Raw genomic sequence first — 71855 nt, 5'->3', positions numbered from 1 at the left:
TGACATTTAAGTCTTTTATTCATCTTGAGTTTGTTTTTGTATATGGAGTAAATTGGTGGCCGTGTTTCATTTTTTTTCATGTAGCTGTCCAGGTCTCCCAACACCATTTGTTGAGGAGTTTATTTTTACTTCATTTTATGCTTGTGCCTCACTTATTGAATATTAACTGACCATACAAACAAATAATATCTATTTCTGAGTTCTCTAATCTGTTCCATTGATCTATGTGATGTTGTTATGCCAGTACCAGTCTGTTTTGATTACCATGGACTTGTAATATAGTTTGATATCAGGTATCGTGATTCCTCCTACTTTGTTCTTCTTTCTTAAAATTGCTGAGGCTATTCAGGGTCATTTATGGTTCCATATAAATTTTTGAAATGTTTGTTCTATGTCTGTGAAATATGTCATCAGTATTTTCATAAGGGTTGCACTGAATCCATAAATTTGGGGGGTTAGTATGGACATTTTGATGGTGTTAATTCTTCCAATCCATGAATATGGTATATGCTTCCATTTGTTTGTGTCTTCCTTAATTTCTTTCTTCAGTGTTCTGTAGTTTTCTGAGTAAAGGTCTTTTACCTCTTTAGTCTTTTACCACCTCGGTTAAGTTTATTCCTAGGTACTTTATTTTTCTTCTTGCTATAGCAAATAGGACTTTTTTTCCTGACTTCTCTTTCTGATATTCATTGTTTGGGTACAAAAATGCCTTCAATGTCTGAATATTGAGTTTGTATCCCACTGTTTTGCCAAATTCACTTAATAGGTTGAGTAGCTTTTTTTGTGGAGTCTATAAAGTTTTCTATGTTCAGGATCATGTCATCTGCAAACGATGAGAGCTTTACTCTCTCCTTTCCAATTTGGATGCTTTTTATTTCTTTTTCTTGTCTTATTTCTGTGGCTAGAACTGCCAATACTATGTGGAATAGAAGAGGTGAAAGTGGACACCCTTGTCTTGTTCCTAATCTTAGTGGGGGAAGCTTTTAGTTTTTGCCCAGTGAGTAGAATGTTGGCTGTAGGTCTCTCATATATGGTCTTTATTATGTTGAGGGGTGCTCCCTCTACTCCCACTTTGCTGAGTGTTTTTATCATAAATGGGTGCTGCACCTTATCAAATGCTTTTCCCCCATCTATTGATATGATCATGTGATTTTTGTCTTTCCTTTTCTTTATGTGACGTATCATGTTTATTGATTTGCAAATAACGTACTATCCGTGCATCCCTGGGATGAATCCTACTCGATCATGGTGTATAATCTTTTTAATGTATTGCTGGATGTGGTGTGCCAATATTTTGTTAAGGATTTTAGCATCTAGGTTCATCACTGATAGTGTCCTGTAGCTTTCTTTCTTTTTTGTGTCTTTGTCTGGTCTGGGGATTAGCATGGTGCTGGATTCATAAAAAAGAGTTTGGGGTCTTCCCTCTTATTAGATTTTTTTGGAATAGTTTGAGAAGGATGGGGATGAGCTCTTCTTTAAATGTTTTGTAAAATTCTCCTGTTAAACAGTCTGGTCCAGGGCTTTTGTGTGCTGGGAGCGTTTTGTTTTTTTTTGTTTTTTTATTACTACTTCAATTTCACTAGCCGTTATCAGTTTGTTCATTCCTTCTGATGCTTGATTCAGTTTTGGAAGGTCATATGCTTCTAGAAATTTGTCCATTTCGCCCAGGTTTTCAAATTTCTTGATGTATAGTTGTTCATAGTACTTTCTTACAATCCTTTGGATTTCTGTGGTATCAGTTACAATTTCCCCTCTTTCACTTCTGATTTAATTTTTTTGGTCCTCTCTCTTTTTTCTTGATGTGTCTGGTTAAAGGTCAGAACTGCTTTCAAAACAAGGGCCTGAGGGGTTAAGAGTTGACATCTATCCTGAAAAGCAGGCTGCGAAGAGCAGCAATCCTGCCTTCAGCACTGGGAGGCACCAGGAGGAGGAGACAGATAAAAACGGAAGTAATATCCCCTCTAGCGGTAAGTAAGGGAGGTGAGGGCTGCAGCCGCCAGCTCCCAAACTCAACAAAGGCGGCCTGGGCAGAGCTGGCAGGCTGAGCTAGGCCTTCATTTTTTTCTGGTGGTGGTCTCAGGTTAATGAGGGCCTTGGTTTAGGTGTGGGAGCCCAATTCAAAGAAGGGGAGCCAGTGCCTAAGGGGATTTAGGATTGTGACACTGAGGCGGATGGGGGACCGTCTCAGAGAGTAAGAGGCCAACTAAAATCTCAGCCCCTCTTTTCAGCCCTGGGAGATTGGGATGTCAGCATGATGAGTTGCACTCACTTCTTCCCAGGCCATCTTATGGAGGGGATAGATTAGGTCGAGGGGGGCAACCTCCTGTCATGGGTGGCAGGGTTTCATGTCATGCCAAGTATCTCCAAAAGACAACTGGGGACTATGGGAATGTGCCACACTGTACTAGTGGGGACACAAAAAATCCTCCCTATTCTCCATGCTAGCATACCTCAAGGATAGGTGTCATGCAAGAGGGCCTTTTCATAGTCACTCAAGAGAAACAGGAAATTGAAGAGAGTGGCCCCAGGTTAATAGAATGAAAAATCAAGACCCCAGCCGGAGTCAAATTTAGACCTTGAATTGGAATCCTGTGTGGAACCACTTGCCATGGGACCTCAACTTGCTTGCAATAGCCCCCACCCTTGGGAGAACATATTTGGTCAGAAAAGGTCAACTTCATTTTCTTCTACTGAGTTTCAGGGAGGTTGGCTCTTAACTGTGAGAAGTATGAAAAGTGTCCAGGACATGAAAAGTGTCCATCTCAACTCTTTATTATCAGCCCCAAAAATCTCAGGGATGGTCTGTCAGGTGGAGCAACACCCCCCACTTCCTTATATAAGGTCTGAGAGAGGTGAGATCTATAGTCGGAAGATCTAACTACCAGCCAGCCCAAGGGGGAGTAGTCCCAGACCTTAAAAGAAGGCAAGGTGAGGATCCTGACTGACAACTGAGGATCCAAATAAAACCAGGAAACAGAGGGCCCCACTAATTTCTCAGCACTGGGCATTACCTGATACATAGATGGACTGACAAACTCATGTGCAGTTCTATGTCCTGGGTCCCTGAGAGCATTACAGTGTCAGCCTCAGAGTAGCAGAGGGGAAGGTGCCCAGGCTCTGGCCATGGTTGACGTGAGAATTTGGAAGATGAACTGAGAGGATCCCGCATGCCTCGACAAAGGGGGCTACACTGACATTGCCTGCTGTCACCTGAATAGAGTCAAGGCAAGGCTGGTAGGATGCAGCCTGAGACTCTCTCTAAAAGTTCTTTGGTTTCTCTATGGGATTTTTAGGGGACAGGCTGACCTGGAGAGAAGGAGCTTCATGAGTTTCTAGAGTAGTACCCCCATAAAAAGCTTTCGAGACAGCCTGTAATAAAGCCAAGGTTGAATCTACCCATTGAAGGTGTTCACATCTTGTCATTCTCCATCCACCAGGTACCCAAACTACCTCTTCATTGGTCTACACTCCTGTCTGCTGTCCTGAGCCACAGCCATCATGCCTCGTGGTCACAAGAGTAAGCTCCGTGCTCGTGAGAAACGCCGCCAAAACAGACCTGAAACCCAAAGTCTTAAGAGTGCTCAGGCAGCTACTGGAGAGGAAGAAGAGGCCACTTGCTCTTCCTCTTCTGTTCTGGCAGATGCTGCCTCCAGCTCTGCTGGTGCTGGTCCTCTCCAGGCATCTCTGAGTGACCCAGCCACCACCAGTGCTGCTGCAGGTGTTTCAAGTGAAAGATGCCCTGGAAAAGCCAAGGGCCATGGTAGTAAAAGTAAACATTCATCTGGGGCTTCAGCTTCCACTGGGATCCCTGGCAAAGATCTTCTAAATAAGAAGGCTACACAGTTAGTAGAGTACCTGATATATCAGTATCAAATGAAGGGAGCCCATTAGAAAAGCAGACATGCTGAAGATAGTCCACAAATGGTGCAGGAAGGACTTCCCTGAGATTCTCAGGAAGGCCTCTGAGCACATAAATCTGTTCTTTGGCCTAGAATTGCAAGAAGTCAAGCCCAGTGGTAACTATTACATACTTGTAGACAGTCAGGGTGACACCAGCTATGGGGATCTGAGCAGAGGCTGGAGATTTCCTATAAAAGGGATTCTGATGCCTCTCCTAAGTATGATCTTCCTGAATGACAACTGTGCCTCTGAGGAGGAGATATGGGGATTCCTGAATAATTTGGGCATCTATGATGGAAAGAGTCACTTCATTTTTGGAGAGCCTAGGAAGCTTATCACCCAAGATTTGGTGCAGGAAGAATACCTGGTGTACCAGCAGGTAGGAAACAGTGATCCTCCATCCTATGAGTTCCTTTGGGGTCCAAGAGCCCACACTGAGAGCGGCAAGATGAAGGTTTTACAGTTTTTGGCCAAGCTCAATGATAGTGAACCCACAGCTTTCACAGGTTATTATGAAGAGGCTTTGAAAGATGAGGATGAGAGATTCCAAGCTGCACCCAGACCTAGCAGTCCTTCCAAGACCAGTGGGCACCCCAGAGCCACATCCAGTCACTGCTCTCCCCCTGAGTGACACCCCGGTGGAGTGTTCAATTTTTTGGTTGGAAAGCCCTGTTAAGCAGTTTCTTAGTACATAAAATATTTTGTTAGCTTATATTTCAGGGTGGTTTTTGGATTTTTAAACGGTGTTCTTTTAGGTAGACTATTTACTTAGATTCAGGATTTAAGTTTATGAAGACAGGGTTCACACTTTAAAGGCATTTATGAATTAGGTATAAGTGCTTTTTTTAAAAAATAAAACTTAGCAATCCTTAATTACTTTTGTGATCCAGAACAAGTTAATGTGGCCTTAGGATAGGACTATCTTTTGAGATGTGAAATAAGTTTACACTAAAATTGTTGGGAGCAGTAGATAGATAAATATATATATGAATAGGTAGGTGAAGAAAATTGGCAAGTTAAAATTTTGATGACAGTTGACATATGATATATTAGTTTCATGTGGAGAACATATTGATTACACAAAGTATTCATCGCCATAAGTTTAGGACCCATATGAATCGTATGTACTTATTGCAGTGTTATTTGCTGTATTGCTTATGCTTTACCAAGCATAATCTATAACAGCCGAGACGTGTGTCCATCTGTCAACAAATGGATAAAGAAGATGTACATATATAAAATTGGCCACTACTTTTTTGCTTCACGACAGGTGTTCTTTCATTGTGTAAATTGTGAAGCCAGGTACCTGGATTTGCTTATGCTTTTCAAGACTGTTTGAAAATATAAATCAGTAAATCAAGCCTCTTGGTTCATGGTTTTTATTTCACAGAGTCATTAACGGGGCATCAGCTCTTACAAATTCTTCACATTTCCATTGGGGATGTTTGGCCAAAGAAGACCCTGCCCTTGCCCGTGCCAATATAAAACATACATGCTGTCGCAAAAGAGGGCAATATACACTCTTCTTCGTATGAAACAAGTACAGAGACTAAAGGGTGTGGAGATAGCATGTCACCTAACTTCCATTGCTAAGCAGAATTTAGTCCCATTGTGAGGACAATGCGTGATCTAAGGCAACACCCAGTCAGTTGTGTCACCCTAAGTGAAGTCTGAGGTGGAGTCTTCAAGTCGTGGTTGGAAATGCCTGTTGACCAGTGTTCCTTATGTGCACAGACATTGTGCTGGCTCCTGTTTTGAGGTAATTTCCAAGTAGTGTTCTATCAATAGAGAGTCAATTTAAGTTAAGAATATAAGCATATGACAGGGATCACATATTTCTTGTCTATATCAGGTTAAGGAGTGAGAGTTTTGTGTGTTGAAATGCACATGGAAAATCCTTAAATCACTTCAGTGATCCTAAAGAAGACATCACGGCATCCCATTCGGGATATGTTTGGTAATGGGAAAAAACTCAAACAAAAAGAGATCTGATGAGAACATAGAGCGGTAGAAGAAATGTAAGAGTTGGTCAATTACGGGTTTGCCTTACTCCATTCAGGGTTTCCTTTCTTAACTTTAAAAGTTACATACCTGGATATCTTTACATTATTCAAAAATGAAGGAGTTTAGGGGAAGGTGTATTGATAAAGCCAATAGGGAAGAGACCACAGAGAGATCCCGCAAAAAGATAAAATTGAACTACAATTCTCTGTACCATCTCCATGTGATCTTCATTTCTATGGTTCTCCTCCTCATCTAGCTGTCCTCTTAGTTTGCATTGGTTTTAGGTGTGCTTGTTAATAACTGAGTTTGCTGTCCTTTCACTGTCTAGCATAGATGGTAGGTAGAAAATATACAGGGGAGAGGGAAAGAATAGTATGGGAAATCCTGAATCTAAAGAATTTGAGACACATGGACATAAACAAAAGGGGGAGAATGGTGGTGGAGGGGTGTGCAGGGCAAAGGGGAATGAAGGGGAGAAATAAGACAACTATAATGGCATAATCAATAAAATATAATTTTAAAAAATTAAACTACAATACTCTGCAGCCATTCCACCATGGAGTACTTAGGTAAACGGAATCCCTAAGGTGAAGAGATGGAAGTACCCCCATGTCCACTAACACAGTATGCACAGTAGTCACCACATGGAAACGACCTCAGTAACCATTAATGAATGAATGTGGGAAGGCAAGGTGATACTCCCACACACACACACTCACCCGCTCAGGGAAAGAGATACATCAATCAGTGGTAAAAGAGAATGAGTCCCGGGTATTGGGGACAGCACGTGCTAGGTGAAAGAAGGGGTAAATTTCAAATGGTGCTCCTTCATTAAAACTTTTGAAAAGACAGAGACAAATACTGTGTAGTATCCCTTATGGGAGGAATCTTTGAAACACACACTGATAAAGTAACTCACACATTGAAGATATTGATGTTTCCCCACTGGGTGGTGGTGGTGGAATGTGGTTGAAATTGGTGATGGTGGCCAAAGATGCAAACTTTATATTACAAAATTAATAGCCCCTGAGGATGCAATGTACAGGATGATTACTAGTAGTTACCAATAGTGTATTAGATGTGTGAATATAGACAACACAGTATATCTAAATGCCCTAATTACATGCAAGGAAATGAAAAGCTGTGGCTGCTGTAGTACAGGGGAATGAGCTTCAGACTGTGAACCAAAATGTTGAGGGTTTCACTCCCAGCCAGGGCACAGGCCTGGTTTGCATGCCAGGATCCCAGTTGAGTGTGCTGGAGAGGCAACCACACATTGATGTTTGTTTCTCTTGCTCTCTTTCTCCTTCCCTTCCTGTCTTTATACATAAATAAAATCTTTTTTAAAAGAGGGAAAAAAGAAAAGTGTAGATAATTTTTTCAGTGCCTATGTTAAAATACTTTACTTTCGACAAAATGCCAGTGTTTCATACATTCTACCCACAGACATTTAGTTCCTCACAGTTCCATAAGACAGGAATTGGGTGTGGAGTCCCTGGGATTCCTAGTTCAGAAGTCTTATAACTCTGCAATCATTGTTTCTGGCGGCTTTCTTCTCAGACAGAGCTCAGGAGTTCCTTCCAATCCATGCATTGTGGTGGGAAAAGAATTCAGTTACCAGGAAGTGAAGGATTAAGGTTCCCATTTGTGTGCATGCTACGGGCTATAGATGATGCTCAGGTCTCTCTTAGGGCTTTGCTATGCTATGCAGCACCTTCCATCTTCAAAGCTAGGCAGGAGAACCTCCCTCTCACCCTTTGGGTTTCCCTCACCAAGAAAAGTTCCATCTGATTTAAGGGTTCACTTTATTAGGTCTGGGTCATGGATGATAATCTTCCCATTTTAAGAATAACAGATATCAGACCTCAATTATATCTGCCAAACCCCTCATAGCACCATCCAGATTAGTGTCTGATGAATTAAGTGGAAGAAGTTGTTTGTGCACCAGGACTCAGGAATCCAGGAGGTCATCTTGGAATTGGGACTGCCTGTGTCCTTGAGGTATTTCAGTTATGTTTGTAATTAAGAGCTTCAACCTTTAAAGGTACATAAAATGATAAACATTGTTATTTTGTGTGCCTCACAATAACTTGAGGTCTGAGGATGACAGATGAGAAAAGACTGGCCGAGTGTTGATATTGCTGAGGCTGGCAAAGGAGTACCTAGAGCACTGGTTACATTATACTCTTAGACTGCAAATATCCTAACTTCTTCACACAAATTATCCAGAGCATGCAAAAGTGAACCAAAACTTCCAAGAGAATTTCAAAGGCCTTATTTATTTATCTTTAGAGAGAAGAGAAGGGAGGGAGAGGGAAGGGAGCCATCCATTTGTGGTTGGCTCTCCTGAGGCCCACACTGGGGACTGATCTGTAACTGAGACATGTGCCCTGACTGGGAATCAAACCCACGACCCTTAGGTTCACAGACCGTCACTGAATCCAATGAACCACAACGACAAGGAAAAACACGACGAAAATTTTTAATAAAACAAGCATAACGGGGAAAAGGGGAGTGATTTAGAAGAACTGGTATAAAGGACACATGGACAAGCGCTAAGGAGGGTGGAAATGGGAGGAAGATGGGGAGCACGGGGGGTGGGCCGGGGTGAAAATAAAAGACAGAAAAGTGCACTTGAAAAATTATTTAAATAAAGCATATACATTTTTAAAGTGATATAAACCTTCTGTGGGGGTTGAAAGAAACAAGCATAACATAATATACACTAATTTAAAGTAGCTGGAAATCAATTTATTACTGTATTGCTTAGGAACATGACTTATTTCCCATATCACTTAAGAACATTGTTGCAAACATTTTCAAAATATTCACTTAAACTTGGCCACATTCAACAAGACTAAGTATTCAATTACCAGTGACACAGTAATCCACTTTTGACAATTACCCTTAAGGCATACACTCAATCATAGAAAAACATATACATGTTCGTGTATCGATTGATTGAAAAAGATGTGGTGTATCCACACTGAGTCAGAGCTGCAGCCCAGACTCCTCTACTGTAACTATGGCCAGCTGACTGTGCAGGGCATGTCTCGCACCTCCTCCCATCCCTAGTGAGGCCTGAGGCAGAGTCTCCACTTTGTGGTTTAAAAAACACCACTCCCGGCCTGCCCGCGTGTGAGGTAATAGAAAACGGGCCCCCCTCACGGCCAGGTTGACCTCCACCAAACTTTAGCAATAAAAACACAATCAAAGCACAGAAAATTGAACTGTACAGAAGTCAAACAGCAGTGGAACCACTCAGCCAGACCCATAAAGCAGGCAAAGGCGACCATCCACCGGGGCGGTGGTTTGAGTCTCAGACCCTTCTCTTTTAATGGCACTCTCTGCGCGCTCTGTGCGGGGGGTTGCCCAACCGAGCAGGCTTTGGCTTCGTATCGCTCTGTGTTGTTGCTGCTGTCCCTGGGCAGATTGTAAGGCAAGAGTACATTTTAGGGGATGGTTTAATTAATGAAGACAGGCGAGGTTTGTGTAAAACCATCACCTACGTGGGAAGAAACTGAGTGTTGGAAACAAAGTTTCAAAAAGTAGAGTAGTATTCAGCTGGAAAAACTCCCCTACACTCAAAATATGATTTAATGGGGTGGGAGAATTGACTCACAGATTCTTTTCAACAGTTTTCTAGACAGATTTTGGTATTCCAGGTACTAGAGTGATACATATTTGCTGATATCTACTTTTATATTCCTTTAAAGTGAGTGTTATTTTCTGTGGTTGAAATAATCATAATCATAGACATAACCAATATTGTGTAAAATCTCAATGAATTCCAGGCAATATGCACATTTTCACACACATGGAACACCACCCATGAACCCTACCAGAGGGGGCTTTAAAAAACACATGACAAATGCAGAACCTGCGACTCACACACAGGGACTAGAATCCATAGACTGCATGTCTACTACCCCAAAGGACAGCTTAGGTGATAGAAGAGAGGACCTTGTGACCAAAACACGGGATGGACTACAGAACAAGAGCAGTTAGAATACACACACAAATAAGAGATAGGAATACAGGAGAGATCATGCTTAGCGACAGTATGATCAGCTACATATGCAATATCAGATACTGTCAAAATATTTGTCAGGACTCACAACACCAGGCTCTATTCTCTATGCTCCCTCAGCCAGGCTCATGAAAAGAAAGAATGTACAGCACATGGGCTCTGATTAGAACTGCAGTTTCCTAACTCTACATTGCTGGGTGAAGGGACCAACTTTCCGCAGGTTTGCAATAAGGCAAATGCTCAAGTACTAGCGGGGAGGTGTCACCACCCAAGAAGACACTAATCAAGAGACAGGTGCCAAGTTCAGGATTCCCATGACTGACAGGTGAGGAAACAATCAGGCCAAATTAAGTAGATCAAAGAAAATATTAAGGAGGGTATCTCAGTTCCATACAAGGAGTCCAAGGCTCTGGAACATATGCTGAGGAGCCTGCCTAGGGAGGAGTAAGGGAATAAGCCAGAACCTGAAGTCGTAGACTCACACCCTTATTGTATCTCCTTGGAAACCTTGAAAGACAAAGATCGTATGAGGATGACCTTCATTTCCAACTTGGAATTCCCAGAAAAGTGCGATATTAATGTAACATGAGCAGAGTCAAGAAATCAAAGGCTAAAGTTACAGGACTGTTAATCTGTCAAAGTAAGGATCCCGAATGGACTAAGGGTAGCACCCAGAGCATGAAAAGGAGGTCCCACAAAATTGGTGCTGTCACACCCGGGAAAGACGTGGCAGAGACGTCAGGCTGAGTTGGATCTGGACAGTCTCAGGGAGGTCAAATCTTGGTGTAATGCAGACCATTTTCGGCTGGAAGAGGTAATGACAGGATCTCTAACAGGAATCTGTCTATATGAGTATCCTGAGTATTATGAGGGGCAGCGTAAAAAAAAAAACGGGGGATCACATAGAAACCAGGACTTTCCATGACCTTGGGGAAGCCAGAAAAACGACCACTGAGAGTCCAAGCTTTCTATGGGGGTGATCTCTGGGAGGGAATGGCCTTTCTAAACAGGATCGAAGCCCAGAATTGCAAAGACAGGAATCTTGCCCCGAGATGAAGCAAGGACTCTCAGTGCTAAAGGAGAAGATCACCCCCACGACCCCAGTATCTTGTTGAAGCCCTACCCTAGTGTCTGGCCTGCGAGGCCCAGGCCAATCATAGGCAGCTGTCCACTGAACTGCCACCCGGAACTCAGGACAGAGCAGTTGGTGTGCAGCCAGGGACCACCCATGTCACTAGAGGATCAAGCCGAGGCTCTGAAGACACAAAAGTAGGGACCCTGAGTGAGGACCTGGGGCCCTCCCACTCCTAAGCAGTGGGGTCCCCCGGTTCCCCAGCCCACCTGCCGCGGGGCTCTCAGTTCTCAGGCACCCCAGACAGCCCTGCCAGTTAGGACCCACCCACTTCCGCCTTAGAGCCAGGGTCTTTCCCGGTGCGCCCAGGCCGCTGCTTTCCGGTTCAGGGCGGATTCTCAGGCTGCGCCCGGAGTCAACCTGGAGGACCTACAGGGCGACCTTCGGAAACCACAGCTCTCCAAGAGGGTAGGTGAGCCCACCCCGACCCGGGCCTGCCTTTGGTCTCTGAGAGGCTGGAGGCGAGCCGTCGGGCTGCATTCCGTCTCAAATATGTTAGTGAGAAGGCCGTGTGTACTCTGTGGGTGTACCCTGATTCTGCAGACAGATGGCATGCACGTGTGAACTGCTTTCAGCATGAGTGCCTGAGTGCTTAAGAGTCCACCTCAGCCCAGAAAAGTGGACCTCACAGGGCCGCAACCCTACCTTCACCTCTAGCAGGCTCCAGACACAGGAAACAGATATAAAGCATAGTAACTTTCCCCTCTAGCGGTAACTATGGGAAGCCCGGGCTGCACCCATCAACTACCAAACGCAGCAAAGGAAGCCTGGGTTGGAGGCCGAGCTGGCTCCTCATTTCCCCTCTGGCGGTGGTCTCTGGGAGGTATGAGCCTCGGTTTATTGGTGGAAGTCCAAATGAGGAAAGGGGACTGAGACCCTGGTGAGATTCACGGGTGTGAAACTGATGAGAATGGTGGAGCGTGCCCAGAAAGTTGGGGGCGGGGTCCACCGGAAGTCTCAGGGTTTTTTCTGACCTAGAAGATTGGTCGTATGGCCATGATGAGTTGCACTACCTTCTTCCCAGAGCATCCCTTGGAGGGACAAGATTGGGTCAAAGTGGCAATCTCCGCCCATGAGTGGCAGGATTTCACATTGTGCCGGGTATCTCAGAAAGACCATTGTGGACTTTGACGATGTGCTACACCATATCAGCAGGGCCTCAAAGTGTCCTTTCTTTTTCCAGTGCTAGCAGCTCTGTAGGATAGATCTCAGGCTGCACTCTCCATCAGCCTTCACTGAAGGGAAACCGTGCAGTGAGAGGGGTCATCCCATATTATCAGAGAGAAAATACAACCCTAAGGAGGAGACAAATTCAGAACTTGAATGGCGATTCTGCTTGGAACCAGGGATGATGGGAAATTCACCTGCATGCAACAGCCCCGCCCACTCCTGGGTGATGTGCTTTGGTTACATAAGGTCCACTTCATTATCCTCTTGTTGCATCTCACAGAGTTTGCAACTTCGTAAGAGCAGTTCTCCTCCAGGAGTCCGATTGAGGAATACACAGAGGGCTTGAGCAACCAACCAGCCCCGCCAAAAGAGGACATCACAGCCTCCATTCCTACCTTTAGCTATCGGCCCAGGATAGCTCAGAGATGGGTGGTCAGGGCGAGCTTCCCCTGCATCTCTCCATACCAGGTCTAAGGGAGCTAAGATCCTTAGTCTGTAAGTCTAGCCACCATTTAAAGAGAAGGAAGAGGTGCCGGTCCTCACAAGGAGGCAAACTGAGGAGCTTGACTGACGACTGATGATGATACTCACCAGCTCAGGAAACAAAGGAGCCAACCAAACTCTCGGCACTGAGTGTCCTCTGATAGGCAGGTAGACTGAGGCTCCCTTTGCCCGGGTCCCAGGGAGTGTCGAGGTGTCAGTGTTAGAGTAGCAGAGGGGAATGTGCCTGTCGAAGGTGCTCACGTCCTCTCTCTGTCATCCACCAGGTGCCCAGATCACCTTTTTGTTGGGCCCACACTCTTGTCGGCTTTCCTGAAAAACACCCATCATGCCTCGTGGTCACAAGAGTAAGCTCCGTGCTCGTGAGAAACGCCGCCAAAACAGAGCTGAGACACAAAGTCTTCAGAGCGCTGAGGCTGCTACAGAAGATGCAGAGGCCGCCTGCTCCTCCTCTTCAGGTCTGGCAGACGCTCCCTCAAGTGCCACCGGTGCTGGTCCTCTCCAGACACCTTCGAGTGACACAGCCAGCACCAGTGCTGCTGCAGGTGTTTCAGGCAAAAGATCTGCTGGAAAAGCCAAAGGCCGAGTTTGGAAAAGTAGAAGTTCCTCCCAGGCCTCACCTTCCCCTGAGAGCTTTGGCCTAGATATCCTCACTCAGAAGGCAAGTCACTTGGTAGACTATCTTCTGACTCAGTATCAAATGAAGGAGCCCATTAGAAAGGCAGACATGCTGAAGATAGTCCACAAATGGTACAGAAAGGACTTTCCTGAGATTCTCAAGATGGCCTCAGACCACATGGATCTGGTGTATGGTCTAGAATTGAAAGAAGTCAAGCCCAATGGTAACTTCTACACCCTGGTCCAGAATGAAGATGCCGCCAGCGATGAGAGTCTGAGCAGAGCCTGGAGATTTCCTGTAAAAGGGATTCTGATGCCTCTCCTGAGTGTGATCTTCCTGAATGGCAACTGCACCTCTGAGGAGGAGATCTGGAAATTCCAGAGTATAATGGGCATCTATGATGGAAAGTCTCACTTCATTTTTGGAGATACCAGGAAGCTTATCACCCAAGATTTGGTGCAGGAAGAATACCTGGTGTACCGGCAGGTGGCCAACAGCGATCCTCCACGCTACGAGTTCCTCTGGGGTCCAAGAGCCCACGCTGAGACCAGCAAGATGAAAATCCTGGAGTTCGTGGCCAAGATGAATGATAACGTCCCCACTGCCTTCCCAGCCTATTACGAAGAGGCTTGAAAGATGAGGGAAGAGAGAGCCCGAGCTGCACCCAGGGCTAGCAGTCCTTCCAAGGCCAGTGGTCACCCCAGAGCCACATCCAGCCACTACCCTCAGCCTGAGTGACGTCGAGATGGAGTGTTCCCTCTTTGGTTGGAGAGGCCTGTTAAGCAGCTTCCTAGTATGCAAAAAGTCTTGTTAGCAACCTTTGTGAGGGTGTTGTGCGTTTTCACATGGTGTGCTTTTAAACAGAACGTTTCCTTAGGTTCAGAATGGAAGTTTAAGAATGACAGGGATGACACATGTATTGCCATAGACCAGGTTAGCAGTAAGCGTGGTCTTATTGAAATACAAATTGGGACTCCTTCGATCACTTTTGTGATCCAGAAGAAGGTAACATGGCTTTAGGGTAGGAATATCTTTAGCGATGTAAAGGGAGATTACACTAACATAAGAGGCAACAGTAGATGGATACATAAAAGGGTAGATAAACTAAAAGTTGGCAACTTCCTGACTTTTGATTATAATAGATGTAGAACATTATTTTAGGTTCAGGGGTACAAACATAGTGAACACACATTTATATAACTTACAAGGTGTTCACCCCCATGAGTCTACAACCCACCTGAAACATATGTTGTTATTACAGTATTATTTACTATATTAACTGTGCCGTACCTGGCTGGGTTGTTAAAGGCAAGACAGGGACATGTCCCACCTGTAGATGAATGGCTATAGAAGATGTGGTACATGTATGAAACTCGTCACTCCTTGTTTTCCTTGCTGTATTTAGTCTTTTGTTTTGTAGCCTGTAAAGCTATATACCTGATTTGCTTATGTTTTCAAAAATGTTAGATAATATAAATGATAGTGAATCAGACCTCTTGGCTCATGGCTTTTATTTGACACACGCATTAATGGAGCATCAGCTCTTTGGAAGTCCTCGTGCCAACCCTGGGAATGTTTAGGCAAAAGAGACACTTCCTCTGCCCATGCAGTCTGATTGTAGGAGAAGCTGTCATTACTGAAGAAGGTGAGATTGTCTACTTCATAAGGAACACGTGAAAAGTAAAGGGGGAGCGGAGATAGCATATTACCTAGCCTTTGTGGCTAAGCAGAATCCATTCCCATTGGGAGGACAAGGAGTGACCCAGGGCCATATCCAGTTGCTTCTCTCATCCTGAGTGAGGTCTGAGGTGGAGTCTTCACATTGTGGTTGGAAATGCCTGTTGGCCAGCATGCCTAATGTGCATGCATACCTCGCTGACTCCTACTTTGAGGTCATTGTCAAGGGGTGTTCTGCTAAGAGAAACCCTATTTAGGTTCAGAACGGAAGCCTAGATGTGGCAGGGATCACAGACTTACTGTTGTGTGTCAGGTGGAGGAGCGAGAGTTTTGGTTTTCCCAGTTCACCTTGAAAATCCTTAAATCACTTTTGTGATCTGGAAGAAGACAGTATGGCATTCCATTTGGGCTGTATTTGGTAATGTGGAAAAAAACTCAAACACAATAGCTCTGATGAGAGCCTAGAGTGGTATGAAAATGTAAAAGTTGCTCCATTATGGCTTTGCCTTACTCCACTCAATGTTTCTTTTCTTAGCTTTGAAAGTTACATACATGGATATCCAGAGATTATTCAAAAATGAATGAGTTTAGGGGAAAGTAAAGTGATGCAGCCACTAAGGAAGATAGTATAGAGATACCTGAAAAAGTTAAAAATTGAACTACTATGTTCTGCGGCCATTCCACCATGGAGTACTTAGGTAAACGGAATCCCTAAGGTGAAGAGTTAGAAGTACCCCCATGTCCACTAACACAGTATGCACAGTAGTCACCACATGGAAACGACCTCAGTAACCATTAATGAATGAATGTGGGAAGGCAAGGTGATACTCCCACACACACACACTCACCCACTCAGGGAAAAAGATACATCAATCAGTGGTAAAAGAGAATGAGTCCCGGGTATTGGGGACAGCACGTGCTAGGTGAAAGAAGGGGTAAATTTCAAATGGTGCTCCTTCATTAAAACTTTTCAAACGACAGAAACAAATACTGTGTAGTATCCCTTATGCGAGGAATCTTTGAAACACACACTGATAAAGTAACTCATACATTGAAGATATTGATGTTTTCCCACTGGGTGGTGGTGGTGGAATGTGGTTGAAATTGGTGATGGTGGCCAAAGATGCAAACTTTATATTATATAATTAATAGCTCCTGAGGATGCAATGTACAGGATGATTACTAGTAGTTATCGCTAGTGTATTAGATGTGAATATAGCCAAGACAGTATATCTAAATGACCTAATTATATGCAAGGAAATAAAAAGCTGTGACTGCTGTAGTTCAGGGGAATGAGCTTCAGACTATGAAACAACGTATTGAGGGTTTCACTCCCAGCCAGGGCACAGGCCTGGTTTGCATGCCAGGATCCCAGTTGGGTGTGCTGGAGAGGCAACCACACATTGATGTTTCTCTTTTTCTCTCTCCTTCCCTTCCAGTCTTTGTATATAAATAAAATCTTTTTTAAAAGGGGAAAAAAGAAAAGTGTAGGTGATTTTTTCAGTGCCTATGTTAAAATACTTTACTTTCGACAAAATGCCAGTGTTTCATACATTCTACCCACAGACATTTAGTTCCTCACAGTTCCATAAGACAGGAATTGGGTGTGGAGTCCCTGGGATTCCTAGTTCAGAAGTCTTATAACTCTGCAATCATTGTTTCTGGAGGCTTTCTTCTCAGGTGGAGCTCAGGAGCTCCTTCCAATCCATGCATTTTGGTGGGAGCAGAATTCAGTTACCAGGAAGTGAAGGACTAAGGTTCCCATTTGTGTGCATGCTACGGGCTACAGATCATTCTCAGGCCTCTCTTAGAGCTTTGCTATGCTATACAGCACCTTCCATCTTCAAAGGTAGGCGGGGGAACTTCCCTCTCACCCTTTGAATTTCTCTCACCGAGAAAAGCTCCATCCGATTTAAGGTTCACCTCCTTAGCTCCCTATTTTAAGAATAGGATAATCTCCCTTTTTTAAGAATATCAGGCCCTGGCTGCTGTAGCTCAGTGGATTGAGCTCAGGCCTGGGAACCAGACAATCGCGGTTCGATTCCCAGTCGGGGCACATGCCAGGGTTGCAGGCCGGTTCCCTGCAGGCCACTTCCCAGCAGGGGATGCACGAAAGGCAACCATACATTGATGTTTCTCTCCCTCTCTCTTTCCCTTTCTCTCTAAAGATAAATAAATAAAAATCTTAAAAAATTATCAGATAATCTCCCTATTTTAAGAATATCAGATTTCAGACCTCCATTCTGTCTGCCAAATCCCTCATAGCAGCACCCAGATTAGTGTCTGATTCATTAACTGGAAGAAGATGTTTGTGCACCAGGACTCAGGAATGCAGGGGGTCTTCTTGGAATTGGGACTGCCTGTGTTCTTGAGGTATTTTGGTTATGTTTGTAATTACGAGCTTCATCCTTTAGAGGTACATAGAAGGATAAACATTGCTATTTTGTTTGACTCACAACAGCTTGAGGGAGAGGGTGACATAGACGAGACAAGACTGGCCCTGTGTTGATGTTGCTGAACCTGGAAATCAGTACCTAGAGCACTGGTTACATTGCACTCTCACTACTGCAGATGTCCTATTTTGTCACACAAATTATCCAGAGCACGAAAATTAAATCAAACTTAAAAAAAATGTAATTTTTTTTAGAGAGAATGGAAGAGCCGGCCAGAATAGGGAGGCATCAATGTGTAGTTGCCTCTCATGCACCACCCCTCCCCCCCGCTGGGGACTGGCCTTCAAACCCAGGCATGTGCCCTAGACTGGGAATCAAACCTGTGACTGTTCCATTCACAGGCCCTCACTCAATCCACTGAGCCACACCAGACAGGGCCTAAATGTCCAAAAAATTTAATAAAACAAGTATAATATAATATAGACTCATTAAAAGTAGCTCAAAATCACTTAGTTTATGATGGTATTGCCTAAGAATATTACTTATTTCCCACATTACTTAAGAACATTGTTGCAAACATTTCCAAAATATTCACTTAAACTTGGCCACATTCAACAAGACTAAGTATTCAATTACCAGTGGCACAGTATTCCACTTTTGAAAATTACCCTTAAGGCATACACTCAATCATAGAAAAACATATACATGTTCATGTATCGATTGATTGAAAAAGATGTGGTGTATCCACACTGAGCCAGAGCTGCAGCCCAGACTGTTCTACTGCAACTATGGCCAGCTGACTGTGCAGGGCATGTCTCGCACCTCCTCCCATCCCTAGTGAGGCCTGAGGCAGAGTCTCCACTTTGTGGTTAAAGAAAGCAGCCAGTTTTCTAACTAGTGAAACCCACCATCGGGCTCCTGGAAACACAGGGCATACTCTATTGTTCTACATTATGGGGGAATTGGAGATTGATCTTTTCTTTGTTTCTATTCTCAATGTTGTCCCTTTTGTTTAGTAGTTATTTAGCTCCAGAACCGAAAATTAGTGACATGGTTCAAACATATATTGGAGACCAGCAAGGTGAAAGGTATGAATTCTGGGAATGTGTAAAAATTGAAAATCACTGCATCATTCCTGTGATTTAGACCATGATACTATAATATTGAAATACGGACTTTTTAAAATAGGGAGGAGTTTTACCACACAGTAAAGCCTGTGTTACCATGAGTGTGGAAAAAATGTAAAAGGTTTTCAATGCTTCCTTTATTTTCCTCTTTTATATTCTATTAGAAGTGCAGAGTATAGATATGGATTTGGATTAGCTCAGCTAACTGAAAGATGTTGCAGAAATGAACTCATAATAAGGTTGACTTCTTGTACACTTGCTCTTTACAATTCCAAATATAATTCAGCATCTGTTCTTTGGAAGGCAGGATAATATTGGGGATGCTGTGAGAAATGGACCCTGCCATGTCTATCCATAGGCTATTAAAGTTTAAGAGCAGTTTTCATACACAGTAGGCAGACAAATACTCCATGAGATTGAGAGGGCCAGTAAAATTAAGGGGTCAGAAACAGGGCCTGAGGTTCCAGATTTCAGATCTAGGAGAGATGCTGCTCAGGACCAGAGTTCAATATTAAGAAAGTGAAATTCACATGGTGGAGGGTAATGTGAAGGTCACAGCATGGTGGGCTAGATGAGGTTGTGATGATGGTGGGAAGCAACCAGGCCCTCAGATGGTGTGTCTCAGAGTTGAAAGGCTTACACCTGCAATGGCAAACTAGCCTGACCAGTTCTTTTGAAATTTCCTTAATAGCCAATATCTTTTCCTTTCTTTTTTTAATTTTAAGGCTTTTTCTTATTGCTGTTGAATCACAGTTGTCCCAGTATTTCCCCTGTTGCTCTCCTCTGTCCTGCCCACACCCCTATTCCTCAGTCAGTCCCAAGTGTGTTGCCCATTATCCTGGGTCCTTAACATGTATGATGTACCTTGGCTAGAGGCTTCCCTTTCTCTCCCCTGGTCTCCCTTCCTCCTTTCCCTCTGGCCACTGACAGTTTGTTCCTTAACCCAAGGTCTCTGGGTCTGTTGTGCTTGTATGTTTATTTGTTAGTTAGTTAGTTAGTTAGTTAGTTAGTTAGTTAGTTAGTTTGTTTGTTTGTTTGTTTCACAATCATGAGTAGACCACAGAGAATCTCCACATGGCACAGGGAAAGATGCATCCTGTGCTCCTGTCCCTCTGCACGTGCCCACAGTGCACAGGCAACTGTGCACTTCAACGCCAGAGAAAAACTGTGAAGTAAGGGAGATGATCTGTGACTGAAACTTGGGAGCCATCGCGTTGGCACCCTTTGAGGTGTGTTAGGGAGTCAAAGCCCATTCTATTAAAATGGCATTCATGATAGGTTGCTGCTGTTGTTGTTCCTGCCATGTGGGAAACTCTAACCCAAGAGTACATTTTAGGGGATAGTGAAATTAATGAAAATAGGCCAGGATTGTTTGGAAGGAAGGTCAGCTAGCTGGGAAGAGAGTGAGTGCTGGAAACAAAGTTTCGAACATTAGAACAGTATTCAGCTGAAAAAACTCCCCTACACTCAAAATATGATTTAATCGGGAGAGGGGAGAATGTATTCCCAGATTTTTCTCAACAGCTCTCTGGACAGATTTTGGTATCAAAGGTACTAAAGCGATACATATTTGCTGATATCTACTGAATATTTTTGTATTTCTTTAAGGTGAGTGTTATTGCCTGATGTCGAAATAATTGTAATGAGAGATATCAAATATTGTGCAAAATCCCAATGAATTCCAGGCACTATACACATTTTTTTCACACACATGGAACCCCACTCATGAACCCTACCACAGAGGGCTTTAAAAAACCCACGACAAATGCAGAACCTGAAACTCATATCAACAACTAGGTGACAGCACTGGCACTAGGTCCCCTAGTCTGCATCTCTACTACCCCAAAGGACACCTCAGGTGGTAGAAAGGAAGACCTTGTGACCAAAACACTGGATGGACTACATAACAAGAGCAGTTAGAATACACACACAAATAGCAGACACGAATAAAGGAGAGATCATGCTTAGTGACAATATGATCAGCTACATGTGCAATATCACATACTGTCAAAACATCAGTCAGGGCTCACACACATCAAGCTCTACCCTTCTATGCTCCCTAAGCCAGGCTCATGAAAAGAAAGAATGTATCAGCTTTCTTTTCTCAGACAGCACAGCACATGGGCTCTGATATGCACTTCAGTTTCCTAACTCTACATTGCTGGGTGAGGGGACCCATTTTCTGCAGGTTTGCAATAAGGCAAATGCTCAAGTACTAGCAGGGAGGTGTCACCACCCAAGACGCCACTATTCAAGAGACAGGTGCCAAGTTCAGGATTCCCATGGCTGAAAGGTGAGGAAACAATCAGGCCAAATTAAGTGGATCAAAGAAAATATTAAGGAGGGTATCTCAGTTCCATACAAGGAGTCCAAGGCTCTGGAACATATGCTGAGGAACCTGCCTAGGGAGGAGTAAGGGACTAAGCCAGAACCTGAAGTCCTAGACTCACACCCTTATTGGATCTCCTTGGTAGCCTTGAAGGACAAAGATCGCATGAGGATGACCTTCATTTCCAACTTGGAATTCCCAGAAAAGTGCGATATTAATGTAACATGAGCAGAGTCAAGAAATCAAAGGCTAAAGTTACAGGACTGTTCACCTGTCAAAGTAAGGATCCCGAAGTGGATGGACTAAGGGTAGCACCCAGAGCATGAAAAGGAGGTCCCACAAAATTGGTGCTGTCACACCCGAAAGACGTGGCAGAGACGTCAGGCTGACTTGACTCTGGACAGTCTCAGGGAGGTCAAATCTTGGTGTAATGCAGACCATTTTCGGCTGGAAGAGGTAATGACAGGATCTCTAACAGGAATCTGTCTATATGAGTATCCTGAGTATTATGAGGGGCAGCGTAAAAAAAAAAAAAAAACGGGGGATCACATAGAAACCAGGACTTTCCATGACCTTGGGGAAGCCAGAAAAACGACCACTGAGAGTCCACGCTTTCTTCGGGGGTGATCTCTGGGACGGAAGGGCCTTGCCCTATAGAACTGAAACCCATAATTGCAAAGACAGGAATCTTGCCCCGAGATGAGGCAAGGACCCTCAGTGCTAAAGGAGAAGATCACCCCCACGACCCCAGTATCTTGTTGAAGCCCTACCCTAGTGTGTGGCCTGCCAGGCCCAGGCCAAACATAGGCAGCTGTCCACTGAACTGCCACCTGGAACTCAGGACAGAGCAGATGGTGTGCAGCCGGGACCACCCATGTCACTAGAGGGTCAAGCCGAGGCTCTGAAGACACAAAAGTAGGGACCCTGAGTGAGGACCTGGGGCCCTCCCACTCCTAAGCAGTGGGGTCCCCCGGTTCCCCAGCCCACCTGCCGCGGGGCTCTCAGTTCTCAGGCACCCCAGACAGCCCTGCCAGTTAGGACCCACCCACTTCCGCCTTAGAGCCAGGGTCTTTCCCGGTGCGCCCAGGCCGCTGCTTTCCGGTTCAGGGCGGATTCTCAGGATGCGCCTGGAGTCAACCTGAGGACCTACAGGGCGACCTTCGGAAACCACAGCTCTCCAAGAGGGTAGGTGAGCCCACCCCGACCCAGGCTTGCCTTCTGATGAGAGCCATCGGGCTGAATGCGGCCTCAAATGTGTTAATAAGAGGGTCATCCGTGCTCCGTTAGTGTGCACTGATGTGGTAGGTCTGACCTGCTTTCGAGAAGAGGGGCTAAGTGCTTAAGATTTCTCTTCTTTATTCTTTTTAGCTTTAAGTTTCTGTCATTTTGTTCTCTTTTTTCATTTAGGCCATATTTCTTTGGTCCCTTTTTCGTCATCCTCATTCCATTTCTAATAATAGTCAGCGGTGCTTTACTTCTTCTGTGTCTTGGTAGTGTTGCCTAATATAGTAAGTTTCCTGTACCATCTAGTTGCAGAGCACCTTTGTCCCGCAAGCTGAGTCCTCCCAGCTGTGCCCTCCTTGTGAGTCGAGCACGCCCTCCTCTTGTAGTTGGGTCTTGATTGCTTCAGCAGGCTAATGGAAGTTACTTACCCAGTCCATACAGTTTGGTAGGGCTGGTACTGACGACGGGTCAATAACCATCTCCCACCAAGGGACTGGTTAGTGGTGCTCTCACGTGGTTTGTAGCTGTCCACTGGATCCACAGGCTCTGAGGTTTCCTGTTTGGTGTGGGCCAAGGTCAGCCACCATGAGTGTTCTGTCTGGGGTTACTTGGCATAAGCTGTGAAGTGATCTGCAAATGGCTTGTGCTAGTGCCCGGCCTGGGCCTACTCAGAGAGAGGGAGAGGGGCATGGCTCAGCTGTCGGCTTGTTTGAGCAGATTTAGGAGGGTCTGTAGCAAGAGCCTATACCAGGCAGTCATATGGAAAACCACTGTTACCAGCTAGGGTGGGCCATAAACTTGAATGGGACAGAGCCTTAGATAATCAGTAGAGCAGAACTAACCGTTGTCAGCCAGGTTGATGGAGTCTCATCTCAGATATGGTGCCACAGTGCTGTGGCTTTGTGTGGGAGTGCTAAGAAATGGAATAATGGCTGCTATCTGCAGTTCTGCCCAGGACGAAGCTGTCACCCAGCTGTCACTCTGATGCCAGACACTTCAGTTGCTCCCCCTATGCCATTGGTTCCCTTCCAGGTGCTGCCCTGGTGCTGAAGCCCAGAGGGAGTGATCTTAGTGAGTCCACGTGTGAGGACATTCCAAGAGGAGTCGTCTGAGATTCCCACAGTTTCTTCTGCTGACTGAACCCCCACTGGTTTACAGCCAGAAATTATGGGGACTTACCATCCTAGCCCTGGAACTGTGGGCTGGGGTGTCTGTATATAACCCTCTTATTTTTATGGTATTGTGTTGGTAAGAGCCTTTCTAAGCAGAGGGACATCAGATTAGCAGAGGCAGATGTCCAAGACCTTACCTAGAGTAAAGGTGAGAACCCTGAATGAGGACTTAGGGCGCCACCATGCTCAACACAATGAGTCCCATGGAGCTGTCAGCTGTGGATGTCCCCTGGCAAAGATGGTGGGTTGGGGTGCTCATTTGGATCCTATTACAATGCCAAGAAGATGAGGACCTGGGTTTTAGGTATAAATGTAGAGAAGCCCAGAGGAGAGGTGCAGGCCATGCTAAAAGTGGATATGGTGGTCTGAAATGGGAATGGAGAAGACCCCCACACTCTGTAGCAGACAGGGCTCCACAGAGACTAGACTTGCCTGCTTCTGCTGTCAGGCCTCCTAAGCAGTGGGCAGGACTGCTTGGCTGGAGGCTGAGGTTAACTTTAATGGTTTCCAGGAGGTTCTCAGGGGACAGGTTGGTCAGAGCAGAAGCTCTGTAGGTGTCTAGAACACTTCCCTCTAGGAAAGATACAGAAGTGGCCTTCTTAAAGGTCAAGGTAACATAACCCTGATGAAGTTACTCAACCCTCTCATCTTCTCTCCTCTCATGCCCAGGTTGTCTGCTGTCCCACCTGTTCTTTTGACTACTGTCCTTGACAGTCATCATGCCTCGGGGTCATAAAAGGAAGCTCCGTATCTCTGCAGAACACCACCAGGCCCAAAGTGCAACCAAACGTCTGGGGAATGCCAAGGAGGAAGCACTGGCCTCCTCATCCCCTCCTCCAGAAGCTGCCACTCAGAGGAAGCCTGGTGCTAGGTCACAGAGCCCTATCAGGTGGCTTCAGAGAGCCCTGTCCATCATCACGAAGTCTGCAGGTGTTTCAAATGTAGGATTATCTGAAGGAGCCAACCACAAAATGGAGGACAAGCCAAGTTCCTCCAAGGCCCCACCTTCCATGACACAGTCTCAGAGAGACCGTTGGACTGAAATGACCTGTACGGTGGTGCAGTTCCTGATGCAGATGTACAAAATGAAACAGCCTATTAGGAAAGCAGATATGCTGAAAATTGTCAGTAAAAAGTACAAAAATCTCTTCCATGAGATCCTCAGAAGAGTGTATTCCAGTAAGGAGGTGGTATTTGGTGCTGGCTTAAAGGAAGTTGATGCCATGCAGCATTCCTCTACCCTGGTCAGCAAAATGGATCTCCCCAACAATGTGAGGGTGAGTGGTGGCAGAAGGGGATTCCCCAAGTATGGTCTCCTGATGAATATCCTGAGCATGATCTTCAAGAACAGCAATTGCAGCACTGAGCGGAAGATCTGTGAATTCCTGAACAACATGACACTATATGCTGGAAAGAGGCATTTTCCATTTAAGGAGCCAAAGAAAGTCATCACCCAAGATTCTATGAAGCTCAAGTACCTGGAGTACCGCCGGGTGCCCAACAGTGATCCTCCACGTTACGAGTTCCTGTGGGCTCCAAGAGCCCATGCCGAGACCAGCAAAATGAGAGTGCTGGAGTTTGGGGCCAAGATTAATCACACGATCCCCAGTGCCTTTTTTGTATGGGTGTGAAGAGGCTTTCTGAGATGAGGAAAAGCCCAAGCCACAATGCCATGAAGGGCTGGCACCAATGTCATGGCAGTGATCGATTGGGCCACATCAAGCAGCTGCTCCCACAGCTGGTGAACTTGAGGTTGATTCTGCATTCTGTAGTTGAAGAGAGCAGTCAGTGTTCCAAGCAGTGGAAAGCTGGGTGTGACAGGAAACACAAGGTAAAATACCTTAGTGTTCCTATTCATGTAGGTGATTTGAAGATTCATCTGTATTTTTACTTTGTCCTGTTTTTAGTGGATTTACTCCTAAATAAAGGTTTGTTTGTCACTGCAATCTAAGTTAATTATATTGGACACACTTGTTGTTTATTAGGTTTAAGAGTGAGAGGTTTGTTGTTTTTTAAAACTAGTTGGGAAAACTTCCATCTTGTCAAGTGATCTGGTGCTAGGTAACATGCTTTTCCTTGAAAATGTAAAGATATAAAGCAGTAAAATATGTAATCACACAATAGACAAAAACTAATATTGTCAATATTGCATTCTCAATCCTTTTAGTCTGTTTTTCATAGAGTTAAAAAAACAGCATGTACTTGACTTATCATAGAATGTAGTGAAATAAGCCAGTCAGTGAAAGACAAATATGATAACATCTTATGTATAAGAGGGATCTAATGAACAAAATAAACTAATGAACAAAATGGAACCACAGGCATAGAAACATGGAACAGACTGCAAGTGACCAGAGAAACAGGAGAGTGTAATAATGGTGGAAAGAAGGGGAAGGGAGTAGACAAATAACATGTATGAATGACCCACAGACATGAACAACAGTGTAGGGATTGACTGTGGGAGCAGAACGGGGGGACTGGGATAGGAGAAGGAGGGCAAAGTGGTAAAAAAAAATGGCACAACAGTAATACAGTAACAATTAAAAATTATTTTGTAAAGTAAAAAGGTGTAGAATTAAACTGTTATAAATTAGCCTCCATGCCCACAGGCTCATTTGGTCTGAAAACTGTAATTGCATATTAAGGCTCCATGTTAATGCTGGGAGAGTAGAAAAGAAGACCTAGCCACAGCCCCTAAACATTATAGTGCCAAGCACCAACTACCATATTGGGTAAATGGTAATACACAATGTAAGAGCCACAAAACAAATGAAATGACAGGGTGGGAACAGAGAAGGGGGTTTCTAGAGATCAGTGAAGTGCAAATGCCCTGAGGCAAGACAGTATTGGATCTCGGGAAAAGGAAAGTCCCTCAATGGGAGGGAATTTCATTTAGCTGTATGGTGGGTGAGATGATGCTGTGGAAATTGTGAGCAGAAGACAGACCCTCAGATAGACGGCAGGCCACATAGTTGAAGACAAAGTCTGGAATGGGAAACTGCACTTAACAGTTACTTTGAAATTCCAAGTAAATGGCACAGAGATTACCTGGGGCAGGGATGGGACAGGCCCTGTGCAGGTGAACACAGTGTATAAGTCACGTATGTTAGTCACGTGGTCTCCAGGGAATCCTTAAGAAATAAGTGTGATGCTCCTTTTAGGAAGGAATGCCCAGAATTCACTGGACTGACACTCTGCTTTGAGATAGAGGAGTCTGAGTGTCCCTTTGAAAAAACATTTGCATTAGGTTTCCTTGTGTGTCATGTGGCCAACTCTAGGCAAGGTTACATTGTTCCTGGTGGTTAAACAATTGAAACTAGGAGTGGCCTAGAAAGAAGGGAGGCAGAGAAGGGGGCAAGACTTTGATCCTTGAAACACATTTTGAGAGTTTTCTGGTACAGCTATTGAGGAAGTCTACCTCACATGAATGGACATTGAAAGACATACTCTAAGGGAGGAGGGGAGAATGTGGCTGAGTTCTCCTTGCTAAGCAGCACTTTGCCTGATAGGGTTTGCTTTGGCCTAGAGCACTGATACTCTCTGACCTCTCCTGGATTAAAAACTCGATCTCAGTGTAGTGGCTTGAATCCCAGGGGACAAAATCATCATGGCAGGAACTGGCATCCCTTACAGTCAATACAGGCTGGGCACTTTATGTGCATTATATACCTTCTACGGGCCCCCAAGATGGAGCTTATCAAACCCGTTGCACTGAAGAGGAGACTGAGGTTCATAGCATTTGCTAATGTGCCTGATTGCATATGACTGTTAAGAGAAAGAGTAGGAACTAGACTCCTGGCCCGAATTAGTCTGAAGCGCACAGTTTTCCTCCCCTCTCAAGCTGAGGTCACCTTTGAGTCCCTTCATTCACCTTCTCACTTCTCACAAATGGATCTTAAGTGATTTAAAAAAGGAGTCTGTGCCCAAGACTGTAGATTGAAAGACATACCAGAGTAATAAGAATCTTTGAAATAACTGACACATGCGAATAAAGGAGAGGCAGAATATTTGCTGACAAGATGATCAATTACATATGCAAGATGAGTGCACCTCAAAACATCAGGGGTTCATAAAACCATTTTGGACAGTGTGTTCTGGATAGAAATTTAAATATACTCAAACATAAGTGACACGATGCCCGAGTCTAGCTGGAAAAGGAATAAATATGTCAAAGCATTCTTTTTTCATTAACATGACATCTGTCCTGGGGTCTGTGCCTGGTGTTACAGCACACCTATCTCACGTTATTCCTGAGGCAGGGAGCCATTCTCTGAGAAGTGTGCAACTGGAAAACTCACCAGGAGGTTATAGAGATGTGGTCTTTATCAGAAAAGTTTTAATCAAGAAATGGTAGTCATAAGAAAGATTCCCTTACTGGACTGGGAAGAGTAACCTGCCAGGCAATTGTCGGCTTGTGCATCCCTCACTTATTCTTCAAGGCTCTCAGGGACTTGTGAGACAACTTTAGGAAGATAGCCTGAGACCACTAGAGGGAAGGGTCCTAGTCTCCGACACATGAAAGTGAGGAATGAATTCCCTGAATGAAGAATTAGTGGAGGAATGAAATCTCTGAGTGAACAATGAGGGGAGCACCCACACAGAACAGTGAGGCCCATAGACACCTGATTTGTCATTCAGCCCTCAGAGTGCTGAAACAGCCTTGACAACACATGACCAAACCTGACTTCCCTTTCAGAGGTCAAGAAGGTAAAGACCTTGTTTTGAGGTTCATCGATGCTGGTGAGTAGAGGTAGGATTTCCAAGGTGTGCCAGGAGGAAGGTGAGTACCATGAAGATTTCAGAGACCACCAAACTCTTATCAATGGAGGCATCACCAAAATCCTTCCGTTCCATTGGCATGAGAGATCCAGGAATAAGTGTCAGGCAGAGAGGGTCTCAGATCCTTCTCAGGGGTAATGAAGGAGTTGCAGTGTGATCAGAGGACTGAGACACTTCATTCTCGGTATTGTACCTTTTGGGAGTTTAACAAATGTATGATGGCTTGTAGCCACATTATAGTTTCATGCACTGTAGTTTCACTGCCTTAAAAATGCTCTGTGCACCACCTGTTCATCCCTCCTTACCTCCTAAGCCCCGGCAACTGCTGGCCTTTTCACTTTCCCTATAGGGCTTGCTTTTCCAGAATATCATATAGTAGGAACTACACAGAATGTAGCCTTTTAAGATTGGCCTGTTTCATGTAGTAATTTATATTTAAGCTTCCTGTATGTCCTTGTATAGCTTGAAACCTCATATCTTTTCTCCAGAGGTACCACAGTTTAGGAATCCATAAGCTCCTGAAAGACATCTTGGTTGATTTTAAGATTTGGCAATTATGAATACAGCTACTATAAACGTGTATGCAGGGTTTTAAAGTTTCATTTATTTTTAATTTGGGGGGTACAATTTACATTTAGTATTATCTTGTGCAGATGATTTTTGCAGATATATGTTTTCAACTCATTTGAGCAAGTACCACGATACAATATTGCTAGACAGTATAGTAAGAATAGGTTTATTTGTTTTATTTTAAAAGAACACATTTTAGTGAGTTATGACTGACATACACAAAGCTGTATATATGTTGTACACAAAATCATTACATTGGAGAGTCTTGTGGGGTCAAGAGCAGTGCTGTCAAGAAAACCCGCTGTGGCAGTCTTGGTTAAAGCCAAGGTAGAGCTCTGGCTTAAGGCCCTCACTCCACCACACTCTCCCACCTCTGGGTGAATCATCCACTTGACAAATCACACCAGGCCCAGAATAAGACCCAGGCTCTCAAAGGTTCTCTGGCCACCGTAGCCAGGAAGAGTCCTCTTCTTATCATCTCCTTCTTTGGGGGTGCTCCCTTAGATTTACCCATTGTTAGCATTCCCCAGAGACTCATAGATCCCATTCCACCATCATTACTTCTACAGTAATTTCATGCACAAGTCTGAGGAAGGTTTTAGAAGCCAATGTGAGAAAGTGCAAGTTTCTCTGAGAATACAGGTTGATCCACGGAGAGTGAACTGAAAGATTTTCTTTTCAAGAAGGTGTAGGTGTTGATGCAATTCCTGATGCAGAAATATCAATTGAAGGAGCCTGTTATGAATATATGGGTGCAGAAGACAGTGAACCAAAGGTAAAGGGAACACTTCCTCAAGCCCTTTAGGAGAGCCACTAAGCTCGTGAAGCTGGTGTTTGATCTAGAACTGAACAAAGTCAATCCCAATTGTCACTCCTATAACCTTGTCTCCAAATTGCACACCACCAACTATGTGTGTTTGAGTGATGGCAGGGACTTTGCAAGAATGGGCTTCCAATGACTATCTGAGTATGATCACCTTCAACAATGGCTATGCCACTGAAAAAGAGAATAGGAATTCCTGAACTTTAAGGCATGTATAGTGGGAGTTGGCACTTTTGTTTGGAGATTATTTGAAGCTTGTAGTTCAAGATTTTGTGCAGGAAAAAAAAGCTACAGAAGCAGGAGGTGCCCCCAAATGATTTCCATGCAATGAGTTCCTGTAGGGTCCAAGACTCCATGCGGAAACCACCAAGATGAATTCTGCAGTGTGCATCCAAGGTCAATGATACCATCCCTGCTGCCTTCCCGAGCCCTTATGAAAAGTTTTGAAACATGAGGATTAGAGAGCCTGAACCCAAGCTACACCTAGTGCAGGCACTTCTTTCAAATCCAGAAAATGTCCAGGGCCATGTGCAGCTGCTATTCTTTCCTTCAATGAGGTCTGGGACAGAGTCTTTACATTGTACTTGGAAAGGCCTGTTGGCCAGTATTCCTGAAGAGCATGAATACATTACTGATTTATTTTTTGTGGTTTATTTTATTTTGTTTTATTTTTCACACACCCCTTCTGGGAATGTTGCCTGTAACCCAGGCATGTGCCCTGACTGGGAATTGAACCAGCAACTGTTTGGTTTGATGGCCTGCACTCAATCTACTGAGCCACACCAGCCAGTGCTATTGATTTATCTTCAGTAGTACTTCTGAAGTGGTGTTCTTTCAACGGAATCTTTCCCACACAGAGAGAAACACAAAAAGTGTATAGTGTCACCTAAATGTGGAATCTTAATGCACACTCAGATGCACAAATGAACTCATATATACAAAGAAAAGATTAGTGGTTGCCAGAGGCAGGGGTGGAAGGTGGGTGAAATGGGCTAAGGTGTCCCAAATGTTCAAACTTTCGGTTCTACAATGAAAGGACCTGGGGATGTAATATATCAGATGAACAGTAAGAGTTATTAATACACTATTACATGTGCACACATAGTCAAGAGAAATCTTTAAAGATCTAATTACAAGAATAAAAAAATCTAGATAAAAACTTTCCATTGCATATATTAATTTACTTTATAACAAATTACCAAAAACTAAAAACTTCAAACCACAGACATTTAGTATCTCATAGTTACATTGGTCAGAATTGTGTGCACACAGTAGCTGCGATCAGTAGTTCAGAAATCTCCAGTGCTGCAATCAATGTATCAGGTTACTATGTTCTTAAATGGAGCTCAGGAACTCCTTCCAATACCCTACTTATATGGGGAAAACTTCACTTGTCTGAAATTGAAGGACTGAGATACCCATTTGCTTGCTAGCTGTCAGCTAGGGGTCATTCTCAGGTCACTTTTAGGTCTTTGCTATGCCATGCAGCTCCTTTCATCTTCAAAGCCAGCAAGGAAAACCTTCTTCTCACCCTCTGGATCTCTTTTGCCAGGAAAAGATGGGGAAACTTTTCATTAAAGTACTTATCTCATTAGATCTGTTCCAGGGAGGATAATATCTCCATTTTAAGAATATCAGATTTGGGACCTCAGTTACATTTGCTAAATCCTTCAGAGAAGCATCCTGATCTGAGTTTCATTAATTAACTACAAGAAGATGTATGTATACCAGAAATCAGGAATGTGGTAGGCCATCTTTGAATTCTGATTGCCAGTGTCCTTCTGGTATTGTGGATATCTTTGTAATTAATATTTTTACCCTCTGAAAGTACATAATATGATAAATATTGTTATAGGTCTTTGCCTCATACTTACCTGGGGGCTGAGGGTGAATATAATTGAGACAAGACTGACAAAGTGTTGATTTTGCTGTTGCTGAGAAATGAATGAGAGAAGCATTGGTTACATTATTCTCTTTCTTCTAGAAACATAAGCATTCCATTGATTATTCTACAGCTGAAACAAAACTTCCAAAATTTCTTTAAGAAACAAATACCAAAATATTATTTAAACAAGGTAAAGATAGCTCAAAATTACTTAATTTTTATCATATTACTTAAACATATTACTTCATTCCTATATTACTTTAAGAACATTAATACAAAAATCTTCAATATGCAAATTTCCAGATTTGACAATATATGAAAAAACTACAAACCTAACCAAGAAGGTAAAATACCTGTTTTCAGAAGACTACACAACACAGAATAAAGAAATTAAGGAAGGCACAAGTGAATGGAAGCATATACCGTGTTCATGGATGGAATAATTAACATCATTTAAAAGTCCATACTACCCAAAGTAATTTAGAGATTCAATGCAATACCTATTAAAATACCAATGACATGTTTCACAGATTTAGAACAAACACTTCAAAAATTTGTATGAAACTATAAGTGATCCCAAATAACTGCAGCAATTTTGAGAAAGAACAACAAAGTAAGTGGGATCACCATACCTGACATCAAACTATATTACAAGGCCATGATAATCAAAACAGCCTGGTACTGGCATAAGAACAGACACATAGATTAATGGAACAGGATAGAGAGCCCAGAAATAGACCCAAGTCTCTGTGGTCAATTAATATTCAATGAAGGGGACAGAAGCATAAAATGAAATAAACATATCCTCTTCAATAAATGGTGCTGGGAGATCTGGACAGCTACATACAAAACAATGAAACTCGACCACCAACATATACCAAACACAAAAATAAACTCAACATGGATAAAGGACTTAAATATAACTCACAACACCATAAAGTCCTAGAGGAAAACATAAGCAGAAAAATTTCAGGTATTTTATGCAATAATATTTTCACCAATATGTCCCCTAAAGCAAGGGACATAAAGGAAAGAATAAGCAAATGGATCTCATCAAAATAAAAAGCATCTGCACAGCTAAAAAAACACCAGCAAAATGAAATGGGGATTGACTGTATGGGAAAACATAATTGCCAATGATACTGCGGACAAGGGTTTGATTTACAGGGTGCTTTCTTATATGCACATAAATGTGTGAGTTTTTGGCTAACGTCCATGACAGTATGATGAGTGCCTTCTCATTTCATTATGAGGAAGTTTTGAGAGACAAGAAACACAGAGCTTGAATCAGAGCTGCAGCCAGTGTTCCCCTACTGTTGCCAGGGCCAATTTTCTGTCCAAAGCATGTCCTGAAACTGCTCCCATCCTTAGTGAAGTCTAAGGTACAATATTCACTTTGTGGTTAAAGAAAGCAGTCAGTCTTCTAAAGTGAGGAGGCAAGGTCGGGCTTCTGGGATTGCAGCGTCTAACATGTGTTCCAGTACAATATGGGGAAATTGAACTTTTGTATTTTCTTTTCTTCTATATGAAGTAATGTTCCTTTCAATTAGAGGATTACTTGGCTCCAAAACCTAAGCTTATGAGTGACATGGATCACATCTTTATTTGAGATTATCAGGTTGAAAAATAGGAGTTCTGGTATTCTGTAAAAAGTTGAAAAACCTTAGATAATTTCTTGTTATTCAGAACAAGACAGAATAACATTAGAGTATAGATTTTTGTGAAAATGAAATCACCTCAAAGTAAAGTCTGTGTGATCATGAGATATGAAAAAAAGGAGAATGTAGTCAAATCTTGGTTTGCTTCATTCCATTCAGTTTCTTTGTAAAATCACAGTATACGGAACTGGGTTGTCACAGCTATTCAAGAATGCAGGGAAATTTCAATCACAAGTTTGACTTCTTGTACACTCACCATTTACATGTTCCAACATTAATTTAGCAACTGCTGTTTATAAGGCTCCTGGATACTACTTGGAATGCTAAGGGAGATAGAGCCTACCTGTGCTGCCAATAGGATTTTAGATTCTAAGAACAGCTTTGATATAAAAAATGTGGTGAGATACTCCATTACATTGAAGAGACCAGGAAAATCAAGGGGTCACAAGTATGTAAGGAGGTTTCAAAGAGTAGTCTAGTGTAGAAGCTGTGCAGCAATGAAGTTAGAGAATGGGAAACTGAAAGTTGTGTGGTGAGAGATAGTTTTGCAGTTTCACAGCATGGTGGGCTAGATGAGGCTGAGCTAATGGTGAGCAGGTGCCAGACCCTCAGATAGTGGGCATCAGAAGTTTGACACTTACTCCTGGAATGGAAAACTTTTCTTAACCATTTACTTTGGGATGATAACTGAACCAGAGAGAATCTCCACCTGGGGTAGGGATGGGATGCATCCAGTGCTCCTGTCCAAGTGCATGTGACAATAGTGCACAGACTAAGTGCTGTATGCACTTCATCTCCAGACAGTGTCTGCAAAGTATGGGTGGTAATCTATCTTTGGAAGCTCAGCAACCATTGGGTTGACACTATTTGCTGTAGGTTGGGAAATCAGAGCCCATTCCATTAATATGGCACTCAAATTTTTATTGTGTTGCTCTTTTTGCTATCATTTGTCAAACTCTAAGAGAAGTGTAGATTTTACATGATGGTGAAATTAATGCAGGGAGGGGAGATTTGTATGAAACAGAACTTTGTGGGAAGAAAGACTTAGGCATTGAACCAATTTCTAGCAGATTTGGGTTATATTCAAATGGAAAAACACCCTCACACTCAAAATAGGATTTAATGAGAAAAAATTTACTCAGAGTTTCTTTGTAAACAACATTTTGGACTGATTTGGTGTTCCATGCACTGAAGTGTCACATAGTATCTGACATCTACTGGATTTTTTTAACCTTTAAGATGAGTGGTGTTTCTTGGGTAGAAATAATCCTAATCATGGACATAACAGACATCGTGCAAAATCTCAGTGCATTCCAGATACCTAGTCACATGTTAACATATATTAACCATAATCCACATGCTCTGAAAAACAGGACTTAACAAACTCCCTCACAAATGCATAACCCAAGGCTCACAAAGTTGCTAATGTACCTGAGGTTAAAGAGCTAATAAGTGACAGGACTGAAAGTAGACCCCGTGCACTGGACTTGTCCAGAGCTTACATTAGAGCACCCCCTCCAGCTGACCATGAATCAGTTCACTTATGTCTACTACTACCAAGTGTATCTCAAGAGATAAAGGGGAGAAGCTTGTGAACAAAACACTGGATTAGATTCCAAGACCAACGCAATAAGAATACCCAAATACATAAAAGATATGAATAAAGGAGAAAAATAAATCTGTCTTAATGACAATATGATCATCTACATATGCAATGTAAGATAACCTTAAAATATCAACCAGGACACTACTGGTGTAGTTCAGTGGGTTAAGAATTTTCTTGCGAACCAAGAGGTCACCGGTTTGACTCCTGGTCAAGGCACATGACTGGATTAAAGGCCAGGTCCCCAGTTGGGAGCATATAAAAGGCAACCTCTAGCTATTTCTCTCACACATCAATATTTCTCTCCCTCATTTCCCCTCTCTCTATAAGTAAGTAAGTAAATAAATAAATAAATAAATAAATAAATAAATAAATAAAACATACAATAAAAAAGTCAATCAGGACTCACAGACATCTGGTTCTATCCCCCTATGTTCACTAAGTATGGCTGGCTAGGAGACATATCACTTGTCATATCTCTGACAATGCAGCACATGTCTGGAGCTCCTATTTGTGCTGCACTGTTCCAATTTATATCATTCATGGTATGGTGGCCCATTTTTTGCAGATTTCCAATAGGGAAACAGTTCATGTGTTTGCAGGGAGGTGTCATTTCCCAGGAGGCATTTAAAGTAGACACAGGGGCCAAGTTGAGGACTTCTATGACTGAAAAATGAGGAAATAATATAAGGATCAAACAATAACTTAAGGAGGGTATCTCAGTTACGTACAAGGAGTCTGAGGCTATGGCAGATATGGTGAAGATCATCATAAGTAAGGAAGTCTGGTAGGAACCAGCCAAAACACTAAGACTCTAGTGTTATCTCTGCTTGAAGGACTCAAAGGTCGATGATCATATGAGGACCAACCTAATTTACAACTTGAAATTCTCCTGAAAGTGCGATATTAATGTAATATGAGCAGAGTCAGGAAATGAAGGCTAAAGTTACAGGACTGTTAATCTGTGAAAGTAAGGATCCCAAAGTGGACTAAGGGTAGCACCCAGAGCATGAAAAGGAGGTCCCACAAAATGGGTGCTGTCATCTCTGGGAAGCCCCTGGCAGAGACGACAGGCTGATTTGAGTCTGGACAGTCTCCAGAGTGTGAGGGCTTCCTTATAATGTTGGCAGTTATTGTCTTGAAGAAAGGATGATGGGGACTCTAAGAAGAATCCATCTATGTGAGTATCCTAAGTGTATGAGCAAGATGTGCCCAAAACTAGAGGTGCACACGGAGACCAGAAATTTTGTTACCCATGGAGCAGAGGAACCACTAACACTGATGAATACACGACATCCATGGGAGTGGTCTCAGGGAGGGAAAGGACTTCCCTAATAGGATCGGACCCCAGCACTTCAGAAAGGAGCCTTGCACAAAACCAAGGCAAGGAGACGATATTCACTCCTAAACGAATGGAACACCCCGACAAAGGCAGTTCCTTGCTGGCTTCCAACCCTGTGGTCAGAACTGTAAGGCCCAGGACATACATCAGAAGGTGTCTGCCCCAATTGCCACACTAGAACTCAGGAAAGTAAGCATTTCACTTGTGGCCGGCACCACCTGGCTCACTAGAGGAACACGGCAAGACACCAAAACACAAAAGTACAGACCATGAGCGAGGGCCTAGGACCCACTCAGTCCTAAGCAATGGGCTCAGGCAAAGACCCTCACGGCTCTCAGTTCTCAGGCACCCCGCACATCCCCGCCACTTAGGACCCACCCCCTTCCATCTGGGGGCGAGAACCTTTTCAAGCACACACAGCCAACGGCTTCCTGGGTGAGGGCAGATTCCCACAGGTGTCGGGTCAAGGGGAGGACACTAAGTGGGACCTGCAGAAACCACAGCTCTCCCAGAGCTAAGGTGAGCCAACCTCCCATTTCTGCTATGCCTTCGGGTTCTGAGAGGCCACAGGAGAGCCGTCGGTTTGAGTTCAGCCTCGAATGTGTAAGTGAGAAGGAGATCCTTGCCTTCTGGGACTAACCGGATCCACCAGACGGACGACTTGTAGATCCAAACTGCTTTCAAGATGAGGGCCTGAGTGTGTAAGAGCCGACCTCAGTGCACAAAATGGGGGTCGCACAGAGCAGCATCCAAGACATCTGCTGTAGGAGGCGCCGGGCAGAGTAGGCAGATAAGAAAGGAAAGTATCATCCGTTCTAGTGGTACCTCAGGGAGGTGAGGGCTGCACCCGCCACCACACAGACTCAGGAAAGGAGGCCCGAGCAGAGCTGGCAGTTTGAGCTGGGCCCTCATTTCCTCTGGGGTGATCTCAGGGAAGTGAGGGCTGGGTTTAGAGGAGGACGTTCAGAGCAGGAAAGGGGAGCCAGTGCCTAAGGGAGTTCAGTGTTGCGACAGTGTGGAAGATGGGGTCCTCTTCCCAAAAAGTATAGGATCCACCGAAGTCTTGGCCCTGTTTTCGGCCCTGGGATTATCGGCACGTCACCAGGATGAGTTGCACTCACTAATTCCCAGGCCACCTCAGCCAGAGGACCAATCCGGTCAAAGGGGGCATCCTCCCATCATTGGTGGCAGGGTTTCATGTTATGCCATTTTTCAAGAGGCCATTGATGACTGTGGGTATATGCCACACTATACCAGTGGGACCACAGAGGATCCTCCCTATTTTCTTTGCCAGCAGACCTTAAGGATAAGTGTCCTTGCAGGAGTGCCCATGAGTCGCCATTCAAGGGAAAGAGGGAAATGAGAGAAGTGGTCCCAGGTTAACAGAGAGAAATCATGACCCGAGCAGCAGTCAAATTTAGACCTTGAGTTGGGATTTTGTTTGGAGCTATCTCCCACAGGACCTCAGGCTGTGTGTAGCAGCCCCCACTCTTGGGCAACCAATTTGCTCACATAAGGTCAACTTCATGCCCTCTTTTGGGGTCTGGGGGAGGTTGGCTCTTAGTCTGAGGACTTGTCTGCAATGGGCCCGGTTGAAGGATGTGAGAGAAGTCTCAAGCAACCAGCCAGCCCTGAATAAAAGGGACATCACAACGTCTATCCCAAACCTTAGCTATCATCCCAAGATATCTTAGAGGTGTGTTATCAGGTTGACCCTCTCCTGCATTTCTTTATAACAGATCTGAGGGAGGTGAGGTCCTTAGGTCCAGCCACCAGTCAAAACAAAGAGAGGTGCTAGGCCTCACAGGGAGCCCAGGTGAAGAGCTTGACTGACAACTGAGGGTCCACATGAACTCAGGAAACCAATGAGCCCTGCAGACGCTCAGCACTGGGTGTTACCTGGTACCCAGGTGGACTGAGGCTCTGCTCCAGCCCCTCTAGCTCCTTCTCCTGGGTGTCAGTGAGTGTTGAGGTGTCAGCCTCAGAGTAGCAGAGGGGAAGGTGCCCAGGCTCTGGCCATGGTTGATGTGATAATATGGAAGGTGAACTGAGAGGACCCCACATGCCAGAACAAAGAGGGCAACACTGACATCACCTGCCGTTGCTTGGGCAAAGTCAGGCAGGGCTGGTAGGATGCAGCATGAACCTCTCTCTAAAAGTTCTGCAGTTCCTCTGTGGGATTCTCAGTGGACAGACTGACCAGGAGAACAGGAATCTTGTCAGTTTTCAGAGTAGCGCCCTCGAGGAGGCCTGCAGAGGCAGCCTTCAATAAAGCCAAGGTGGAATCTACCTGCTGAAGGTGCTCACATCCTCTCTTTCTCCATCCACCAGGTGCCCAGATCACCTCTTTGTTGGCCCACACTCCTGTCTGCTGACCCGAACCACAGTCACCATGCCTCGTGGTCACAAGAGTAAGCTCCGTGCTCGTGAGAGACGTCATCAAAACAGAGCTGAGGCCCAGAGTCTTAAGAGTGCTCAGGCCACTGCAGGACAGGAAGAAGAGGCCGCTTGCTCCTCCTCTTCTCTTCTGTGGGATGCTTCCTCGAGCTCCACTGGCGCTGGCCCTCTCCAGGCACCTCCGAGTGCCCCAGCCACCAGCAGTACGGCTGCAGGTGTGTCAGGTGAAAGATCTGCTGGAAGAGCCAAAGGCCGTGCTCGGAAAAGTAAAAATCCTTCCGGGGCCTCAAATTTTACGAAGAGACCTGGCCTGAACATTTTATCTCAGAAAGCAAATAAGTTGCTTCAGTATCTACTCAACCGGTATAAAATGAAGGAGCCCATTAAGAAGGCCGACATGCTAAAGATAGTCCACAAATGGTACAGAAAGGACTTTTCTGAGGTTCTCAGGAAGGCATCTAACCTAATGGAGCTGGTGTACGGTCTAGAAGTGAGGGAGGTCAAGCCCAATGGTAACTTCTACACCCTTGTCCACAGTCAAGATGACACCAGTGATGGGAGTCTGAGCACAGTTTGGAGATTTCCCATTAAAGGGATTCTGATGCCTCTCCTGAGTATGATCTTCTTGAATGGCTACCGCGCCCCTGAGGAGGAGGTCTGGAAATTCCTGAATATGATGGGCATCTATGGTGGAGAAATTCACTTCATTTTTGGAGATACCAGGAAGCTTATCACCCAAGATTTGGTGCAGGAAGAATACCTGGTGTACCAGCAGGTGGTCAACAGTGATCCTCCAAGCTATGAGTTCCTGTGGGGTCCCAGATCCCACGCTGAGACCAGCAAGATGAAAATCCTGGAGTTTTTGGCCAAGCTCAATGATAGTGAGCCCACAGAATTCCCGTGTGTTTATCAAGAGGCTTTGAGAGAGGAGGAAGAGAGAGCCCAAGCCAGGGCCCAAGCTGACCCCAGGGCTGGTAGTCCTTCCAAGGCCAGTGGACACCCCACAGCCACATCCAGCCGCTCCCCCTCACCCTGAGTGAATTCGAGGTGGGGTCTTCACTTTTTAGTTGAGAAGGTCTGTTAGGCAGTTGCCTAATACGCAGGATAACTTGTTGACTTACCTTTGTGTTTATCTTGAATGTTTCAGTAGTGTTCCTTTGGGCAGAATGTTCTTGTAGATTCACAACATAGGCTTATGAAGGCCAAGGAGCTCACAGTTATTGCCCTTTATCGGATTAGTAGTGTGACGTTTATTTTTTGTTTTATTTTTGTTTCTTTTTTGTTTTTTGGTTTTTTTTGGAAATACAGATTGGCAATCCTTTAATCACTTTTGTGATCCAGAACAGGATAACTTGACTTTAGCATAAGAATCTCCATCCAGGTCAGAAGGAAGTTTGCACTAACATAGTTGGGAGCCGTAGAGAGATAAATATGTAGGTGAAGAGACAGATGAAGTAAAAATTGGCCACATTAAAGAAATTTTAATTACAGTTGTCATACAATACTATACTAGCTTCAGGTGTGGAATGTTTTAATTAGACATTTATATGTCTAACTTACATATACACTAACTTACAAAGTGTGCATTGTGATGAGTTTGCTGCCCATCTGAACCGTATGTACTTATTACAATGTTATTTACTATTTTACCTATGCTGTATCCAGCATGATCTGTTACAGCCAAACATGGACACAAACTACATGTACGTCTGTAGACAAATGAATAAAGAAGATGTGGTACATATATAAAATTGATCATTTCCTGTTCTCCTGACTGGATTTAGTCATTTGTTGTACACAGTGTAAAGATACGCACCTAGATTTGCTTATGCTTTTTGAGAATGCTTTGATAATTTAAATGATGATGAATCAGACCTCTTGGCTCACGGCTTTTATTTGACATAGTCATGAATGGGACATCAGCTCTTTGGAAGTCTTCATGCTTGCACCAGAGATGTTTTCTTTTAAAGATTTTATTTATTTTTAGAGAAAGGAGAGGGGAGGGGAGAAAGAGAGGGAGAGAAACGTCAATGTGCAGTTGCCTCTAACATCGCTACCACCTGGGGATCTGGCCCACAAACGTGGCATGTGCCCCGACTGGGAATCAAACCGGTGACCCTTTGGTTCTCTGGCTGGCACTCCATCCACTGAGGCACACCATCCAGGGTTGCACTGGGGATGCTTAGGCAAAGAAGACCCCGCCCCTGCCCATACAACTGTAGATTGTAAGATAAACTATCATTACTAAAGACTGTGAGAGTCTCGAAATTCAAAACAACAAGAGAAAAGGAGAGTAAGAAGGGGGAAGGAGATGGCAGATTATTTAGCTTTCATCATAAGCAGAATTTCCTGCCATTGGGAGGTCAATGGGTGATCCAGGAATAAACTGTGTCATTTCTGTCACCCTGAGTGAGGTCTGAGGTGGAGTCATCATGCTGTGGTTGGAAACGCCTGTTGTCCAGAATTCCTGATGTGCACGGACATTGTGCTGACTAATATTTTGAGGTAATTTCCAAGTAATGTTCTGTCAACAAGGTCTAGGTTCAGAGCATAAGCATGTGAAGGACAGAGTTAGCACACTTATTGTTGTGTGTATCAGGTTAAGGAGTGAGAGTTTTGTGTGTTGAAATGCACATGGAAAATCCTTAAATCACTTCAGTGATCCTAAAGAAGACATCACGGCATCCCATTCGGGATATGTTTGGTAATGGGAAAAAACTCAAACAAAAAGAGATATGATGAGAACATAGAGTGGTAGAAGAAATGTAAGAGTTGGTCAATTACGGGTTTGCCTTACTCCATTCAGGGTTTCCTTTCTTAACTTTAAAAGTTACATACCTGGATATCTTTACATTATTCAAAAATGAAGGAGTTTGGGGAAGGTGTATTGATAAAGCCAATAGGGAAGAGACCACAGAGAGATCCCGCAAAAAGATAAAACTTGAACTACAATACTCTGCAGCCATTCCACTACTGGGTACTTAGCTAAATGGAATCCCTAACGTGAAGGGATAGAAGTACTCCCACGTTCACTGACACAGTATTCGCAGCAGCCACAACATGGAAACAACCTCAGCAACCAGTAGTGAATGAATGCGTAAAGGCAGTGTGATACTCACACACCTCGCCCACTCAGGAAAAGATGCATCACTCATCTATTAAAAAAGAATTCCTGGTATTGGTGACAGCACGTGCTAGGTGAAAGAAGGGGTACTTTTCAAATGGTGCTCCTTCATTAAAACTTTTCAAAAGACAGAGACAAATATTGTGTAGTGTCACCAATAGATGGGATCTGTAAAAAGACACACCTGATAAATTAACCCACAGATTGAAGAGATTGGTGTATGCCGAGGTGGGGGGTGGAAGCTGGCTGGGTGAAACTGGTGGCGGTGGTCAAATGGTACAAAATTTCCATTACATAGTAAAGAGCCCCTGCAGATGCAACACAGCATGAAAACTAACAGCTAACAATACTGTATTAGGTATGAAAATGTAACCAAGAGATTATATCTTAAATGTTCTAATTATGTGAAAACAAATAAAACGCTTTGGCTGGTGCGGCTGAGTGGAATGAGCATCAGAGCAGGAAAAATAGGGTCACCGGTTTCATTCCCAGCCACCACGCACGCCTGGTTTGTAGGGCAGGACCCCAGTTTGGGGGACCAGAGACCCAACCACACATTTATATTTCTCTCCTTCTCTTTCACTTCCCGTGTGCATAAATAAATAAAATCATTTTTAAAAAAAGAAGAAAGAATCAGAAAATGAAATTTTTTTGGTGCATATGTTAAAATACTTTACTTTTATCGCAAATGCCAGGGTTTCACACATTCTCCCTACAGACATTGAGTACCTCACAGTTCCATGAAACAGAAGTTAGGAGTGGAGTCCCTGGGATTCCTAGTTCAGAAGTCTTATAACTCTGCAGTCATTGTTCCTGGCGGCTTTCTTTTCATGTGGAGCTCAGGACCTCCTTCCAATCCATGCATTTTGGTGGGAGCAGAATTCAGTTACCAGGAATTGAAGCACTAAGGTTCCCATTTTGTGCATGCTACGGGCTACAGATCATTCTCAGGCCTCTCTTAGGGCTTTGCTCTGCTATGCAGCACCTTCCATCTTCAAAGCTAGACAGGAGAACCTCCCTCTCACCCTTTGGGTTTCCCTCACCAAGAAAAGCTCCATCTGATTTGAGGATTCACTTCATTATTTCTGGCTCATGGACGATAATCTTCCTATTTTAAGAATACCAGATATCAGACCTCCATTATATCTGCCAAACCCCTCACAGCAGCACCCAGATTAGTGTCTGATGAATTAAGTGGAAGAAGTTGTTTGTGCACCAGGACTCAGGAATCCAGGTGGTCATCTTGGAATTGGGACTGCCTGTGTCCTTGAGGTATTTCAGTTATGTTTGTAATTAAGAGCTTCAACCTGTAAAGGTATATAAAATGATAAACATTGTTATTTTGTTGGCATCTCATTAACCTGAGGTCTGAGGGTGACATAGATGAGACAAGATTGGCCGTGTGTTGATATTGCTGAAGCTGGCAAAGGAGTAGCTAGAGCACCAGTTACATTATACTCTTATGACTGCAAATGTTCTGATTTCATCACACAAATTATCCAGAGCATGCAAAGTGAACCAAAACTTCCAAGAGAATTTCAAAGACCTTATTCATTTATCTTTAGAGAGAAGGGAAGGGAGGGAGAGGAAAGAGAGTCATCCATTTGTGGCTGGCTCTCATAAGGCCCACACTGGAGACTGATCTGCAACTGAGACATGTGCCCTGACTGGGAATCAAACACACGACCCTTAGGTTCACAGACCGTCACTGAATGCATAGAACCGCAATGACAAGGACAAAAACATCCAAAATTGTTAATAAAGCAAGCATAACAAGGGGAAAGGGTGAGGGATTTAGAGGAACTAGTATAAAGGACACATGGACAACAGCTAAGGAGCGTGGAAATGGGAGAGAGGTGGGGAGCACGGGGGGTGGGCTGGGGGGAAATAAAAGGCAGAAAACTGCACTTGAAAAATAATTAAAGAAAAAAGGGGGACTTCCGCCAAGATGGAGGCATAGGTGGATGTGCCGTGCCTTCTCACACAACCAAGATTAGAGAAAACTAAATATTAGCAACAGAAAACACAGCCAGAACACAGAAAATTGAACTTTTCGGAAGTCCGTTAACAACAAATTCTTCAGCCTGACCGGTAAGGGGCGAAACCAGCGGCTGGCGGAGCAGGGTTGCACAGGAAAACTCGGTCAGACGGGCTCAGGTGCGGAATCCAGGCGCAGGGTTGGACCCAGTGAGCAACCGCGCGAGCAACCAGGCGAGCGACCGCGTGGGAGACAGCCGGGCCGGGGCTGCGTGTTGACTGAGGTCGCGCATTTGTGCGCGGGTGGACAGGCGAGGGAGTGGGCGATTGGACCGGGCCGGCAGGTCCCCACGGCAAGCGGCAGTGGAGGGCGCCGCCATTTCCCTGCTCTGACTCCACCTCCACATACAGCGTCATAACCCAGCGACTCTGAGCGGCCCAGCCCAGGTGAACCACCTAAGGCACTGCTCCTCCGCACCCAGATGTGAGAAGCAGCAGAGGGGGTCGCCAATTCCCCGCTCGGGCCACGCCCCCACATACAGCGTCACAACCCAGCGACCTGGGAATCCAAGGCACCACTTCTTAAAGGGCCCGAACACACCAAGAATGGCGCAGGAGGATCTCAGAGCCCCAGAAATAAATCTAAGCGATGAAGAAATAGCAAATCTCACAAACGCACAGTTTAAAACATTGGTTATCAAGATCCTCACAGAACTGGTTGATTATACGGACAAATTAGACAAATATATGAAGGCAAAACTAATTGAAATGAATGGAATTCCACAGGACACCAATACCAATGAAAAGGAAACTGGGACTCAAATCAATGGAGTGGACCAGAAGAAAGCAAATAATGGCCCAACAGAAAAGAGTCAAGAAGCAAGAATTCAAAGAAATGAGGAGAGTCTTAGGAACCTCCAGGACATCTTTAAACGCTCCAACATCCGAATTATAGGGGTACCAGAAGGGGGAAAGGCACAGCCACCAGTGGAAAACTTATTTGAACAAATAATAAAGGAGAATTTCCCCAATCTGGCAAAGGAAATAGACTTCCAGGAAATCCAGGAAGCTCAGACACTACCAAAGAAGTTGGACCCAAGAAGGAACACACCAAGGCACATCGTAATTACATTAGCCAAGATAAAAATGAAGGAGAGAATCCTAGAAGCAGCAAGAGCTAAGGGGACAGTCACCTACAAAGGAGTCCCCATCAGACTGTCAGCTGATTTCTCAAAAGAGACCTTACAGGCAAGAAGGGGCTGGAAAGAAGTATTCCAAGTCATGAAATCTAAAGACCTACAACCAAGATTGCTCTATCCAGCAAAACTTTCATTTAAAATGGAAGGACAGATAAGGTGCTTCTCAGATAAGATCAAATTCAAGGAGTTCATCATCACCAAGCCCTTATTATATGAAATGTTAAAGGGACTTATCTAAGAAAAAGAAGTTAAAGAAACATGAACAGTGAAAGGACAACAAACTCACAGTTATTAACAACCACACCTAAAACGAAAGCAAACTAAAAGGACAGCTAGATCAGGAGTGGAAACATAGAAATGAAGATCTCAAGGAGGGTTAGCAACAGGGGAGTGGGAGGAGGAGAAGGGGGGAGAAGGTACAGAAAATAAGTAGCATAGACAGTAGATAGAAAATAGATGGGGGGGGGGAAGAATAGCATGGGAAATATAGAATCTAAAGGACTTGAGACACATGGTCATAAACTAAAGGGGGGGTGATGGTGGGGATGGGGGTAGGGTGGAGGGGAATAAAGGGGGAATAGAACAACTGTAACAGCATAATCAATAAAAAAAATTTAAAAAAAGAAAAAAAAAAGAAAAAAGGGCATATACATTTTTCAGTAATATAAACCTCCTGTAGGGCTTGAAAAAAAACAAGCATAACATAATATACGCTAATTTAAAGTAGCTGAAAATCAATTTATTATTGTATTGCTTAAGAACATTACTTATTTCCCATATCACTTAAGAACATTGTTGCAAACATTTTCAAAATATTCACTTAAACCTGACCACATTCAACAAGACTAAGTATTCAATTACCAGTGACACAGTATTCCACTTTTGAAAATTACCCTTAAGAAGGGGCGGGGGAGGCTCGGATGGGAAAAATAGACAAAAAACTGTACTTGAAAAATCACTAAATAAAATTTTTAAAAAAAGAAAATTACCCTTAAGGCATACACTCAATCATAGAAAAACATATACATGTTCATGTATCGATTGATTGAAAAAGATGTGGTGTATCCACACTGAGTCAGAGCTGCAGCCCAGACTCCTCTACTGCAACTATGGCCAGCTGACTGTGCAGGGCATGTCTCGCACCTCCTCCCATCCCTAATGAGGCCTGAGGCAGAGTCTCCACTTTGTGGTTAAAGAAAGCAGCCAGTCTTGGACTTCCGGCCAAGATGGAGAGGTAGGAGGAAACACGGTGCCTCCTCACACAACCAAGTTTAAATACAACTAAGTTTTAGTAATAAAAATGCAATCAAAGCACAGAAAATTGAACTGTACAAAAGTCAAACAGCAGTGGAACCACTCAGCCAGACCCATAAAGCAGGCGAAGGAGAGAGCAATGAGACAGACTGGGTAGTGACTTAGGGACTCAGAGCCTATTCTATTAAAATGGCATTCATGATCGCCCTGTTGTATTGTTGCTGTTGTTGTTGCTGTTCCATGGCAGATTGTAAGGTAAGAGTACATTTTAAAGGATGGTGGAATTAATGAAGACAGGCGAGGTTTGTGTAAAACCATCACCTCCCTGGGAAGAAACTGACTGCTGAAAACAAAGTTTTGAACAGTAGAGTAGTATTCAGCTGGAAAATCTCCCGTACCCTTAATATATGATTTAATGAGGTGGGAGAATTTACTCACGAATTCTTTAGAACAACTTTCTAGACAGATTTTGGTATTCCAGGTACTAGAATGATACATATTTGCTGACATCTACTTTCATATTCCTTTAAAGTGAGTGTTATTTTCTGTGGTCGAAATAATCATAATCATAGACATAACCAATATTGTACAGAATCTCCATGAATTCCAGGCAATATGCACATTTTCACACACATAGAACATCACCCATGAACCCTACCAGAGAGGGCTTTAAAAAACACATGACAAATGCAGAACCTGCAACTCACACACAGGGACTAGGTGAAAGCAATGGGACTAGAACCCAAAGACTGCATATCTACTACCCCAAAGGACAGCTTAGGTGATAGAAGAGAGGACCTTGTGACCAAAACATTAGATGGACTACATAATAAGAGCAGTTAGAATACACACACAAATAAGAGATAGGAATACAGGAGAGATCATGATAAGCGACAGTATGATCAGCTACATATGCAATATCAGATACTGTCAAAACATTTGTCAGGACTCACAACACCAGGCTCTATTCTCTATGCTCCGTCAGCCAGGCTCATGAAAAGAAAGAATGTACAGCACATGGGCTGTGATATGTACTGCAGTTTCCTAACTCTACATTGCTGGGTGAGGGGACCCATTTTCTGCAGGTTTGCAATAAGGCAAATGCTCAAGTACTAGCAGGGAGGTGTCACCACCCAGGAAGCCACTAATCAAGAGACAGGTGCCAAGTTCAGGATTCCCATGGCTGACAGGTGAGGAAACAATCAGGCCAAATTAAGTAGATCAAAGAAAATATTAAGGAGGGTATCTCAGTTCCATACAAGGAGTCCAAGGCTCTGGAACATATGCTGAGGAGCCTGCCTAGGGAGGAGTAAGGGACTAAGCCAGAACCTGAAGTCGTAGACTCACACCCTTATTGGATCTCCTTGGAAGCCTTGAAGGACAAAGATCGCATAAGGATGACCTTCATTTCCAACTTGGAATTCACAGAAAACTGCGATATTAATGTAACAAGAGCAGAGTCAAGAAATCAAAGGCTAAAGTTACAGGGCTGTTCACCTGTCAAAGTAAGGATCCCGAAGTGGACTAAGGGTAGCACCCAGAGCATGAAAAGGAGGTCCCACAAAATTGGTGCTGTCACACCCGTGAAAGCCGTGGCACCGATGTCAGGCTGACTTGAGTCCTGACAGTCTCAGGGAGGTGAGCGTCTCGGTACAATGTAGATCAGTTTCGTCGGTTACAGGGAATGACAGGGTCTCTAACAAGAATCTGTCTATATGAGTATCCTGAGTATTATGAGGGGCAGCGTAAAAAAAAAAAAACCGGGGGATCACATAGAAACCAGGACTTTCCATGACCTTGGGGAAGCCAGAAAAACGACCACTGAGAGTCCAAGTTTTCTATGGGGGTGATCTCTGGGAGGGAATGGCCTTTCTAAACAGGATCGAAGCCCAGAATTGCAAAGACAGGAATCTTGCACCGAGAGGAGGCAAGGACACTCAGTGCTAAAGGAGAAGATCACCCCCACGACCCCAGTATCTTGTTGAAGCCCTACACTAGTGTCTGGCCTGCGAGGCCCAGGCCATACATCGGAAGCTGTCCACTGAACTGCCACCTGGAACTCAGGACAGAGCAGTTGGTGTGCAGCCAGGGACCACCCATGTCACTAGAGGGTCAAGCCGAGGCTCTGAAGACACAAAAGTAGGGACCCTGAGTGAGGACCTGGGGCCCTCCCACTCCTAAGCAGTGGGGTCCCCCGGTTCCCCAGCCCACCTGCCGCGGGGCTCTCAGTTCTCAGGCACCCCAGACAGCCCTGCCAGTTAGGACCCACCCACTTCCGCCTTAGAGCCAGGGTCTTTCCCGATGCGCCCAGGCCGCTGCTTTCCGGTTCAGGGCGGATTCTCAGGCTGCGCCCGGAGTCAACCTGAGGACCTACAGGGCGACCTTAGGAAACCACAGCTCTCCAAGAGGGTAGGTGAGCCCACCCCGACCCGGGCCTGCCTTTGGTCTCTGAGAGGCTGGAGGCGAGCCGTCGGGCTGCATTCCGCTTCAAATATGTTAGTGAGAAGGCCGTGTGTACTCTGTGGGTGTACCCTGATTCTGCAGACGGATGGCATGCACGTATGAACTGCTTTCAGCATGAGTGCCTGAGTGCTTAAGAGTCCACCTTTGCCCAAAAAAGTGGACCTCACAGGGCCGCAACCCTACCTTCACCTCTAGCAGGCTCCAGACACAGGAAACAGATATAAAGCATAGTAACTTTCCCCTCTAGCGGTAACTATGGGAAGCCCGGGCTGCACCCATCAACTACCAAACGCAGCAAAGGAAGCCTGGGTTGGAGGCCGAGCTGGCTCCTCATTTCCTCTGGCGGTGGTCTCTGGGAGGTATGAGCCTCGGTTTATTGGTGGAAGTCCAAATGAGGAAAGGGGACTGAGACCCTGGTGAGATTCACGGGTGTGAAACTGATGAGAATGGTGGAGCGTGCCCAGAAAGTTGGGGGCGGGGTCCACCGGAAGTCTCAGGGTTTTTTCTGACCTAGAAGATTGGTTGAATCGCCATGATGAGTTGCACTACCTTCTTCCCAGAGTATCCCTTGTCTCTTGGAGGGACAAGATTGAGTCAAAGTGGCAATCTCCGCCCATGAGTGGCAGGATGTCACATTGTGCCGGGTATCTCAGAAAGACCATTGTGGACTTTGGCGATGTGCTACACCGTATCAGCAGGGCCTCAAAGTGTCCTTTCTTTTTCCAGTGCTAGCAGCTCTGTAGGATAGATCTCAGGCTGCACTCCCCATCATCCTTCACTGAAGGGAAACCGTGCAGTGAGAGGGGTCATCCCATATTATCAGAGAGAAAATACAACCTAAGGAGGAGACAAATTTAGAACTTGAATGGCGATTCTGCTTGGAACCAGGGATGATGGGAAATTCACCTGCATGCAACAGCCCCCGCCCACTCCTGGGTGATGTGCTTTGGTTACATAAGGTCCACTTCATATCCTCTTGTTGCATCTCACAGAGTTTGCAACTTCGTAAGAGCAGTTCTCCTCCAGGAGTCCGATTGAGGAATACACAGAGGGCTTGAGCAACCAACCAGCCCCGCCAAAAGAGGACATCACAGCCTCCATCCCTACCTTTAGCTATCGGCCCAGGATAGCTCAGAGATGGGTGGTCAGGGCGAGCTTCCCCTGCATCTCTCCATACCATGTCTAAGGGAGCTAAGATCCTTAGTCTGTAAGTCTAGCCACCATTTAAAGAGAAGGAAGAGGTGCCGGTCCTCACAAGGAGGCAAACTGAGGAGCTTGACTGACGACTGATGATACTCACCAGCTCAGGAAACAAAGGAGCCAACCAAACTCTCGGCACTGAGTGTCCTCTGATAGGCAGGTAGACTGAGGCTCCCTTTGCCCGGGTCCCAGGGAGTGTCGAGGTGTCAGTGTTAGAGTAGCAGAGGGGAATGTGCCTGTCGAAGGTGCTCACGTCCTCTCTCTGTCATCCACCAGGTGCCCAGATCACCTTTTTGTTGGCCCACACTCTTGTCGGCTTTCCTGAAAAACACCCATCATGCCTCGTGGTCACAAGAGTAAGCTCCGTGCTCGTGAGAAACGCCGCCAAAACAGAGCTGAGACACAAAGTCTTCAGAGCGCTGAGGCCGCTACAGAAGATGCAGAGGCCGCCTGCTCCTCCTCCTCAGTTCTAGCAGACGCTCCCTCAAGTGCCACTGGTGCTGGTCCTCTCCAGACACCTTCGAGTGACCCAGCCAGCACCAGTGCTGCTGCAGGTGTTTCAGGCAAAAGATCTGCTGGAAAAGCCAAAGGCCGAGTTTGGAAAAGTAGAAGTTCCTCCCAGGCCTCACCTTCCCCCTGAGAGCTTTGGCCTAGATATCCTCACTCAGAAGGCAAGTCACTTGGTAGACTATCTTCTGACTCAGTATCAAATGAAGGAGCCCATTAGAAAGGCAGACATGCTGAAGATAGTCCACAAATGGTACAGAAAGGACTTTCCTGAGATTCTCAAGATGGCCTCAGACCACATGGATCTGGTGTATGGTCTAGAATTGAAAGAAGTCAAGCCCAATGGTAACTTCTACACCCTGGTCCAGAATGAAGATGCCGCCAGCGATGAGAGTCTGAGCAGAGCCTGGAGATTTCCTGTAAAAGGGATTCTGATGCCTCTCCTGAGTGTGATCTTCCTGAATGGCAACTGCACCTCTGAGGAGGAGATCTGGAAATTCCTGAGTATAATGGGCATCTATGATGGAAAGTCTCACTTCATTTTTGGAGATACCAGGAAGCTTATCACCCAAGATTTGGTACAGGAAGAATACCTGGTGTACCGGCAGGTGGCCAACAGCGATCCTCCACGCTACGAGTTCCTCTGGGGTCCAAGAGCCCACGCTGAGACCAGCAAGATGAAAATCCTGGAGTTCGTGGCCAAGATGAATGATAACGTCCCCACTGCCTTCCCAGCCTATTACGAAGAGGCTTTGAAAGATGAGGAAGAGAGAGCCCGAGCTGCACCCAGGGCTAGCAGTCCTTCCAAGGCCAGTGGTCACGCCAGAGCCACATCCAGCCACTACCCTCAGCCTGAGTGACGTCGAGATGGAGTGTTCCCTCTTTGGTTGGAGAGGCCTGTTAAGCAGCTTCCTAGTATGCAAAAAGTCTTGTTAGCAACCTTTGTGAGGGTGTTGTGCGTTTTCACATGGTGTGCTTTTAAACAGAACGTTTCTTTAGGTTCAGAATGGAAGTTTAAGAATGACAGGGATGACACATGTATTGCCATATACCAGGTTAGCAGTAAGCGTGGTCTTATTGAAATACAAATTGGGACTCCTTCGATCACTTTTGTGATCCAGAAGAAGGTAACATCGCTTTAGGGTAGGAATATCTTTAGCGATGTAAAGGGAGATTATACTAACATAAGAGGCAACAGTAGATGGATACATAAAAGGGTAGATAAACTAAAAGTTGGCCACTTCCCGACTTTTGATTATAATAGATGTAGAATATTATTTTAGGTTCAGGGGTACAAACATAGTGATTACACATTTATATAACTTACAAGGTGTTCACCCCCATGAGTCTACAACCCACCTGAAACATATGTTGTTATTACAGTATTATTTACAATATTAGCTGTGCCATACCTGGCTGGGTTGTTAAAGGCAAGACAGGGACATGTCCCACCTGTACATGAATGGCTATAGAAGATGTGGTACATGTATGAAACTTGTCACTCCTTGTTTTTCTTGCTGTATTTAGTCTTTTGTTTTGTAGCCTGTAAAGCTATGTACCTGATTTGCTTATGTTTTCAAAAATGTTAGATAATATAAATGATAGTGAATCAGACCTCTTGGTTCATGGCTTTTATTTGACACACGCATTAATGGAGCATCAGCTCTTTGGAAGTCCTCGTGCCAACCCTGGGAATGTTTAGGCAAAAGAGACACTTCCTCTGCCCATGCAGTCTGATTGTAGGAGAAGCTGTCATTACTGAAGAAGGTGAGATTGTCTACTTCATAAGGAACACGTGAAAAGTAAAGGGGGAGCGGAGATAGCATATTACCTAGCCTTTGTGGCTAAGCAGAATCCATTCCCATTGGGAGGACAAGGAGTGACCCAGGGCCATATCCAGTTGCTTCTCTCATCCTGAGTGAGGTCTGAGGTGGAGTCTTCACATTGTGGTTGGAAATGCCTGTTGGCCAGCATGCCTAATGTGCATGCATACCTCGCTGACTCCTACTTTGAGGTCATTGTCAAGGGGTGTTCTGCTAAGAGAAACCCTATTTAGGTTCAGAACGGAAGCCTAGATGTGGCAGGGATCACACACTTACTGTTGTGTGTCAGGTGGAGGAGCGAGAGTTTTGGTTTTTCCAGTTCACCCTGAAAATCCTTAAATCACTTTTGTGATCTGGAAAAAGACAGTATGGCATTCCATTTGGGCTGTATTTGGTAATGTGGAAAAAAACTCAAACACAATAGATCTGATGAGAACCTAGAGTGGTAGGAAAATGTAAAAGTTGCTCCATTATGGCTTTGCCTTACTCCACTCAATGTTTCTTTTCTTAGCATTGAAAGTTACATACATAGATATCCTTAGATGATTCAAAAATGAATGAGTTTAGGGGAAAAAAATGAATGAGTTTGGGGGAAAGTAAAGTGATGCAGCCACTAAGGAAGATAGTATAGAGATACCTGAAAAAGTTAAAAATTGAACTACCATGTTCTGCGGCCATTCCACCATGGAGTACTTAGGTAAACGGAATCCCTAAGGTGAAGAGATGGAAGTACCCCCATGTCCACTAACACAGTATTCACAATAGTCACCACATGGAAACGACCTCAGTAACCATTAATGAATGAATGTGGGAAGGCAAGGTGATACTCCCACACACACACACTCACCCACTCAGGGAAAGAGATACATCAATCAGTGGTAAAAGAGAATGAGTCCCGGGTATTGGGGACAGCACGTGCTAGGTGAAAGAAGGGGTAAATTTCAAATGGTGCTCCTTCATTAAAACTTTTCAAAAGACAGAGACAAATACTGTGTAGTATCCCTTATGCGAGGAATCTTTGAAACACACACTGATAAAGTAACTCATACATTGAAGATATTGATGTTTTCCCACTGGGTGGTGGTGGTGGAATGTGGTTGAAATTGGTGATGGTGGCCAAAGATGCAAACTTTATATTATATAATTAATAGCTCCTGAGGATGCAATGTACAGGATGATTACTAGTAGTTATCGCTAGTGTATTAGATGTGAATATAGCCAAGAGAGTATATCTAAATGACCTAATTATATGCAAGGAAATAAAAAGCTGTGGCTGCTGTAGTTCAGGGGAATGAGCTTCAGACTGTGAACCAAAATGTTGAGGGTTTCACTCCCAGCCAGGGCACAGGCCTGGTTTGCATGCCAGGATCCCAGTTGGGTGTGCTGGGGAGGCAACCACACATTGATGTTTGTTTCTCTTTCTCTCTTTCTCCTTCCCTTCCTGTCTTTATATATAAATAAAATCTTTTTAAAAGAGGGAAAAAAGAAAAGTGTAGGTAATTTTTTCAGTGCCTATGTTAAAATACTTCACTTTTGACAAAATGCCAGGATTTCATACATTCTACCCACATACATTTAGTTCCTCACAGTTCCATAAGACAGGAATTGGGTGTGGAGTCCCTGGGATTCCTAGTTCAGAAGTCTTATAACTCTGCAATCATTGTTCCTGGTGGCTTTCTTCTCATGTGGAGCTCAGGACCTCCTTCCAATCCATGCATTTTGGTGGGAGCAGAATTCAGTTACCAGGAATTGAAGCACTAAGGTTCCCATTTTGTGCATGCTACGGGCTACAGATGATGCTCAGGTCTCTCTTAGGGCTTTGCTATGCTATGCAGCACCTTCCATCTTCAAAGCTAGGCAGGAGAACCTCCCTCTCACCCTTTGGGTTTCCCTCACCAAGAAAAGTTCCATCTGATTTGAGGGTTCACTTCATTAGGTCTGGGTCATGGATGATAATCTTCTTATTTTAAGAATAACAGATATCAGACCTTCATTATATCTGCCAAACTCCTCATAGCACCATCCAGATTAGTGTCTGATGAATTAAGTGGAAGAAGTTGTTTGTGCACCAGGACTCAGGAATCCCGGAGGTCATCTTGGAATTGGGACTGCCTGTGTCATTGAGGTATTTCAGTTATGTTTGTAATTAAGAGCTTCAACCTTTAAAGGTACATAAAATGATAAACATTGTTATTTTGTGTGCCTCACAATAACTTGAGGTCTGAGGATGACAGATGAGAAAAGACTGGCCGTGTGTTGATATTGCTGAAGCTGGCAAAGGAGTACCCAGAGCACTGGTTACATTATACTCTTAGGACTGCAAATGTTCTGATTTCATCACACAAATTATCCAGAGCATGCAAAGTGAACCAAAACTTCCAAGAGAATTTCAAAGGCCTTATTTATTTATCTTTAGAGAGAAGGGAAGGGAGGGAGAGGAAAGGGAGTCATCCATTTGTGGCTGGCTCTCATAAGGCCCGCACTGGAGACTGATCTGCAACTGAGACATGTGCCCTGACTGGGAATCAAATCCACGTCCCTCAGGGTCACTGACCGTCACTGAATCCAATGAACCGCAACGACAAGGACAAAAACATCCAAAATTGTTAATAAAGCAAGCATAACAAGGGGAAAGGGTGAGGGATTTAGAGGAACTAGTATAAAGGACACATGGACAACAGCTAAGGAGCGTGGAAATGGGAGAGAGGTGGGGAGCACAGGGGGTGGGCTGGGGTGGAAATAAAAGGCAAAAAACTGCACTTGAAAAATAATTAAAGAAAAAAGGGCATATACATTTTTCAGTAATATAAACCATCTGTGGGGCTTGAAAAAAACAAGCATAACATAATATACGCTAATTTAAAGTAGCTGAAAATCAATTTATTATTGTATTGCTTAAGAACATTACTTATTTCCCATATCACTTAAGAACATTGTTGCAAACATTTTCAAAATATTCACTTAAACTTGGCCACATTCAACAAGACTAAGTATTCAATTACCAGTGACACAGTATTCCACTTTTGAAAATTACCCTTAGGCATACACTCAATCATACAAAAACATATACATGTTCATGTATCGATTGATTGAAAAAGATGTGGTGTATCCACACTGAGTCAGAGCTGCAGCCCAGACTCCTCTACTGCAACTATGGCCAGCTGACTGTGCAGGGCATGTCTCACACCTCCTCCCATCCCTAGTGAGGCCTGAGGCAGAGTCTCCACTTTGTGGTTAAAGAAAGCAGCCAGTCTTGGACTTCCGGCCAAGATGGAGAGGTAGGAGGAAACACGGTGCCTCCTCACACAACCAAGTTTAAATACAACGAAGCTTTAGTAATAAAAATGCAATCAAAGCACAGAAAATTGAACTGTACAGAAGTCAAACAGCAGTGGAACCACTCAGCCAGACCCATAAAGCAGGCGAAGGAGCGAGCAATGAGACAGACTGGGCAGTGAGTTAGGGACTCAGAGCCTATTCTATTAAAATGGCATTCATGATCGCTCTGTTGTATTGTGGCTGTTGTTGTTGCTGTCCCTTCGCAGACTGTAAGACAAGAGTACATTTTAGGGGATGGTGGAATTAATGAAGACAGGCAAGGTTTGTGTAAAAACATCACCTACGTGGGAAGAAACTGAGTGTTGGAAACGAAGTTTCGAACAGTACAGTAGTATTCAGCTGGAAAAACTCCCCTACACTCAAAATAGGATTTAATGGGGGGACTGGAGAATGTACTCTCAGATTCTTCTTAACAGCTTTCTGGACAGATTTTGGTATTCAAGGTACTAGAGTGATACATATTTGCTGATATCTACTGAATATTTTTGTATTCCTTTAAGTTGAGTGTTATTTTCTGAAGTTCAAATAATCATAATCTTAGACATAACAAATATTGTGTAAAATCTCAATGAATTCCAGGCAATATGCACATTTTCACACACATGGAACACCACCCATGAACCCTACCAGAGAGGGCTTTAAAAAACACATGACAAATGCAGAACCTGCGACTCACACACAGGGACTAGGTGAAAGCAATGGGACTAGAAGCCCTAGACTCCATCTCTACTACCCCAAAGGACAGCTTAGGTGATGGAAGAGAGGACCTTGTGACCAAAACATTAGATGGACTACATAACAAGAGCAGTTAGAATACACACACAAATAAGAGATAGGAATACAGGAGAGATCATGCTTAGCGACAGTATGATCAGCTACATATGCAATATCAGATACTGTCAAAACATCAGTCAGGGCTCACACACATCAAGCTCTACCCTTCTATGCTCCCTAAGCCAGGCTCATGAAAAGAAAGAATGTATCAGCTTTCTTTTCTCAGACAGCACAGCACATGGGCTCTGATATGCACTTCAGTTTCCTAACTCTACATTGCTGGGTGAGGGGACCCATTTTCTGCAGGCTTGCAATTAGGCAAATGCTCAAGTACTAGCAGGGAGGAGTCACCACCACCCAGGAAGCCACTAACCAAGAGACAGATGCCAAGTTCAGGATTCCCATGGCTGAAAGGTGAGGAAACAATCAGGCCAAATTAAGTGGATCAAAGAAAATATTAAGGAGGGTATCTCAGTTCCATACAAGGAGTCCAAGGCTCTGGAACATATGCTGAGGAACCTGCCTAGGGAGGAGTAAGGGACTAAGCCAGAACCTGAAGTCCTAGACTCACACCCTTATTGGATCTCCTTGGTAGCCTTGAAGGACAAAGATCGTATGAGGATGACCTTCATTTCCAACTTGGAATTCCCAGAAAAGTGCGATATTAATGTAACATGAGCAGAGTCAAGAAATCAAAGGCTAAAGTTACAGGACTGTTCACCTGTCAAAGTAAGGATCCCGAAGTGGATGGACTAAGGGTAGCACCCAGAGCATGAAAAGGAGGTCCCACAAAATTGGTGCTGTCACACCCGGGAAAGACGTGGCAGAGACGTCAGGCTGACTTGACTCTGGACAGTCTCAGGGAGGTCAAATCTTGGTGTAATGCAGACCATTTTCGGCTGGAAGAGGTAATGACAGGATCTCTAAGAGGAATCTGTCTATATGAGTATCCTGAGTATTATGAGGGGCAGCGTAAAAAAAAAAAAAAAACGGGGGGATCACATAGAAACCAGGACTTTCCATGACCTTGGGGAAGCCAGAAAAACGACCACTGAGAGTCCACGCTTTCTTCGGGGGGTGATCTCTGGGACGGAAGGGCCTTGCCTTATAGGATTGAAACCCATAATTGCAAAGACAGGAATCTTGCACCGAGATGAAGCAAGGACCCTCAGTGCTAAAGGAGAAGATCACCCCCACGACCCCAGTATCTTGTTGAAGCCCTACCCTAGTGTGTGGCCTGCGAGGCCCAGGCCAAACATAGGCAGCTGTCCACTGAACTGCCACCCGGAACTCAGGACAGAGCAGATGGTGTGCAGCCGGGACCACCCATGTCACTAGAGGGTCAAGCCGAGGCTCTGAAGACACAAAAGTAGGGACCCTGAGTGAGGACCTGGGGCCCTCCCACTCCTAAGCAGTGGGGCCCCCCGGTTCCCCAGCCCACCTGCCGCGGGGCTCTCAGTTCTCAGGCACCCCAGACAGCCCTGCCAGTTAGGACCCACCCACTTCCGCCTTAGAGCCAGGGTCTTTCCCGGTGCGCCCAGGCCGCTGCTTTCCGGTTCAGGGCGGATTCTCAGGCTGCGCCCGGAGTCAACCTGAGGACCTACAGGGCGACCTTCGGAAACCACAGCTCTCCAAGAGGGTAGGTGAGCCCACCCCCGACCCGGGCCTGCCTTTGGTCTCTGAGAGGCTCGAGTAAAGCCGGCCGGCTGAATTAGGCCTCGAATGTGTTAGTTTCAAGTCCATCCTTGCTTTACGGGAGGAACACGATTCGGCAGAGAGATGACGATGTATAGATCTGAACGGCTTTCTTTTTCTTCTTAGTTTTAGTTGTATTTATTGTTATTCACCTGCCGTTGTCCCCATTTTCTCCCATTACTCTCCCCCACCCTACCCACCCTCACCTCCCACATTCAGTCCTACCCCCAATCCCATTGTCTTTGTCCATGGGTACGACATCCATGTTCCTTGATGACCCTTCCCCTTCATTCCCGATCATCCCCCCCCCCCTTCCTCTTTGGTCACTGTCAGTTTGTGCTTTACTACCATGTCTCTGGTTCTATGGTGCTCACTTGTTGATTTTATTGATTAGGTCCCACTTATAAGTGAGATCACATGGTATTTGTCTTTCACCGCCTGGCTTATTTCACTTAGCATAATGCTCCACAGTTCTATCCATGCTGTCTGGAAGGGTAGGATCTCCTTTCTCTCTGCCACGTAGTATTTCATTGTGTAAACGTACCATAGGTTTTTGCCCTCCTTGTTTACTGATGGGCACTTAGGTTGCTTCCAGCACTTGGCTAATATAAATTGTGCCGCTATGAACACTGGGGTGCATAGGCTCTTTTGGATTGCTGTTTCAGGGTTCTTAGGATATAATCCCAGCAGTGGAATTGCTGGGCCAAAAGGCAGTTCCATTTTTACTTTTCTGAGGAAACTCCATACTGTTTTCCACAGTAGCTGCATCAGTCTGCATTTTCACTAGCAGTGCACTAGGATTCCCTTTTCTCCACAACCACGCCAGCACTTTTTGCTCTTTTGTGCATGACGACCATTCTGACAGGTGTGAGGTGTTCATCTCAATTGTGGTCTTAATTTGCATCTCTCTGATGGCTACTGATGCTGAGCACCCTTTCATATGTCTTTGGGCCCTCTCTATGTCCTCCTTGGAGAAGTGTCTGTTCAAGTCCTTTGCCCACTTTTTAATTGGTTTGTTTGTCTTCCTGAAGTGGAGTCTTGTTAGTTCTTTATATATTTTGGAGATCAAACCCTTGTCCAAGGTATCATTGGCAAATATGTTTTCCCATACAGCTGGTTCCCTTTTCATTTTGCTGTTGTTTTCTTTAGCTGTGCAGAAGCTTTTCATTTTGATGAGGTTCTATTTGTTTATTCTTTCCTTTATGTTCCTCACTCAAGGGGACATATTGGTGAAAATATTGCTGCATAGAATATATGAAATTTTCCGGCTTATGTCTCCCCTAGGACTTTTAGATGTCATGACTGACATTTAAGTCTTTTATTCATCTTGAGTTTGTTTTTGTATATGGAGTAAATTGGTGGCCGTGTTTCATTTTTTTTCATGTAGCTGTCCAGGTCTCCCAACACCATTTGTTGAGGAGTTTATTTTTACTTCATTTTATGCTTGTGCCTCACTTATTGAATATTAACTGACCATACAAACAAATAATATCTATTTCTGAGTTCTCTAATCTGTTCCATTGATCTATGTGATGTTGTTATGCCAGTACCAGTCTGTTTTGATTACCATGGACTTGTAATATAGTTTGATATCAGGTATCGTGATTCCTCCTACTTTGTTCTTCTTTCTTAAAATTGCTGAGGCTATTCAGGGTCATTTATGGTTCCATATAAATTTTTGAAATGTTTGTTCTATGTCTGTGAAATATGTCATCAGTATTTTCATAAGGGTTGCACTGAATCCATAAATTTGGGGGGTTAGTATGGACATTTTGATGGTGTTAATTCTTCCAATCCATGAATATGGTATATGCTTCCATTTGTTTGTGTCTTCCTTAATTTCTTTCTTCAGTGTTCTGTAGTTTTCTGAGTAAAGGTCTTTTACCTCTTTAGTCTTTTACCACCTCGGTTAAGTTTATTCCTAGGTACTTTATTTTTCTTCTTGCTATAGCAAATAGGACTTTTTTTCCTGACTTCTCTTTCTGATATTCATTGTTTGGGTACAAAAATGCCTTCAATGTCTGAATATTGAGTTTGTATCCCACTGTTTTGCCAAATTCACTTAATAGGTTGAGTAGCTTTTTTTGTGGAGTCTATAAAGTTTTCTATGTTCAGGATCATGTCATCTGCAAACGATGAGAGCTTTACTCTCTCCTTTCCAATTTGGATGCTTTTTATTTCTTTTTCTTGTCTTATTTCTGTGGCTAGAACTGCCAATACTATGTGGAATAGAAGAGGTGAAAGTGGACACCCTTGTCTTGTTCCTAATCTTAGTGGGGAAGCTTTTAGTTTTTGCCCAGTGAGTAGAATGTTGGCTGTAGGTCTCTCATATATGGTCTTTATTATGTTGAGGGGTGCTCCCTCTACTCCCACTTTGCTGAGTGTTTTTATCATAAATGGGTGCTGCACCTTATCAAATGCTTTTCCCCCATCTATTGATATGATCATGTGATTTTTGTCTTTCCTTTTCTTTATGTGACGTATCATGTTTATTGATTTGCAAATAACGTACTATCCGTGCATCCCTGGGATGAATCCTACTCGATCATGGTGTATAATCTTTTTAATGTATTGCTGGATGTGGTGTGCCAATATTTTGTTAAGGATTTTAGCATCTAGGTTCATCACTGATAGTGTCCTGTAGCTTTCTTTCTTTTTTGTGTCTTTGTCTGGTCTGGGGATTAGCATGGTGCTGGATTCATAAAAAAGAGTTTGGGGTCTTCCCTCTTATTAGATTTTTTTGGAATAGTTTGAGAAGGATGGGGATGAGCTCTTCTTTAAATGTTTTGTAAAATTCTCCTGTTAAACAGTCTGGTCCAGGGCTTTTGTGTGCTGGGAGCGTTTTGTTTTTTTTTGTTTTTTTATTACTACTTCAATTTCACTAGCCGTTATCAGTTTGTTCATTCCTTCTGATGCTTGATTCAGTTTTGGAAGGTCATATGCTTCTAGAAATTTGTCCATTTCGCCCAGGTTTTCAAATTTCTTGATGTATAGTTGTTCATAGTACTTTCTTACAATCCTTTGGATTTCTGTGGTATCAGTTACAATTTCCCCTCTTTCACTTCTGATTTAATTTTTTTGGTCCTCTCTCTTTTTTTCTTGATGTGTCTGGTTAAAGGTCAGAACTGCTTTCAAAACAAGGGCCTGAGGGGTTAAGAGTTGACATCTATCCTGAAAAGCAGGCTGCGAAGAGCAGCAATCCTGCCTTCAGCACTGGGAGGCACCAGGAGGAGGAGACAGATAAAAACGGAAGTAATATCCCCTCTAGCGGTAAGTAAGGGAGGTGAGGGCTGCAGCCGCCAGCTCCCAAACTCAACAAAGGCGGCCTGGGCAGAGCTGGCAGGCTGAGCTAGGCCTTCATTTTTTTCTGGTGGTGGTCTCAGGTTAATGAGGGCCTTGGTTTAGGTGTGGGAGCCCAATTCAAAGAAGGGGAGCCAGTGCCTAAGGGGATTTAGGATTGTGACACTGAGGCGGATGGGGGACCGTCTCAGAGAGTAAGAGGCCAACTAAAATCTCAGCCCTCTTTTCAGCCCTGGGAGATTGGGATGTCAGCATGATGAGTTGCACTCACTTCTTCCCAGGCCATCTTATGGAGGGGATAGATTAGGTCGAGGGGGGGCAACCTCCTGTCATGGGTGGCAGGGTTTCATGTCATGCCAAGTATCTCCAAAAGACAACTGGGGACTATGGGAATGTGCCACACTGTACTAGTGGGGACACAAAAAATCCTCCCTATTCTCCATGCTAGCATACCTCAAGGATAGGTGTCATGCAAGAGGGCCTTTTCATAGTCACTCAAGAGAAACAGGAAATTGAAGAGAGTGGCCCCAGGTTAATAGAATGAAAAATCAAGACCCCAGCCGGAGTCAAATTTAGACCTTGAATTGGAATCCTGTGTGGAACCACTTGCCATGGGACCTCAACTTGCTTGCAATAGCCCCCACCCTTGGGAGAACATATTTGGTCAGAAAAGGTCAACTTCATTTTCTTCTACTGAGTTTCAGGGAGGTTGGCTCTTAACTGTGAGAAGTATGAAAAGTGTCCAGGACATGAAAAGTGTCCATCTCAACTCTTTATTATCAGCCCCAAAAATCTCAGGGATGGTCTGTCAGGTGGAGCAACACCCCCACTTCCTTATATAAGGTCTGAGAGAGGTGAGATCTATAGTCGGAAGATCTAACTACCAGCCAGCCCAAGGGGGAGTAGTCCCAGACCTTAAAAGAAGGCAAGGTGAGGATCCTGACTGACAACTGAGGATCCAAATAAAACCAGGAAACAGAGGGCCCCACTAATTTCTCAGCACTGGGCATTACCTGATACATAGATGGACTGACAAACTCATGTGCAGTTCTATGTCCTGGGTCCCTGAGAGCATTACAGTGTCAGCCTCAGAGTAGCAGAGGGGGAAGGTGCCCAGGCTCTGGCCATGGTTGACGTGAGAATTTGGAAGATGAACTGAGAGGATCCCGCATGCCTCGACAAAGGGGGCTACACTGACATTGCCTGCTGTCACCTGAATAGAGTCAAGGCAAGGCTGGTAGGATGCAGCCTGAGACTCTCTCTAAAAGTTCTTTGGTTTCTCTATGGGATTTTTAGGGGACAGGCTGACCTGGAGAGAAGGAGCTTCATGAGTTTCTAGAGTAGTACCCCATAAAAAGCTTTCGAGACAGCCTGTAATAAAGCCAAGGTTGAATCTACCCATTGAAGGTGTTCACATCTTGTCATTCTCCATCCACCAGGTACCCAAACTACCTCTTCATTGGTCTACACTCCTGTCTGCTGTCCTGAGCCACAGCCATCATGCCTCGTGGTCACAAGAGTAAGCTCCGTGCTCGTGAGAAACGCCGCCAAAACAGACCTGAAACCCAAAGTCTTAAGAGTGCTCAGGCAGCTACTGGAGAGGAAGAAGAGGCCACTTGCTCTTCCTCTTCTGTTCTGGCAGATGCTGCCTCCAGCTCTGCTGGTGCTGGTCCTCTCCAGGCATCTCTGAGTGACCCAGCCACCACCAGTGCTGCTGCAGGTGTTTCAAGTGAAAGATGCCCTGGAAAAGCCAAGGGCCATGGTAGTAAAAGTAAACATTCATCTGGGGCTTCAGCTTCCACTGGGATCCCTGGCAAAGATCTTCTAAATAAGAAGGCTACACAGTTAGTAGAGTACCTGATATATCAGTATCAAATGAAGGAGCCCATTAGAAAAGCAGACATGCTGAAGATAGTCCACAAATGGTGCAGGAAGGACTTCCCTGAGATTCTCAGGAAGGCCTCTGAGCACATAAATCTGTTCTTTGGCCTAGAATTGCAAGAAGTCAAGCCCAGTGGTAACTATTACATACTTGTAGACAGTCAGGGTGACACCAGCTATGGGGATCTGAGCAGAGGCTGGAGATTTCCTATAAAAGGGATTCTGATGCCTCTCCTAAGTATGATCTTCCTGAATGACAACTGTGCCTCTGAGGAGGAGATATGGGGATTCCTGAATAATTTGGGCATCTATGATGGAAAGAGTCACTTCATTTTTGGAGAGCCTAGGAAGCTTATCACCCAAGATTTGGTGCAGGAAGAATACCTGGTGTACCAGCAGGTAGGAAACAGTGATCCTCCATCCTATGAGTTCCTTTGGGGTCCAAGAGCCCACACTGAGAGCGGCAAGATGAAGGTTTTACAGTTTTTGGCCAAGCTCAATGATAGTGAACCCACAGCTTTCACAGGTTATTATGAAGAGGCTTTGAAAGATGAGGATGAGAGATTCCAAGCTGCACCCAGACCTAGCAGTCCTTCCAAGACCAGTGGGCACCCCAGAGCCACATCCAGTCACTGCTCTCCCCCTGAGTGACACCCCGGTGGAGTGTTCAATTTTTGGTTGGAAAGCCCTGTTAAGCAGTTTCTTAGTACATAAAATATTTTGTTAGCTTATATTTCAGGGTGGTTTTTGGATTTTTAAACGGTGTTCTTTTAGGTAGACTATTTACTTAGATTCAGGATTTAAGTTTATGAAGACAGGGTTCACACTTTAAAGGCATTTATGAATTAGGTATAAGTGCTTTTTTTAAAAAATAAAACTTAGCAATCCTTAATTACTTTTGTGATCCAGAACAAGTTAATGTGGCCTTAGGATAGGACTATCTTTTGAGATGTGAAATAAGTTTACACTAAAATTGTTGGGAGCAGTAGATAGATAAATATATATATGAATAGGTAGGTGAAGAAAATTGGCAAGTTAAAATTTTGATGACAGTTGACATATGATATATTAGTTTCATGTGGAGAACATATTGATTACACAAAGTATTCATCGCCATAAGTTTAGGACCCATATGAATCGTATGTACTTATTGCAGTGTTATTTGCTGTATTGCTTATGCTTTACCAAGCATAATCTATAACAGCCGAGACGTGTGTCCATCTGTCAACAAATGGATAAAGAAGATGTACATATATAAAATTGGCCACTACTTTTTTGCTTCACGACAGGTGTTCTTTCATTGTGTAAATTGTGAAGCCAGGTACCTGGATTTGCTTATGCTTTTCAAGACTGTTTGAAAATATAAATCAGTAAATCAAGCCTCTTGGTTCATGGTTTTTATTTCACAGAGTCATTAACGGGGCATCAGCTCTTACAAATTCTTCACATTTCCATTGGGGATGTTTGGCCAAAGAAGACCCTGCCCTTGCCCGTGCCAATATAAAACATACATGCTGTCGCAAAAGAGGGCAATATACACTCTTCTTCGTATGAAACAAGTACAGAGACTAAAGGGTGTGGAGATAGCATGTCACCTAACTTCCATTGCTAAGCAGAATTTAGTCCCATTGTGAGGACAATGCGTGATCTAAGGCAACACCCAGTCAGTTGTGTCACCCTAAGTGAAGTCTGAGGTGGAGTCTTCAAGTCGTGGTTGGAAATGCCTGTTGACCAGTGTTCCTTATGTGCACAGACATTGTGCTGGCTCCTGTTTTGAGGTAATTTCCAAGTAGTGTTCTATCAATAGAGAGTCAATTTAAGTTAAGAATATAAGCATATGACAGGGATCACATATTTCTTGTCTATATCAGGTTAAGGAGTGAGAGTTTTGTGTGTTGAAATGCACATGGAAAATCCTTAAATCACTTCAGTGATCCTAAAGAAGACATCACGGCATCCCATTCGGGATATGTTTGGTAATGGGAAAAAACTCAAACAAAAAGAGATCTGATGAGAACATAGAGCGGTAGAAGAAATGTAAGAGTTGGTCAATTACGGGTTTGCCTTACTCCATTCAGGGTTTCCTTTCTTAACTTTAAAAGTTACATACCTGGATATCTTTACATTATTCAAAAATGAAGGAGTTTAGGGGAAGGTGTATTGATAAAGCCAATAGGGAAGAGACCACAGAGAGATCCCGCAAAAAGATAAAATTGAACTACAATTCTCTGTACCATCTCCATGTGATCTTCATTTCTATGGTTCTCCTCCTCATCTAGCTGTCCTCTTAGTTTGCATTGGTTTTAGGTGTGCTTGTTAATAACTGAGTTTGCTGTCCTTTCACTGTCTAGCATAGATGGTAGGTAGAAAATATACAGGGGAGAGGGAAAGAATAGTATGGGAAATCCTGAATCTAAAGAATTTGAGACACATGGACATAAACAAAAGGGGGAGAATGGTGGTGGAGGGGTGTGCAGGGCAAAGGGGAATGAAGGGGAGAAATAAGACAACTATAATGGCATAATCAATAAAATATAATTTTAAAAAAATTAAACTACAATACTCTGCAGCCATTCCACCATGGAGTACTTAGGTAAACGGAATCCCTAAGGTGAAGAGATGGAAGTACCCCCATGTCCACTAACACAGTATGCACAGTAGTCACCACATGGAAACGACCTCAGTAACCATTAATGAATGAATGTGGGAAGGCAAGGTGATACTCCCACACACACACACTCACCCGCTCAGGGAAAGAGATACATCAATCAGTGGTAAAAGAGAATGAGTCCCGGGTATTGGGGACAGCACGTGCTAGGTGAAAGAAGGGGTAAATTTCAAATGGTGCTCCTTCATTAAAACTTTTGAAAAGACAGAGACAAATACTGTGTAGTATCCCTTATGGGAGGAATCTTTGAAACACACACTGATAAAGTAACTCACACATTGAAGATATTGATGTTTCCCCACTGGGTGGTGGTGGTGGAATGTGGTTGAAATTGGTGATGGTGGCCAAAGATGCAAACTTTATATTACAAAATTAATAGCCCCTGAGGATGCAATGTACAGGATGATTACTAGTAGTTATCGCTAGTGTATTAGATGTGAATATAGCCAAGACAGTATATCTAAATGACCTAATTATATGCAAGGAAATAAAAAGCTGTGGCTGCTGTAGTTCAGGGGAATGAGCTTCAGACTGTGAACCAAAATGTTGAGGGTTTCACTCCCAGCCAGGGCACAGGCCTGGTTTGCATGCCAGGATCCCAGTTGGGTGTGCTGGGGAGGCAACCACACATTGATGTTTGTTTCTCTTTCTCTCTTTCTCCTTCCCTTCCTGTCTTTATATATAAATAAAATCTTTTTAAAAGAGGGAAAAAAGAAAAGTGTAGGTAATTTTTTCAGTGCCTATGTTAAAATACTTCACTTTTGACAAAATGCCAGGATTTCATACATTCTACCCACATACATTTAGTACCCCACAATTCCAAAGTCAGCAATTGGGAGTGGAGTCCCTGGGATTCCTAGTTCAGAAGACTTATGACTCTGCCATCATTGTTCCTGGTGGCTTTCTTCTCATGTGGAGCTCAGGACCTCCTTCCAATCCATGCATTTTGGTGGGAGCAGAATTCAGTTACCAGGAATTGAAGCACTAAGGTTCCCATTTTGTGCATGCTACGGGCTACAGATGATGCTCAGGTCTCTCTTAGGGCTTTGCTATGCTATGCAACACCTTCCATCTTCAAAGCTAGGCAGGAGAACCTCCCTCTCACCCTTTGGGTTTCCCTCACCAAGAAAAGTTCCATCTGATTTAAGAGTTCACTTTATTAGGTCTGGGTCATGGATGATAATCTTCCTATTTTAAGAATAACAGATATCAGACCTCCATTATATCTGCCAAACCCCTCATAGCACCATCCAGATTAGTGTCTGATGAATTAAGTGCAAGAAGTTGTTTGTGCACCAGGACTCAGGAATCCAGGAGGTCGTCTTGGAATTGGGACTGCCTGTGTCCTTGAGGTGTTTCAGTTATGTTTGTAATTAAGAGCTTCAACCTTTAAAGGTACATAAAATGATAAACATTGTTATTTTGTGTGCCTCACAATAACTTGAGGTCTGAGGATGACAGATGAGAAAAGACTGGCCGTGTGTTGATATTGCTGAAGCTGGCAAAGGAGTACCTAGAGCACTGGTTACATTATACTCTTAGGACTGCAAATGTTCTGATTTCATCACACAAATTATCCAGAGCATGCAAAGTGAACCAAAACTTCCAAGAGAATTTCAAAGGCCTTATTTATTTATCTTTAGAGAGAAGGGAAGGGAGGGAGAGGAAAGGGAGTCATCCATTTGTGGCTGGCTCTCATAAGGCCCGCACTGGAGACTGATCTGCAACTGAGACATGTGCCCTGACTGGGAATCAAATCCACGTCCCTCAGGGTCACTGACCGTCACTGAATCCAATGAACCGCAACGACAAGGACAAAAACATCCAAAATTGTTAATAAAGCAAGCATAACAAGGGGAAAGGGTGAGGGATTTAGAGGAACTAGTATAAAGGACACATGGACAACAGCTAAGGAGCGTGGAAATGGGAGAGAGGTGGGGAGCACAGGGGGTGGGCTGGGGTGGAAATAAAAGGCAAAAAACTGCACTTGAAAAATAATTAAAGAAAAAAGGGCATATACATTTTTCAGTAATATAAACCATCTGTGGGGCTTGAAAAAAACAAGCATAACATAATATACGCTAATTTAAAGTAGCTGAAAATCAATTTATTACTCTATTGCTTAAGAACATTACTTATTTCCCATATCACTTAAGAACATTGTTGCAAACATTTTCAAAATATTCACTTAAACTTGGCCACATTCAACAAGACTAAGTATTCAATTACCAGTGACACAGTATTCCACTTTTGAAAATTACCCTTAAGGCATACACTCAATCATACAAAAACATATACATGTTCATGTATCGATTGATTGAAAAAGATGTGGTGTATCCACACTGAGTCAGAGCTGCAGCCCAGACTCCTCTACTGCAACTATGGCCAGCTGACTGTGCAGGGCATGTCTCACACCTCCTCCCATCCCTAGTGAGGCCTGAGGCAGAGTCTCCACTTTGTGGTTAAAGAAAGCAGCCAGTCTTGGACTTCCGGCCAAGATGGAGAGGTAGGAGGAAACACGGTGCCTCCTCACACAACCAAGTTTAAATACAACGAAGCTTTAGTAATAAAAATGCAATCAAAGCACAGAAAATTGAACTGTACAGAAGTCAAACAGCAGTGGAACCACTCAGCCAGACCCATAAAGCAGGCGAAGGAGCGAGCAATGAGACAGACTGGGCAGTGAGTTAGGGACTCAGAGCCTATTCTATTAAAATGGCATTCATGATTGCTCTGTTGTATTGTGGCTGTTGTTGTTGCTGTCCCTTCGCAGACTGTAAGACAAGAGTACATTTTAGGGGATGGTGGAATTAATGAAGACAGGCAAGGTTTGTGTAAAAACATCACCTACGTGGGAAGAAACTGAGTGTTGGAAACGAAGTTTCGAACAGTACAGTAGTATTCAGCTGGAAAAACTCCCCCTACACTCAAAATAGGATTTAATGGGGGGACTGGAGAATGTACTCTCAGATTCTTCTTAACAGCTTTCTGGACAGATTTTGGTATTCAAGGTACTAGAGTGATACATATTTGCTGATATCTACTGAATATTTTTGTATTCCTTTAAGTTGAGTGTTATTTTCTGAAGTTCAAATAATCATAATCTTAGACATAACAAATATTGTGTAAAATCTCAATGATTTCCAGGCAATATGCACATTTTCACACACATGGAACACCACCCATGAACCCTACCAGAGAGGGCTTTAAAAAACACATGACAAATGCAGAACCTGCGACTCACACACAGGGACTAGGTGAAAGCAATGGGACTAGAAGCCCTAGACTCCATCTCTACTACCCCAAAGGACAGCTTAGGTGATGGAAGAGAGGACCTTGTGACCAAAACATTAGATGGACTACATAACAAGAGCAGTTAGAATACACACACAAATAAGAGATAGGAATACAGGAGAGATCATGCTTAGCGACAGTATGATCAGCTACATATGCAATATCAGATACTGTCAAAACATCAGTCAGGGCTCACACACATCAAGCTCTACCCTTCTATGCTCCCTAAGCCAGGCTCATGAAAAGAAAGAATGTATCAGCTTTCTTTTCTCAGACAGCACAGCACATGGGCTCTGATATGCACTTCAGTTTCCTAACTCTACATTGCTGGGTGAGGGGACCCATTTTCTGCAGGCTTGCAATTAGGCAAATGCTCAAGTACTAGCAGGGAGGAGTCACCACCACCCAGGAAGCCACTAACCAAGAGACAGATGCCAAGTTCAGGATTCCCATGGCTGAAAGGTGAGGAAACAATCAGGCCAAATTAAGTGGATCAAAGAAAATATTAAGGAGGGTATCTCAGTTCCATACAAGGAGTCCAAGGCTCTGGAACATATGCTGAGGAACCTGCCTAGGGAGGAGTAAGGGACTAAGCCAGAACCTGAAGTCCTAGACTCACACCCTTATTGGATCTCCTTGGTAGCCTTGAAGGACAAAGATCGTATGAGGATGACCTTCATTTCCAACTTGGAATTCCCAGAAAAGTGCGATATTAATGTAACATGAGCAGAGTCAAGAAATCAAAGGCTAAAGTTACAGGACTGTTCACCTGTCAAAGTAAGGATCCCGAAGTGGATGGACTAAGGGTAGCACCCAGAGCATGAAAAGGAGGTCCCACAAAATTGGTGCTGTCACACCCGGGAAAGACGTGGCAGAGACGTCAGGCTGACTTGACTCTGGACAGTCTCAGGGAGGTCAAATCTTGGTGTAATGCAGACCATTTTCGGCTGGAAGAGGTAATGACAGGATCTCTAAGAGGAATCTGTCTATATGAGTATCCTGAGTATTATGAGGGGCAGCGTAAAAAAAAAAAAAAAAACGGGGGATCACATAGAAACCAGGACTTTCCATGACCTTGGGGAAGCCAGAAAAACGACCACTGAGAGTCCACGCTTTCTTCGGGGGGTGATCTCTGGGACGGAAGGGCCTTGCCTTATAGGATTGAAACCCATAATTGCAAAGACAGGAATCTTGCACCGAGATGAAGCAAGGACCCTCAGTGCTAAAGGAGAAGATCACCCCCACGACCCCAGTATCTTGTTGAAGCCCTACCCTAGTGTGTGGCCTGCGAGGCCCAGGCCAAACATAGGCAGCTGTCCACTGAACTGCCACCCGGAACTCAGGACAGAGCAGATGGTGTGCAGCCGGGACCACCCATGTCACTAGAGGGTCAAGCCGAGGCTCTGAAGACACAAAAGTAGGGACCCTGAGTGAGGACCTGGGGCCCTCCCACTCCTAAGCAGTGGGGCCCCCCCGGTTCCCCAGCCCACCTGCCGCGGGGCTCTCAGTTCTCAGGCACCCCAGACAGCCCTGCCAGTTAGGACCCACCCACTTCCGCCTTAGAGCCAGGGTCTTTCCCGGTGCGCCCAGGCCGCTGCTTTCCGGTTCAGGGCGGATTCTCAGGCTGCGCCCGGAGTCAACCTGAGGACCTACAGGGCGACCTTCGGAAACCACAGCTCTCCAAGAGGGTAGGTGAGCCCACCCCGACCCGGGCCTGCCTTTGGTCTCTGAGAGGCTCGAGTAAAGCCGGCCGGCTGAATTGGGCCTCGAATGTGTTAGTTTCAAGTCCATCCTTGCTTTACGGGAGGAACACGATTCGGCAGAGAGATGACGATGTATAGATCTGAACGGCTTTCTTTTTCTTCTTAGTTTTAGTTGTATTTATTGTTATTCACCTGCCGTTGTCCCCATTTTCTCCCATTACTCTCCCCCACCCTACCCACCCTCACCTCCCACATTCAGTCCTACCCCCAATCCCATTGTCTTTGTCCATGGGTACGACATCCATGTTCCTTGATGACCCTTCCCCTTCATTCCCGATCATCCCCCTCCCCCTTCCTCTTTGGTCACTGTCAGTTTGTGCTTTACTACCATGTCTCTGGTTCTATGGTGCTCACTTGTTGATTTTATTGATTAGGTCCCACTTATAAGTGAGATCACATGGTATTTGTCTTTCACCGCCTGGCTTATTTCACTTAGCATAATGCTCCACAGTTCTATCCATGCTGTCTGGAAGGGTAGGATCTCCTTTTTCTCTGCCACGTAGTATTTCATTGTGTAAACGTACCATAGGTTTTTGCCCTCCTTGTTTACTGATGGGCACTTAGGTTGCTTCCAGCACTTGGCTAATATAAATTGTGCCGCTATGAACACTGGGGTGCATAGGCTCTTTTGGATTGCTGTTTCAGGGTTCTTAGGATATAATCCCAGCAGTGGAATTGCTGGGCCAAAAGGCAGTTCCATTTTTACTTTTCTGAGGAAACTCCATACTGTTTTCCACAGTAGCTGCATCAGTCTGCATTTTCACTAGCAGTGCACTAGGATTCCCTTTTCTCCACAACCACGCCAGCACTTTTTGCTCTTTTGTGCATGACGACCATTCTGACAGGTGTGAGGTGTTCATCTCAATTGTGGTCTTAATTTGCATCTCTCTGATGGCTACTGATGCTGAGCACCCTTTCATATGTCTTTGGGCCCTCTCTATGTCCTCCTTGGAGAAGTGTCTGTTCAAGTCCTTTGCCCACTTTTTAATTGGTTTGTTTGTCTTCCTGAAGTGGAGTCTTGTTAGTTCTTTATATATTTTGGAGATCAAACCCTTGTCCAAGGTATCATTGGCAAATATGTTTTCCCATACAGCTGGTTCCCTTTTCATTTTGCTGTTGTTTTCTTTAGCTGTGCAGAAGCTTTTCATTTTGATGAGGTTCTATTTGTTTATTCTTTCCTTTATGTTCCTCACTCAAGGGGACATATTGGTGAAAATATTGCTGCATAGAATATATGAAATTTTCCGGCTTATGTCTCC

At 44.2% G+C, this 71855-nt stretch overlaps 5 protein-coding genes across 5 annotated transcripts; all 5 read left to right on the top strand.

Annotated features, from left to right (window-relative positions):
• The first annotated feature begins 3498 nt into the window (after positions 1 to 3498).
• On the top strand, positions 3499 to 4531 carry LOC128625945 (melanoma-associated antigen B4-like). The gene is given in 2 exon segments (XM_053655768.1): positions 3499 to 3879; positions 3881 to 4531. Coding segments are annotated over 2 exon segments (1032 nt in total).
• Positions 4532 to 13065: 8534 nt separating this feature from the next.
• LOC128625960 (melanoma-associated antigen B4-like) lies at positions 13066 to 13989 on the top strand. Its single transcript, XM_053655841.1, has one exon. It carries the CDS (start codon positions 13066 to 13068, stop codon positions 13987 to 13989), a length of 924 nt encoding a protein of 307 aa, XP_053511816.1.
• A 10008-nt stretch (positions 13990 to 23997) lies between these two features.
• Positions 23998 to 24909, top strand: LOC119050933 (melanoma-associated antigen B3). Its single transcript, XM_037147458.2, has one exon. It carries the CDS (start codon positions 23998 to 24000, stop codon positions 24907 to 24909), a length of 912 nt encoding a protein of 303 aa, XP_037003353.2.
• A 13421-nt stretch (positions 24910 to 38330) lies between these two features.
• Positions 38331 to 39371, top strand: LOC128625944 (melanoma-associated antigen B4-like). The gene has a single exon (XM_053655767.1). The coding sequence runs from the start codon at positions 38331 to 38333 to the stop codon at positions 39369 to 39371; it is 1041 nt and encodes a 346-aa protein (XP_053511742.1).
• Positions 39372 to 49889: 10518 nt separating this feature from the next.
• Positions 49890 to 63522, top strand: LOC128625943 (trophinin-like). Its single transcript, XM_053655766.1, is given in 6 exon segments — positions 49890 to 50186; positions 50188 to 50868; positions 51046 to 51186; positions 57510 to 57634; positions 60809 to 60960; positions 62486 to 63522. Coding segments are annotated over 6 exon segments (2433 nt in total).
• Positions 63523 to 71855: the final 8333 nt, after the last annotated feature.

The sequence above is a fragment of the Artibeus jamaicensis genome, unplaced genomic scaffold (genome assembly GCF_021234435.1).
Source record: "Artibeus jamaicensis isolate MK-2021 breed Jamaican fruit bat unplaced genomic scaffold, CSHL_Jam_final scaffold_1283, whole genome shotgun sequence".
Taxonomy (NCBI): domain Eukaryota; kingdom Metazoa; phylum Chordata; class Mammalia; order Chiroptera; family Phyllostomidae; genus Artibeus; species Artibeus jamaicensis.
The sequence above is the reverse complement of the archived record's forward strand: the minus strand, read 5'-3'. Positions and strand labels throughout refer to the sequence as shown.

What these genes read in the sequence shown, in the direction of transcription:
- LOC128625960 (XM_053655841.1), top strand. Translation starts at nt 13,066, where the DNA reads ATGCCTCGTGGTCACAAGAGTAAGCTCCGTGCTCGTGAGAAACGCCGC.
- LOC119050933 (XM_037147458.2), top strand. Translation starts at nt 23,998, where the DNA reads ATGCCTCGGGGTCATAAAAGGAAGCTCCGTATCTCTGCAGAACACCAC.
- LOC128625944 (XM_053655767.1), top strand. Translation starts at nt 38,331, where the DNA reads ATGCCTCGTGGTCACAAGAGTAAGCTCCGTGCTCGTGAGAGACGTCAT.